Raw genomic sequence first — 70,482 nt, forward strand, 5'->3', positions numbered from 1 at the left:
TGTTCACTTGAGTAGTGATGGGAAGTTCGGATCATTTTACTGACTCTGATCTTTGAATCGCGTTCATTAAAATGAACAAATCTTTTTTCCCCCGAGTCAATTCGTTCATTCCAGCAGAAAATAATTAAAATGTTATGTTCAATTCACAAACACATCTAGTACTTACCCAAAAGTTGATCACATTTGGAATAAAAAATAAACCACAGGCTGATGCAGCCAAGAACGAATTATGAGAAACAGAAATGATCCATTAATAGCTTAGCTGGATCTTCAGGCTACGCCGTCTGTTAGTTCACCTCACCTCTTGATCTGAGTTGTTCGTTCTTTTGTCACGTCACATTTGTCACGTTTCCGCAGAAACCGAACAAATGTTCGCGTTTTAATGAACGCGATTAATTCACGTCTCGAGTCTTTGGGTTCGAGTCATTCGTTCATCCCATGACCGACCCATAGGCTGAATGCAGTGGGGCGGTGACGAGATGACCGAACGACTCGAATCCGAAGACTCGAGAGGTCAACTAATCATTTCTGTTTCCTGTACAGAACCTATGGGGATGTTGCAGCCCAAGCACGGTCAACACAAAATGAACAAATCGCTCTCTGAGACAACTCGTTGTTCCCGAGTCATATTAAAGATCGTTCAAAATGAACGAATCGTTCATGAACGACATCACTATTCATGAGTCAAACAAAAGCAGCTAAAAGCTTTCAAATCTCCAATGTTTGACATATGATAGGTCTGTTAACAATTGCTAATAAACAAATCAAAATTTCATGCTAATATCAAAGCAGATACAAGGACCATGGGTGGGGTCAGTTGTAACATCTATATTGATTAAAGTCCCTGTGAAGTGCCTTGAAATGCGCAGCATTATTCAATGTGTTGACATAATTTCCACTGAAACAGGAAGTCAGGGTGGGACATATTGAGTGGCCCCTCACCTTTTTTAAATAGGCAATAAAGTTAACTTACCTCACAGCCCAAGCGAAAACCTCTGGTATAGTATTTTTGTTTTGTTACACGTATGCTAGCGTATAAGCAGTCATACGCATAGTCTTTCAGAGTATATTCTATTTGACATGTATGCATACAGTATGCGCATACTTTGCTGATGACGAAATTAGCATCACGCGTACTGTACGCTGTTCCTAGCGTACGTGTAAAAAGTGAAGCATGCCTTCTGCTTAAGCCATACATGACAGTTAGTACCATGGATGCGAGCCTGAACAAAAATGATGCGTTGGATTGACACGTAGAGGATTTTTCTCCACCTCCTTCGCCTGTTCCAGCGGACCTTGCAGAATCTTCTACCGATGAAGAAAATGAACCAGCGATTGTCTTTAGAGTCAGGACAACTGAATAAAACGCGCACGTTCGAACAGCCAAACACATGTTTATAACCCGTGCTTACTGATATGATTTCTCTCGCTCAACAACGGCAATTCGGCAAGGTGATTTTTATAATGTTGGGGGTGGGACACTTCAGATTCTACAGAGCGTTTGTAGTCTCGACCCAGAGTTCAGCACATGACATCAAATCAACATGGCTGCTCACAGCATCAACAGTAACAGTACACATTTATTACCCTGTATATATACTAGTATTTGCTTTATATCAGTCAACATACAGATATATTCGCTTTTTAAATCTAAAACATCGACTATACAGTTAGCTGTTCCGAGGAGGTTAATATACATCAATCCTCATCGTTAGCTAAGTAAAGTGTTGCTAACATGGAAGCATCCAGGTTTTTTTGGGTCCACTTTGTAGCGTGAATGCACTGTGGTTGAAAATGACGTAATTCAGAGTTCGTCTAAAGGTTAGGGTCAAACACAATATGAATGTCACCATGAGCTTGATGCTAATTGGAGTGATCGAAAGTGTTACAACTTACCCCACTCTCCCCTTCTTACTGAGTAGGAAGACAAATCATTATTGAGTTTATATTCATTAATAGATTTAATACTTAATGCACACAAATGGATAGCACATACACCAACAACACGGCAACCATCTTTTGTGAAAGAACTTCTATATCAGAATAGTACTACATATACATATACCAACTTATAACATAAATACACATTCTAAAAATAAACATACACACTAACACAAATATAGTTTAAGAGAAAGCTTTTTTTTTTTTTTTTTTTTTTTTTTTTAGCAAACAACTATCCCGATTTTCATTTTGATTATTGTAACCGACTTAAGACAGTTAATTGGTACTAGGTTTGATGATGATAAGGACATTTTAGAAACAAAACCCAAAGGAAGTGAGTAAGAGAGGAGAAAACAAGGAAAAGAACATGTTTGACAGCCTTCCGGTGTCAATCCTGTGATCCTGAAAAAAAAGAAAAGAAAAAAATTAATTATAGAGCGTGAACAATTACTAGTAAACGCTATGGTGCCAATACCAGTATTAACTAATACTTTTTCAAAATGTATTTTGCAAAAAATATTATGAAACGAAAGCGAATTCTGTGAAGGCGAATATAAATTTGCCAGACATATGGTAAGATAATCCAGTTTTAAACGAGTAATTTCTTTTAGGATCCTCATGACAGATTATTATGCATGTATCTTCACTGGGTACTAACTGAAAACATATGGGCTGCAAACATACACAGCCTTTTACCTGATCACAACTTTACGAGAAGAAGCTGTAGAGACAGGAAAAGGCAACTATCCCCAGGATGACACAACACAACATGATCATCATTTTCTTCTACAAAAGGAAAGCAGATGATTGAAAGGGCCAAAAGAACACCCACAGAGACAGTGAGCAGAAAAAGCATGTCTAAAATAAGAATAAATAATTACATGCACATGCAATCTGATATGATCTGTGACTTTTTTTTTTTTGGATTCATTTGTAATTTATAATTTTCATAAAGTCAGGCTCGGGGGGGGGGGGGGGGGGGGGGGTGGTTAAGTAAAGGATCACAACAGGAGGGGTGTGTACGTGTGTGTAAAAAAGAAAGAAAGGCAGATGCAGACAACAGTAAATACAAACACTTACATACGGTTTAACTGTATTAGTCTACTACTATTATATTAAGTCTTCAATGGTTTTAACAACAAATGATTGGTCAGAAAATTAACAAGAATGAAACTAATAGATAAAGTAACTTAGTATGTATGGGATAGCTTTTCCCTTTGATTTCTTTCAATGTTTAAGCCTTGTGGGTAAACTTGCAGACAGCTTCTTCTTATTATTAATATTTTGTATTTATTTTTAGAGCGCACAGCGGCTTAATGGTTAGCATGTTTGCCTCTGGGTCTGGGGTTCGATTCTTGCCGGAGCCCTGAGTGTGCGGAGTTTGCATGTTCTCCCCGTGCTGCGGGGGTTTCCTCCGGGTACTCCGGTTTCCTCCACCAGTCCAAAGACATGCATGGTAGGCTGATTGGCGTGTCCAAAGTGTCTGTAGTGTATGAATGGGTGTGTGAATGTGTATGCGACTGTGCCCTGTGATGGATTGGCACCCTATCCAGGGCACCCCTTGTGCCCCATGCTCCCTGGGATAGGCTCCAGGTTCCCCGCGACCCTGAGGGATAAGCAGTATAAAAGATGGATGAGGGATGAGCAGTATAGGAGATGGATGGATGGATGTGTTTTATTTTTATTTTGTATTCCCAGACGTGTCCGTTTGAATTTTACATCAAACATTTTACTCATTATCATGATTTTACCTTAGTGTACAAGACTATATAAGTGAATTTCCCTGTTTCTAGCTTTCCCCCAAAACAGTTCACTGCAGCACATGTAAATGAGCAAATGGTGGTACAGGAAGTCTCAGGAGTACATTTGTTCAATTATTGCACATTTTCTGACCAACGATTTGTTTTGCCCAGAAGTGTACATCACTCATTACAGTTAACTAACTAGCTTATTGTTAAAACAGGACGAACATGGAGGAGTCCACGTGCTCCTTTGTTTTGTTTTGTTTTCCCCCACTTTGTAGCTTGAGGTCAAAAATGACAAGCCCAGACTTCGCACTTTCGGGGCCATTGGATAAAAGCGTCAAAAATGAAAGTCTTCGTCACAAAGACGGCTGTTCATACAGTAATCAGGGCAATTCCACTCATTCACTCACTCACGCCTCCAACAGTTACAAATATAAAATCATTTATTGCTCACGTGACATTAGTTTTTGTTGTTGTTTGTTACAGGAAAGCGTAACAATTTAAAAACACAACTTCATTGCACTTTATCCTTCCTATTTGTGGGTCAATCTCATTAAAGCTTATAAGTTCCATTATTATTATTAACCAAATTCCACTGAAAGAAGACATTCAAGACGCAAATTATTACATATCATTATATATGGACCTTGATCCAAACAAGGGACTCTTACGACAGAAATTTCAGGTGATAAAAGTGTTCCCAAAGCTCTATAAACGATCACCGAGTGTTTCTTGAAAACAAATGTAAAGCTCACAAAAGGTCATTTTCCACAGAGGTATATGAAATGTCACATGTGAAATGACAGGTTGACTCTGAATGGATAAAGATGTTAAAGGAAGAAAACAAACAATAATAATAATAATAATAATAATAAATTACAAATACAGTTACACCACTTTAGGTTCCATGGGTGATTAGTCAAGTCGTTGGTGTAGAAGACGCTATTAAAAATGTCAAGGCTGGAACGTGGAGGTCTATTTCTCCGTATAATCCATACTTCAACAAAACAGTCCCTTTACGCAAAACAGATTTGCTCTGCGATTTGCCCCAGCAGTCAACGTGCTTTAAACGAAAGCACGCTTTCAAACAGTCGGGGTGAGGAATCGTCCGTCCGTCCGTGTAGGGCAGGAGAGGAGAACACAGTGACGGATGAGAAGGGTGTTTAACTTCTGTCTCACCTCTCGAGCAGGGATGAGAGAGAGAAAAAGAGGGACTGGGATTGCCACAGGTGGATAAATGACTCGAGTGGGAGGAGTCACAGAAATGGGTGTGGTCTCAGAGTGTCTGTGTGAGTATGATGATGATGATGATGACCAAAACCACAGCACCAATCACACCCAAGATGATCATTTTCTACCAGAGAGAGAAGAATAAAAGTACAGTCAGTTTCAACAATGATATTAAATGACTAAACAGCTAATTAAGATTAGAGCAGGTAACCCCATCGAAGCCATGGCAAAGGAAAAGCAAGATGCTAATGCAGCAGACAAGGTGTGAACTAGGCTTGGGTAATGTCATACATCTAGCACAGAAATAGTTTCTATCATTAGTGTAATGATATAAGCCAGGAGTTTCAAACATATGGCTGGTTCAAATGTAGAATCCATGTTCTCAATTAAAACCCCTTGTGGACTTTAATAATGAAAGATTAAATTAAAAAAAGGAGCCACCGGTGCATCTAAAAAAATTTAATATTGTGGAAAAGTTACATTTTTCCCCGTAATTTAATTCAAAAAGTGAAACTTTCATATATTCTAGCTTCATTACACATGGAGTGAAATATTTCAAGCCTTTCTTTTTTTTTATCTTGATGATTACGGCTTACAGCTCATGGAAATCAAAACTCCAGTATCTCAAAATATTAGAATAAAGAATTTATAATACAGAAATGTCGACCTGAGAAGAGCTCTAATCAGTGAATTAACTTAAAACACCCGTAAAGGTTTCCTGAGGCTTTAATCTCTCAGTCCGTTTCAGTACACGCGACCACAATCACGGGGAAGATGAAAGTAAATGCTGCATTTCATTTGGAAATCAAGGTCCCAGAGTCTGGAGGAAGAGTGGAGAGGAACAGAATCTAAGTTGCTTGAAGTCTAGTGTGAAGATTCCACAGTCAGTGATGATTTGGGTTGCCATGTCATCTGCTGGTGTTGGTCCAGTGTGTTTTCTCAAGTCGAGAGTCGATACAGCGTCTACCAGGAGATTTTAGAGCACTTCATGCTTCCATCTGCTGACGAGCTTTATGGAGATGCTGATTTCCTTTTCCAGCAGGACTTGGACACCTGCCCAAACTACTAGTAACTGGTTTACTGACCATGGTATTACCGTGCTTGATTGGCCAGCCGACTCGCCGGACCTGAACCCCATAATCTATGAGAGACACCAGACCCGACAATACAGACGAGCTGAAGGCCGCTATCAAAGCAACCTGGACTTCCATAACAAACACCTCAGCAGTGTCACAGGCTGATTCCCTCCATGCCACACCACATTCATGCAGTAATTCATACAAAAGGATTAAAGCCTCGCCCGAGTATCGAGTGCATAAATTAACATACTTTTCATCAGGTCGACATTTCTGTATTATAAATTCTTTATTCTAATTTTTTGAGATACTGGATTTTTGAGTTCCATGAGCTGCAAGAAGTAACCATCAAGATTAAAACAAAAAAGGCTTGAAATATTTCACTTCATGTGTAATGAATCTAGAATATATGAAAGTTCAACGTTTTTAATTAAATTACTGGAAAATTTTTACTTTTCCCCGATATTCTAATTTTTTGAGATGCACCTGTAGTCTCTAGTTATTCCACTAGGGGGCAAAATAGTGCAACTAATTATAAGGCCCATGACCTCAGCTAGTCACCAAATTTGCCAATGATATTAAATTTGAAAAGTTTGAGAAGCTAAAGATTTGACATATAATCCAAATTAAAGCCGTTTCCCAAATAAGCCCATGTCAAAAATAACGCCAATTCCAAGTCGATTTCACTTCTAGGATTTAACAGTACAAAAGGTGGAGCAGTAAAAAGTACAGTAAAGCCATAATTTTGGAGAAAAAAAAAACACAAAACAAAACATTTTCTTGGTAATTAACCCTTTGTATGTACTCTCTTACTTACTTTGTATGTACTTCTCTTGGCTTAACTGATGTGTTTGTGTGTGTGCGCATGTTAATGAACAGTTACCCAAGCCTAAAATCAACCTACTTTCAGGAGGCAGGAAGAAACCTTGAAAACTAACACCATCACCTAAAACCTTACCCTCACCTAATGCATTAACACCCTTAAACCCCCCCCCCCCCCCCCCCCACACACACACAATGAATGAATGCCTTTTATTGTCACTATACACATGTACAATGAAATTAAGAATCTGCACCACACCCCCAACACACCCCATTTTTATCTCTCTCTCACACACACACACACACACACACACACACACACACTCTGCACCACACCTCCACCGTACCCCATTTTTATCACACACACACATCTTTCCTATACTTACTCACCAGCTATAGTGGCTTACGCCCTTTTAAGTCCTACAGACAGTCCTATTATCAAAGCGATAATGGCAAGAAGCACCAATACAACGCACACTATAATCACCACTTTCTGTGAAAACATACACACACACACACAGTTGGCATTAGTTTCAGATCCTCTGATTACTATTTTAACTAGTCTCGAGCTGACCAAAGAAACATACTTTACCGACATTTGAACAAAAACAGCGTATACAGAGTGTGTACAGAGCACACACACAAGCGACACCGAGTCAGAATAACGAAAAGCTTGACACAAATACGCACACAAAACAGAGACGCTGAAATATGTAGTTAAAAAGAGAGAAACATGGAAAGAGAGAGTATACAGTCTAGAAAATAAGTGTGTACAGGCTTAATTTACATTACGCCGGGTAAGTAAACAATAATATTAACACCTGTATGCATTTGTTTGTTAAATAATGAACACCTACATGGCATAAGGCTTATTAACCAACGACTAAAACAGTCCGCTGGATGGACGAGTTTGAAATTGCGCCCTCTCTGGTAGGAGAGTTCATAACGTGGATTGTGCTGCGTCATTCTCCACCTTGTCGATTAATCTCATGCCAAGTCCATAAGCATACAGAAGGAACTTACAGCTGCATTCCAAACCACATCCTGCACACGAAACGGAACGGTTGGGTTACGTTCAGAAAACAGACCTGTACCGAGGGGGGGTCCGTGAACTCATCCATGGCTACAAGATGTCTGAGAAGATGTTGGGTATTTACAGACAACCTTCATGCGGATTCCTTTGTGTTGTTTTCACTACAGGAAGGCGTGTCCCACTTGTCGTGTGTATAACGCTTTTCTATAGCGACGGTACTCGAAGTGTGGTAACCGGTTTCGATAGAAGAGGTGGGTGGAGAAATGCGCATTTTAAAGAGATGTTACAATGCGAAGCTCGGTTCGAACGCAAGATCACAACGTTTGTTCACAATATAGACGTGTGGCGGAGGGGTGAGAAGTTTGAGGAATGGCCGGGGCAGAGGGGGCGGGGTCATATATGTCTCAGCCACTCACGCGCTGCGCCTCCTGCTGATATTTGGCGGCTTTTTTAGTGTCGGCTACCGCCCGCTCGACAAAGCCCACCGATTGGTCCATGTTGCTCTCAATCCTGTCAATAATTCCACCCTGACAGGTGATGAGCCAGAAATGGAGGAGGACAGAAAGAAAGAGAGAGAGAGAAAGAGAAGAAAAAGGGAAGAGACAGCAGGAGCAGTGATGTTATTATGTGATTAAGGTGTGTGAGGGTGTGTGTTTGTTCCATACCTTCCGGGCTTTGGTCTGATACCTGACTGCTTTCTTTGTTTCAATCTTTGCTGCTGCAACATGATCCACTGATTTTGACACATTCGCCTCTATGTTATCGATGATGTCACCCTGAAACACAAACACGCACATGATCAGACAGAAGCACGTGCTCACACACACTCACAAGCAAACATGCAACAATATATTGTGTATTAAGATATTATAGCATATCACCCTGCAGCTCTCTCCTGGTTTCCCACTGAAGCTAAGCAGGGTTGAGCGTGGCCAGTATCTGGATGGGAGACCTCCTGGGAAAAACTAAGGCTGTTGCTGGAAGTGGTATTAGTGAGGCCAGCAGGGGGCGCTCACCCTGTGGTCTGTGTGGGGCCTAACGCCCCAGTATAATGACAGGGACACTATCTATGCTTTCAGATGAGATGTTAAACTGAGGTCATTAACCCCGGTGTCCTGGCAAAATTCCCCCATTGGCCCTTCTCTATCACGGCCCCCTAATAATCCCCATCTCTGAATAAGCTGCATCACTCTCTCCTCTCCACTAATAGCTGGTGTATGGTGGGAGTTCAGGCGCACTATGGCTGCATCACATCATCCAGCTGGATGCTACACACTAGTGGTGGTTGAAGAGCCCCCCCCCCAATACTATGTAAAGCTCTTTGAGTGTCTAGAAAAGCGCTATATAAATGTAACTTAACTAACTAAAAACTGTAGCTAACTCTCTCACTTACTTTCAGGCTTTTTCCACTGCACAAACTAGCAAAACATTTGGCACCACAAAGCACTTCTTCAGTACCAAAAGTTTCAGTTGTATGTTTTTCGGTTGTTGCTCAAGCTACCATCAGGAACTACAGCACTAGAGGTCGATTGATTGGTTGGCAATCACTGACAACATTTTGTTGTGTTGTTTTTTTAAAAAATAATTTTGGCTGTCCCTATTTCTATTTATTTGGAGTGTTACTTTTTGGTTCAGTTTGGATGTATATCTTTTATTTACTTTAAAATGTATTAATAGTTCTTAGTATATATATATTAATATTCATTTAATAAGTACAGTACATTTTCATGCTACAGTCCGTACTGTTTATTTTTTTTTTACTAAAGCTCAGCAATATTTTACTTTGAGCGTTATGTTTTCACCGGTTGATTAATCGGTTATCGGCAGGTAGATACCGCCCGACGAGGTATCGGTATCGGTAAAATCCACTATCTGTCCACCTCTATAAAGCACTCCTTGCTGCTAACTGGCTACACAAACCACTTCACAGAATAAGAAGGCAAACATAATGAAAAATAATGAATAAAAACAAAGAAGCTAAAGCAAGTAAGTCTGGTTTGTTGGTGCTGGTTTTTTGTCATTAAAATAAAAGTTCTCCTATTTTATTCATCAACAAATAACATCTTGAAATCATAAGTGTCGAAAAATCGCTGTTGTATAAGAGGAACAACTCTGCTTCACTCTGTATCTGCTGATGTTCGCTTGGTTTCCACAGTTGTTGACTTGCTACCCGAGTGTGATCACCTGTTTTGTGTTTAATTCTTCTAAATTAGTTTGTCTATTTACACCCTGTTGCGTCAATGTCTCGTAGCGAAGCCTTATTTTCCTAGCTTCTTAGTTCACGTTTCTTGTAACTTTGAACCTGTTCTTGAGTACTGCGACTACCCATATGCCTTCCATAACTCTGTCTATCTGTGTCGTGACCTCTGTAGAGTTCTCTGCTTATGATCCCTGCATTGCACTTAAAAGATCACATCGAGTTTACAAACTTGCATAGGCGTTGTCATCTGCCGTAATGATGACGCAGCTGCTTTATTGTCATCGTTATAATAGACAAATAAACAACGTTACCAAAATTCCACTCGTTCTCATTTGGGCATAGGTCTGGTTTTTGAATGTGCAATGGAAAAACACTTTCAGACGCTCTGACACATTTGACATTCGCAAACCGAACAGGATATAACACGTGACAAAAATGCAACCACTTACCTCTCAGGTTTTTTTTTTTCTCCCCTCAGCCAGCATTTAACAAGCAAAATAAAAATCAACTTGATCAACACTATTTTACTGTGTACTAGATTATAAACAAATCGAATGAATGCTAAAGCTTAATCAATATGTACTACCTCGGAGTTTTAGTGAATGTGTTAATACATGAAGCATATGAAAAAGAAAGTCAGGGAAAGGGATCCGGTGTGGGAAACTCACATTTGGAAAGCAGATGACAGTGGCTCAGGGTTAAAGAGCGAGTGAGTGAGCGACCAATCACAGCGAGGAGCCGGAGAGAAAAGGAAAACTCGGACAAAAAGACAGGAAGTAGATAAAATGCCTGCGATGAGGAAAGAGGGGGAAAGAAGAGGAGGTAGAAAAATGAAGAATAGATGTGAAGTCTTTCTGAAGGCGGCTGACGAAAAGGAAATGTATGAAGACGCAGAGGGAGTTGACGGAGGGATGAACGGAGGCGTGTACCTGACTCTCGACGAGCATGGCGATGTCCACGAACATGTCGTGCAGTTCCTTTATGCTGCTCTCCAGCCGTACGATGTCTTTGTGACGAGACTCGATCTCGCTCAACGCCTGCTTGGAGATTCCCGAATCTACGATCTAAAACGTGCAAAGATTTTCACGTCAGGCTCATTTTCAACCCAGTTCTGTATGAAAGCTGTGGAAGTAAGGTGGAAATATCTTAAATATCTATTATTCCTCAACAGAACAAAACCACCGCAATTTCATAATCGGAACTATTAAATACGTTCGACTGTTTTCACTTGCCTAGAGGCTGATACATATGTTCCACCTTCTTATACCACAGCGCTGTTGAATTCTCAAATCTGATTGGTCAAATGAAAGGCGTTTCGTTTGCACCAATGGTAGCTCGAACACTGGTTCTGGCTCTAATTTAAATCACAGGATTATATTAACGAGCTCGCTCTAATACGTTATCGTTTCTATAGTAACAGCTCTTTCACGGCGGATGCAGCACACAATTTAAGTCTATTAATGAACACGGAATGTGTTATTTATAGCAAAGAACAGTCAGAGGTTAAATACTGGGATTGGTCTCAATATATTTTTTTGCTAAGATTATTATTCCCACGGCTGAGATAACATAGCTAATATTAACACTTTGTATCAACACTAGATCATGTTACTTCCGTAAACAGTGTCGAAAAAGTCTCATAGACCTGCAGTGCATTATGGGAATTACTCAGTCAACAAAACATTGCACGAAGACTTAAAGCGCACCTCTAATGGTTTTGAAAACGTGCCTAATTTAGTTTTAAACGTCTCATACAATAGATTTCATTGCATCCGAAGTCTAAAAACACTTTAACGTGCTCATAATTTAAACTGCAGCAATGTCGTCCCCCCCCCGTGTCACAAACGACTCGTTAAATGATCCGTTCTAAATGATTCATTCAAAACTCCTCCTTTCAGAGAGCATACTCTGCTCTGATTGGCCAGACATCCCAGTCTGTTGTGATTGGTCTACCGCTGTTAGCGTGTGTCGAAAAGGAAACGCCCACTACCGTAACGAGTTTCAGCTCCGTCTGTCAGCGAGCAGCCGATGAAGACCAGAGGCGGGGCTTTTTGTTACAAACCTACGTAGGTTAGTACAGGAGGTAAGTCTGGAATCACTAACGACTCGATTCAGCCGTTCAGAATCGGTTCCTTCTTTTGGGAATCAATAACTCAGTTTGTCGTGCACTTTGATTTTTTTAAACTTTACCGACTTTTTAACATTCACAAGCAGCTCTATAACACACTACATCAAAGGGAATATCTGAAAAACCATAACAGGTGCACTTTAAAAATAGCGAGTATAAAAGGTTTTGCTTTAATGTTCGGGTTCATGTACTGAGCACCGCCTCAGTGTTCTTCACGCTCGAGTGATTTTTACGATTCCTCCGCACGCATGGTAAAACATTGTTTACCATTTTCCGTCGCCATATTTCTAACCAATGATTGAAAGAGTTTAACCAAGGAAGTTTTCAGTCCTATACGCCCTTCAGCCAGTGCTTTTTTTTCCTCTTTCTTTCTGGCTCACTTAATTATACGTAGAGAGAAAAGAAACCGGACCGAATGGCAACCGAACAGAAGGTATCAAATCTCCCTTGCTTTTCTCGTATACACAGCTCTCTGATCTTCATGTTGGTTTATCCTTTTTTCAACAACAAATACGGTCTTTACGGGCGAAACTGAAGTCTAAAACCAAGAGTAGATGCTCGGACGAGATATTTATTGTATTTTTAAGCAATCAATCTAACAGACACACCTGGGTAATTGGGTGGACTGATAAAAAATGTGCCCTGTGCTATGTTGTTTAACATGTCTAAATATAAATACCAGGAAATAAAAGCTGAAATCCGAAACTCTCTTCTCATATTTATCTTTCGATCTCAAACCCGAAACCACTGAATTGGCCTTGCTGTTCCAATAGTTTTGGAAGAGAAAAAGAAACCAAACCAAATAGAAAAACGAACAAAAAGTATTTTTTCCACCTGTTCTGATTCGGACTCCTGATTAATAGGTGTGAGACCTAACTAGACTAGACGTCGGACTGTATACGCACAAGCGCAGAGAAAAATCACACAGTTTACCCCGGCGGTGAAGACCGATGCGTTGCCCCCCTCCAGCATTTCCTCCAGCTCTTCATCAGTAGTGACTCTACCAGCTAAAGAGGGAAAGACAGGACAGTGTTACGTTTCAACTGATAACTCATGCTTTGCACTGTACTTAGTGATTTGATCAGGTTTTTAGTAAATTTACTACCTATAAACAAACATGAACTGCACTGAATAATACTACAGTGGTTACTTCAAATTGTAGAGGTTAGAAAATGGAGAGGAAAATAAAAGAGATGCTGTCAGTTTGACACTCTGAAACCACGACGCTTTGAGAGAGGAAGCAGTTTGAGGTTTTGTAAAAAGGAGTTATGTTCGAGTTACAGCGCTGAAACAGAAAGCCAAAATGGCCGAGTTATCTCAATTATTTTACTTATTATAAACGGTTTAGTATTCTAATAAGTTATAATCAAGAGCCTATCATTTTACCACAGTCGTATATTTACACAAGTATAACGACAGAATTCTAATTACGGGGTTACATACAGTTTATAATTCGACGCATATAGTTATGTACATTTTACATCGGTTTGTCTTATTCGTTCGGAGAGCGCTGATGTTTAGTGCGAACCATTGAATTGAGCCGGAACGAAGCTAATAGTTCGCTATTTATGCTCGCTACATAGGACAGACGTATTCGAGCTGCTGGATGCAAGACATTTCAGAGGAGCGCGAGGTATATTTACGGTATCAGATGTGCTGCCATCCTTTTTGTGTGGGAGCGCCGCTGGAACGTACTCCAAAGTAAACCGAAAAGCGTTGTTTTTTTTGTTTTTTTTATACATAATTACAAAAGGGTAGATGAGATAAAAGGTATTTTGAACTCTTTCGTATTAACTGATGCTCTATGGACGTCCCCGCCTCCTTCTTCCATCTTAAGGTACGTTCACACACACACAGCGGTTTTATCGCTGCAAGTCGCTGTACTATGAAGTCGAAGTAGGCGGGCCTACTACTGGTTGCCATAGTAACATGTACCAGTGGGTGGCGCAAATAGTATTCCACTCTTGACAACAAAACGGTTTTCTGGTCTCTAAAATGAAAAACTCTGGACGGAGAGCGTTTGCATAGGTATCAAACGCACAAGTGTATATACGCATCATATCCTACGAGATGAAGGAGGAGCAGCGTGTGCGCTTGACACTGCGGCCATTTATCTGCGCCGAAAGCGCACAAAACTCGTAGGAAGCATGGCGGGTCACGGATCACGTGTGCGCTGCTGTCTTCACTCCCATCGGTAGTCGCTGCACCAAATCGCTCCGTGCTTGAATAAAGTTTTCTCAACCTTTTCACGTTGCTGGACGCGCCCACATTTATCCGCTGTTGCTCATGTCGCCGGCTCTCTCTGAAAACGAATGGTCTCCGGTCGCTCCGTCGCTGCGAGCCTCTGTTTGTGTGAACGTAGCTTTACACTAGTAATGTTTTGCTCACGGTAAAAGGGATCGCTGAAAACTAAGCAGTGGGCTTCGTGGTAAAAATGTTAACCATGTCTGTCATAGGATAGAATATAATGTCGTTGTAAACCTTATATATGACAGACACTACGTGCTCGATAAAAATAAAAAGCTATTTCAAACGCAATGACTGACTTGGAAATATGTTCAGGGGAACAAAACCAGAAAAAAAAAAAATTTTTATTCCAAACCTTTTTTCCTACAAGTGATATTTAGTGGGAGATTTATTATACAATTTAGAACAAGGCATCTTACACATACATGTGATTTTCCCCACAATGAATAGACAAACATTCATAAAAATTATACTAGTAGTATTTCGAAAGGGAAAGAAAGCTGACAACTCTAGCTTTGTGTGTGTGTGTGTGTGTGTGTGTGTGTGTGTGTGTGTAAGTCTTACTGATCTCTAACTGTCTCTGGATGCGTCCTTTGCTCTTGTCTCTGAAGTCCACCTGAGCTTCGTTGTATTTTGTCATCACGTCCACAAACTTCCTGGAGAGAACTGCATGCTGGGAGAAAACGACATGAAATGGTATCCAGCTCTTTGTGTGTATATGTATGTGTGTGTATACACACGAGTGTATGCTGCATGACGGGACGGCATTCACTAACCTGTGATTTGCGTATTCTCATGTCAGCGGACACTCTCTCCTCTTCGCCCGTCTCAAGTTCCCTCTCAATAGCTGAACACAAACACACACACACACAGAAACAATATTTACACACATTTTCTCCAAGCTAAAGCAGCAGTGCGGGTACAGCTGCCACATGGATACGAAGCACTTGAGCTGTGTTTTTCTGAGTCGAGATTCAAAGACCAAGTGAGATATATATATATATATATATATATATTCTCATTTCTGACATTCATACTGATAAAAGATCGCTTCATCCAACATTACATCACCACGCTACCCAGCATGCTCATAGAGCCCACACTTACTCTTCAGCTTGTTGCGTGCGTTGTTGGCCATTTTCTTAATGTCATTGGTAAGGGCCTCCAGCTCATCTTGTGTTTCTGAAATAAAATTAGGTAACATTTAGAAGACTGGAGCACAGCATAGAAGTCTGTGCAGGTCAGAAGGAGTGAAATACACCTAACCCTCAACCAAGATGTAGACGATTACGTTCTTGCTAAAGATTCTTTCAGATTAGGCTCGAGTTACCAAGGTAACAGCCCGCTGTGAGGAAGAAAACCATTTTTAAAAAAAACCCAAAAAAACCCCACGACTGATTTATTTTATGCAAATCATACCACTAATATTCTCATATGCGAACATGTTGGGGTGATGTGATATCCTGTATTAATACCACACGTATTGTGGTAGATAGATAGTAGAAGCTTGAGGGGGCGGGGCATCGTGTGGCACTGCAGTAGACAGACATCATGACTGGCTGATGGAAAAAGCATCCAATAGTCATCAGTAATCTGACATTTTTAAATATAATAATTGTTTTTGTTGTTTTTTTTTTTTTTTTTTTAAATGCACATCTATGAGCGAACATGAACATTACAAGTGCGCTCATTTCTGCGAGCACTGAGCCACGCACACTTTCTTTCCCTTTGCTCAGCAGGTCGACACTTTCCCTGATGGTCCAGTACATTTAAATAAAAGCAAAAAGGGAATTATTTTATTTCTTTATTTATTAGGATTCTGACAAATTGTGTTTAAATAAAAACAAAGTTAAACTGTGTGCTTTTGTGAGCATTGTTTATCCACCTTTGATAGCAATTTGCCATATTATTATTATTATTATTATTATTATTATTATTATTATTCTGTGTGTGTTTACAAGGTAAAGCCTTCACTGTGAACCATGAAGTTTGAGTTAAAATCCCAGATATATCCAAAAAAAATAATAAAAAAATATCTGCTGGGTACTTGCTAGACAAAAATCTACCAAACGCTGTAGTATACAAGAAAAATGATTAAGTTATTAAGTAACATAACAAGGTGTGCTCTTATAGGAAAACAATCAACAACAGGGTGGTTCCAAGTGCCATTATTTACACATCCAGGTGCATTGTCTTCTTCCTCTTCCTCTTTTATTCTTGCCAATGACATGTCATTCTTTTAACCATTGTCTAGTTACATGCTGTAGAATGTCCGAGATAGGAGTTAGTTCCTGTTACCACTTAAGTTCTAGCTGCTATAAAGTTGCCTGTGGTGGAAAACATACTGTTACAAAGCACTGACACTGGAGACTCCTTCCATAAATGTCCAAAACTTCACCATATTAATGATTATGCTTGTTTTGTTTTTTTAAGTAACAATGCAAACACTCGTCAGTGTTCCAACAACATAAACGTCCACTTCCTAGTTTTGAAAGGGTTACTACAGTAGAGTTGCGACATCATCAGTGGACATGGCACACGCTATTTTCAGGAATCTAACTTTTGACTTCAAATACGAAAGCTCGTCAGAGGAAGATGAGAAGGAAAAAGGGACGCAGATTTCACCGGACGCACTTTTAACAGGAACGTACGAATCAACGTGAGCTAGCTAGCTAGCTAGCTGGACGAAGGGCTATAAAGTGAGTGTAGCTTCTTCGGGATCTGTTTCCAGAAGCAGAGCAAAAACAAAACAAAGCATCTGGCCATATTGTGTGTGAAATGTCACTTACTCGACATTTGTTTATGGAAACGTCGTATAAAAACCGATAATATCGCACTCGCAAAACCCCACAAACACACAGTGTGCACCCTAAGGTTTCGCACAATAAACCGAGAAGCAGTGAAGGGAAATTAGGAACGCAGGCCGCTCGGAGAGAGCAGCAAACAGGACTTTTCAGAACTGACGATACTGATTGTGAGAAACCGAAAAACTGAACTGATACGTGAGAAGAAGCTGCTCTTCTGAAAGAAAAAAAAAACTAAACACTGGATACCAAACCGATTGTAACTGATGATCTGCAGTGTTCACATGTATTTGAATTCTTCTACAGTCTGTCTCAAAAGTCTCCATATTTAAGGGAAAGTTTAGCTTTTTTTTTTTTTTTAAAAGTTCTATTTTTTATGACGTACATGGAAAGTTTTTTGAAGGTTAAACAATAAAGACAATTTTTCACAGCCTTCTTTGCTCATATTTACCAAGGGTGCCAATACTTTTGCACATTAATAGTATACATTCCCCCCAGCGCTAATCTCAAATCAGTGCTCCCTAAAGTCCATCAAAATGTGAACTTCGCGACGAGAGGGGTGAACACGCTGGATGTTGTTTAGACATTAGCCCCACACCTCGGCTACTCAGAACACATCTCTGTTATGTTAATCCCAGCATACAGACCGCTCGTCAGACGCTCCAAACCGCTTCTGAAGCAGGTGAAAACCTGGCCAGAGGGAGCCATGTCTGCTCTTCAGGACTGTTTTGAGCACACTAACCGGGACATGTTCAGGGAGGCTGCAACCGACAGCGACTCCACCAACTGTTATGTCCATATTTACTATAAGCGAATCACACACGGCACTGCTGCCAAACTTATTAACCAATTCAAAAAGATTAGAAGTGTTGCAACCCGACCAAGAAGAAGTGGACGTCCACGAACATCCTCTGACGACGGATGGTGCTGGAAAACATCTTCAAGGTCTACTGTATGGACACCTTTGGGACACTCTGTATTATCATCCCGTTTTACTATTATTATTGCAAGTTAAACTTTTTCTACCTCTAGTGTTGCGTTAAGCATAGTTTAACTGACCGCTTTGAACTAGCATTAGTTTCTAAGCTACCGTCAATACCGTTTAAACCTGATGACATTTCTCTATAACGTTCTACAGAAGAGCTGCGGTGTGTTCTTTAGACGGCTGGAGGGTGTGTTGACTGTAAATACCAGCACGGCTGCACGGATCCAGCGTTAACCGTCGGACGAATCGGCTGCGGCCTTACGGGCTCCTTCAGCAGCTAACAGAGGGTAGGTTAGCTAAAGTAAACGAGATATTAAAAAGGTCACGTGTCCTTGCATAAACCCATATTTACAGTTATAATATTACAAAACGGATCGAGATTGTCATGGTATTTTTGAATAACAATACGTATTTTGCGGGAAACTCATCTGAATCAATCAATCATCCCATTTCTTGTTCTAGCAAAGCGACCAGTTTATTTACATTTCCCAGTGGAAGTAGTTCAACTAAATTAAGTATTTTTTTTTTCTGTGTTTGACTATGGGTCCTGGGGAAATCCATGACACGTTTCAGTAGCTTGAATTCGAGCAAAGAGCCACAATGATGGAAAAATCATGACAAAAATGAGGGTTATCTGCCTACGACATACTTTAACACCTCTATTTTAAGACGCCATACGTACATTTCCTCGAAAGTATACAGAACCTTCTTTAAATAATTTATTAATTGACGCACCTTATTTATTTGAGACTTGCCGAGGGTATATTCCTGCAAACATCGCACTGTGTGAGGAGCCAGGTTAACTAATACGCCGGTAAAGGTTAACTAATACCCTGTTAGTGTTAAGTGTGATTTCCTCACACGGGGAATGTCAAGCTTTCATCAAGTTGCTGGAAAGACACAGGGCATGTTTAAAATGGACAGAAGTCTAATTAATTCAGTTTGTAATCACATATCAGTGCTCAAAATGCCTGTAACGCTCCTGCGCCACGGTCGGGATGAAATCTATTTTCCGTACCGTTTATCCTCTACACAGGGTCGCGGGGAGCCCGGAGCCTATCCCAAGGAACTCGGGGCACGACACCCTGGACGAGGTGCCAAACCTCGCAGGGCACGATCACACACGTATTCACACACTAAGGACGATTTGGAAACGCCGATCAACCTCCAACTAATGTCTTTGGACTGGGGGATGAAACCGGAGTACCCGGAGGAAACCCCCGAAGCGTGGCGAGAACACGCACGTACAGGGCGGAGGCGGGAATCGAGCCGCCAAACCCCAGAGGTGCGAGGCAAACGTGCTAGCCACTAAGCCACCGTTCCCTACAAAACTGTGAAAGTGGACTGAATTTGTGCACTTTTAAAATGTACTTACAGTGATGGACAAAAGAACTAAACCAGGAACAAGATGTCTTGTTTGGGTTTTTTTAAAAAGGGAACTAAATAATCGAGAAAAGCTATTTGAATATTTGTAATGAACATACCATTGAATAATGCGTCTGAAACTGCGTTCTGGTTCACAGTTCCCACTGTGTGTGTGTGTGTGTGTGTGTGTGTGTGTGTGTGTGTGTGTGTGTGTGTCTTACTCTGATCAGATGTCGGCGCAGACAGAATAACGGAGTAAAGTTTCTTCACTTCAGCTACATTTTCGTCAATCTTGTCGATGCCTTTTCTGATTTCTTCAATCTGAAACAAAGATAAACATTCCGAACAAATAATAATAATAATAATAATAATAATAATAAACAACACAGTCTCGGACCCAAGGCTTGTTTAATATGGTCATGACCTTACCTGTGTAAAAAAATCATCCATGAACCCTTCGTTAACCACAGCGATCGACACGTCCTCGTCGTCATGGTCACACGTCTGTGAAAAGTAAATACAGAAGGTCTTGGCATATGACAGATGGTTATATATGCGGTCTTAGCTTGACATGCACGTGTCTCCATGACGAGTTGCAACCTCACGTCAATACAAAAGGACGTCGGGAACTAGCTGTCTAATCCCTGTATTGTCTTTTCTTAACCGTAACACACCTGACTCAAACTTTCAGAGGATCCTGAAGACCTTGATTAGCTGGATTAGGCGTGTTAGATTAGTGTTAGATATGTGGTTCTGTATGAGAAAGGACGGAGATGGGTGTGTGATGACATGTCATGTTGCATAAGTGCTTGCTTGTTGGAACTTCCAGTAACTACAGATCATGAGTTTATATACAGGAAGTTTTGCTTTTTTTTTTTTTTAAAGAGGGACCATAAAAATTGCGTTTAGTTGTTTATTTAGTGCTGCCTGAATAAGCTATTTCACATAACAGATATTTACATAAAGTCCACGAGACGCAATAATAACCGAATTTACACAAACGAACCAGTGTAAAAGTTTACACACGCTCGATTGTTAATCCTGTGTGTCGTCACCTGGATGATCGACGACATGATGTTTTTATGTTTTGTGATGGCTATTTTGCTTACAGATCTTATTTCCCCCGCCCATTTAGTATTGCCTTTTAGAAGCTACAGAAGATATTTACGTTTCCCAGAAGACAAAATAATAACAATTTACACTGTTCAAAAGTTTACACCCCCCTGGCTCTTAATGTATCGTGTTGCCTTCTTGAGCATCAGTGAACGTTCGCACCTTTTGTAACAGTCGTGTACGAGTCCCTCAGTCGTCCTCGGTGTGAAAAGACGGATCTCGACATCATATAGCCGCCGTTAAAAGGAAAGGAGTCAGATATGTAGAAGATGCTGGTAAAGTGAAGAATGTGCAGGACCTGGAGGATTTTTCTGAAGAACAGTGGGCGGTTTAACCGCTCAGGACGAACACGGGACTCGTGAACAACTCTCACAAAACATAAACACACCCAGGTAACGACACACGGGATTAAGAATCGAGCGTGTTCAGGGAATCTTCCGGAAAACCATCCAAACACTGGAGCTTTTACTTAAAGTTTACATTAACTTCCGGTGTGCAATAATGACATTCAGATTTTTGAGAGATTGATTATAGTGTGAGTAATACACCTGTCCTCACCTTTCAGCTGAACGAATACACTTTGACCTGAGGTGCTTACTGTACGATTTGAATCGAAACAAGTCGGTACATCCCAGCATGACTTCATTACCCCGCAGTATACACACTTTCATTCATACAACACACATCAGTAATTATGGGTTAAAGACGTCTCGCTGTACAAACACACATTTAATCGTGTCCAGTGAATTAAAAAGGAATTAGCCTTATTGAATGTGACTCATTAAAAGGCACAAACTTCTATTTAATAGGGTTTTAAAAGGACAGACTGACTTACTAAACATTTCCATATGCTAGCTCATATCTCTCCCTGTGCAAACTGAAGGCTCGGGGAAATCTGTTTGCACCCGATTACAACACTACATGCTCCATGACTTTAGAGCGATTTGAATCCATCCCTCTCAAGATGCGTCAGACTCGTGACGTACATCCAGGTTAACAGACCTATCGGATTCGTAGAACAGTACAAGCTCTTCCTCTGAGATTAGCTTAAGTTCTAATGTATCAACGTTAGACGATAAGACACAGGAACAGAGACCGTCAAAAAGGAGGATACGCAACAAAGACTGGCTGATGTAGCGTTCGAGTTGTTATATTATAGCTGTAGGCGGAAACGAATCCAGACTCTTTCTGAAAATATCCCTTCATCCATATTCTCAATGCGAAAATGTAAGACACTATCTCCACTTTGATCATTTGTATGTCTAGAAATCCCCACGTCTGAGCGAGTTTATAGAGTGGTTCCCTCTCCTGCAAACCCGGATGTTTGTGTGACGTACGGGGATATGATCACGTCGCTGTTTCACAAAGTTATTTGCAGAATCATCACGTTGTGGTATATGCAAATATGAAATGAAGCGAGGGTTTAGATCAGCTGCGACGATCCGTTTTCAGTCCCTCCAAGCATTTGCAATTTGGCAGAAATGAACGCAAAATAAAGCAAGCTTCGCGATACTCGCGGGAGCGTGCGATTTTTCAAAAATTCAAGATTTGGGCATGTGACGTCGTCACGACACGCATCCAGTTCACGTGCGTCGAACATGAGTACAGCTAAAAAGGTCTCGTTTATTGAAAACCAATTCCACCAATTCAAGTAGTTTTCTGTATAAAAAAAAAAGGAAAAGAAACAAAACACATCTGCAAAAATCAAGCATTTTGGCCGCAACAATCACAAAAAAACTCTGCGAAATCCTGCACGGATGCATATGCGCATCCTGCAGGGCTCCTGCATTATGGTCGGGAGATTGCGAGTACTCTTAACCTGTCAGTCAATCACAGTGACATTAACCAATCGTGGGGGTCTGTGTGAACATGTATGTGGAAGAGGGCGGATAGCACTTTCTTCAGCGCGTTAGTTACAGTTAGATTTAAATGGCGCTTTTCTAGACACTTAAAGCACTTTATGTACATACCACTCGTGTGTAGCATGCACCTGGATGATGCGACGGCAGCCATAGTGCGCCAGGATGCCCACAACACCATCCATTAGTGGAGAGGAGAGAGTGATGTAGCCAATTCAACAATGGGGATTATTATGGGGCCATGATAGAGAAGGGCCAATTGGGGGAATTTCACCAGGACACCGGGGTTATACCACTTGCTGGCCTGACTTATACCACTTCCAGCAACAACCATAGTTTTCCCCAGGAGGTCTCCCATCCTGGCCAGGCTCAACCCTGCTTAGCTTCAGTGGGATACCAGGCGTGAACTGCAGGGTGATATGACGCTAGCATGCGTGTTACAAAGCATGAGCAGCAATACGAGATGATGCGGTCGACTGGTGTCACGTGTCTCAGACAAAGCAAGCATTAGCCCTCAACCTCACTGGGTGGTAGCTGTGGTATGACGCATGATAGAGGAGATCTGGCTGGTGGGTGGGAACTGACCAAATTGGGGAGAAAATGGAAAGAAAAAAAAAGTAGATTTACGCCATATACCGACATTATCATCCGTTCACTATATTGCACTGCCATTATATCCAGTGACGTCGATCGCCGATTATTATTATGTTATTATTATTTTATTACCAGACCTGCCAACTATTACGCATTTAGCATTGGAGCGTAACGAAAACATTGCGTACACTAGTGTTAGAAAGTAAAGGGTTAGTGTTTAGGTCCACTGCATTATGGGTATTATAGTTTGAGGTACGCCAAAGAGCGTATGACGACTCATGAACGGTTTTCAGCCAAATGTATAAAACGGATGAAGATTTTGTCTCAAAAGATTAAACAGAGCTTTAGTCATTGGAAGTGTTTTTTTTTTTTTTTTACTTTTTAACCAATATTATTGAAGTGTTATTGTTTTTTTTTTACTCTTTACCACACACTACTGCAGAATCTCTTAAAAATCCACCATCCAGCTGATAACATTACACCTCGCCTACTCTCCATAAACTGGAAAATGCTCATTATTTTACTGTATTTCATTGGAAAATATCAAATCAGGAAAAAAGCCACATTGTGCCAAAGCGTCCATCATTCTGTGACTGGAGTTTATCCTCGGGACGCACATGATACGGACTACTGAAGCGTACATCTCATCGTCCCTGTCCCCAGACCCATGCTCTGCGTTCTTGATGATAGGGTCTAAAACTTTTCCGGTATAAACAGTCAGCGTCCTTTTTCCTGCTCCTGTCCTCTGTACATGCGCCTTCCTTTGGTAAGGAAAATACTCGCACATCTTTTGTCACTCGGTCTCACTGGGATTCAGCTTTAGTTGATTAGCTTCTATCTGTTGTCCGCCATACATGCTGAGATTGGGCTAGCAGTCCGAGTATAAGATAAGATAAGTGGCAGGGACTTTCATAAATATCTTGGAAAGTTTGTTTAAAAATATCGTTTATGACTGAGCAACAAACTGGAAGGAAGTTTCAGGAACACCGAAGAAACCCGGTGGTGAATGTCGTTTTTATGACGCACGCTGCGAGTCACAAGTTGTCAAGCTCAAAGTCCGAGTAAAACGGCACTTGAAGCAAAATAACCGTTTTTCTTGGCGTCATCATGTTGGTGGTTATGCTGGCTACTGCAGACTACTACACACAACTACACACTAACAGACACTCATCAACACACACACAAAGTCAAAAGATTTTAAACACTTACCCATTGAAGAGGGGTTTTTTTTTGGCTACTTTGTACCGTTTTAAAAGAATAACAAAGACATTATGACTATACATAACTAGAGACCATGAAAAGTGCTAAACAAATTAGAACCATTTTATATTTGAAATTCTTAACACTACAGTGCCCTCCACTAATATTGGCACCCTTGGTAAATAGGAGCAAAGAAGGCTGTGAGAAATTGTCTTTATCATTTAACTTTTTGATCTTTTGTTCCAAAAATTCCCCAAAATACTCTGCTCTCTTGGATATCAAACAAGTGCAAACACAACACAGGTTTATCAAAATAAAAAAACAACAACTGTTAAATATAGGTGTGCAACAATTATTGGCACCCTTTTAGTCAATGCTTTGTGCTACCTCCGTTTGCCAAGATAACAGCTCTGAGTCTCCTATAACGCCTGATGAGGTTGGAGAATACATGGCGAGGGATCTGAGACCGTTCCTCCATACAGAATCTCTCCAGATCCTTCACATTTCAAGGTCCATGCTGGTGGACTCTCCTCTTCAGTTCACGCCACAGGTTTTCGATGGGGTTCAAGTCAGGGGATTTGTATGGCCATGGCAAGACCTTGATTTTGTGCTCAGTAAAGCATTTTTGTGTCGATTTTGATGCATGTTTTGGATCATTGTCCTGCTGGAAGATCCAACCACGACCCATTTGAAGCTTTCTGTCAGAGGCAGTCAGGTTTTCATTTACTATCTGTTGATATTTGATAGAGTCCATGATGCTGTGTATCCTAACAAAATGTCCAGGTCCTCTAACAGAAAAACAGCCGCAAAACATTAAAGATCCACCTCCATATTTAACCGTGGGCATGAGGTACTTTTCCATACGGCTACCTCTCTGTGTGCTCCAAAACCACCTCTGGTGTTTACTGCCAAAAAGCTCTATTTTGGTTTCATCTGCCCATAGAACTCGATCCCATTTGAAGTTCCAGTAGAGTCTGGCAGACTGAAGACGCTCGAGTTTGTTTTTGGATGAGAGTAGAGGCTTTTTTCTTGAAACCCTTCCAAACAACTTGTGGTGATGTAGGTGACTTCAGATTGTAGTTTTGGAGACTTTCTGACCCCAAGACACAACTAACTTCTGCAGTTCTCCAGCTGTGATCCTTGCAGATTTTCTGGCCACTCAAACCATCCTCTTCACCGTGCGTTGAGACGATATAGACACACGTCCAATTCCAGGTTGATTCATAATATTTCCAGTTGACTGGAACTTCTTAATTATTGATGGTGGAAATGGGCATTTTCAAAGCTTTTGCTTTTCTTATAGCCACTTCCCATTTTGTGAAGCTCAACAACCTTTTGCCGCACATCACAGCTATATTCCTCGGTCTAACCCATTGTTATGAATGACTAAGGGAATTTGGCCTGTGTGTTACCTCCTATTTATAGCCCTGGGTTAGTTTTCTATAACAGCAGCTCGGTGGGTAGTGTCGGCTGTAAGGTAAATAACAGGTTTATCGTTTCTATAGTAACGACTTACAGGGACTTACGGTGAACGCTTCACATTATCAAAGGTTAAGAATAAACATATTTTTTTTTTAAAAGATTATGTAGCAAAGTCTAATAATAGTCAACATGATGCAGAGAGGCTTGTGAAGGAAATACTGTTTACAGCTGTTGAAATATACACCGATTAGCCATAACACCACATGCCAAATATTGTGTAGGTCCCCTAGTGCCACAAGACTCCACAAGACCTCTGAAGGTGTGCTGTGGTATCTGGCACCAAGACGTTAGCAGCAGCTCCTTTAAGTCCTGTAAGTTGTGAGGTGGGGCCCCCATGGATCAGACTTGTTTGTCCTGTACATCCGACAGACGCTGGATCTGATTGAGATCTGGGGAATTTGGAGGCCGAGTCAACACCTTGAACTCTTTGTCACGTTCCTGAACCATTTTTGCAATGTCACTGGAGGCGTTATCCTGCTGAAAGAGGCTTCTGCTATTAGGGAATACCGTTGCCATGAAGGGGTGTACATGGTCTGCAACAGTTTTTATGTAGGTGGTAGGTGTCAAAGTAACATTCACATGAATGCCAGGACCCAAGGTTTCCCAGTAGGACATTGTCCAGAGCATCACACTGCCTCCACCGGCTTACCGTCTTCCCGTAGTGCATCCTGGTGCCATCACTCACCTCCTCATCAGTACTCATCATTAATAAACCGAGCTGAATTTCTGCCATAACTCAGCATAAATGTATCATTATACCTGCATTGCATTCTGGGACACTCGGTCCAATGGATTATCTTGTGTGACAAAAGAGGTTCCTGCTGTCTTGTTTTTTTTAGGTGGTAACAACAAAATCTGGCTGTTTTGGCATAATAACTGCTACAAATGTGCTCCTGTGACATCAGCATGCCCCACACCCACACACACGCACACCTTCTCACAGGAATAATGAAAATGCAGAATCACTAAAGACAACACAAAGATTTCGAGGGAAACACACGGACTGTGCTTCAGGGCGGAGATTTCCTTTAATAATGACAACAGAGGGAAGCAACACATGAACATGGGAAGAATTATAAAACTGAGAACACAATGTGCTTGTGTGAAGGTCAAAAAGACCGAGAAACACACACACACACAGCATGCACTGGAAAAGCTGAGACAGGGAGATAAGGCTACGTGAGACTTCCTGAAGAGAGACTGTGTGTTTGCGTATGTGTGTGTGTGTGTGTGTGAGAGCAAGCGAGAGATGTGTCTGTTTAACACTAGCTCAGCACAAATCTCTCCTACCCGGGTAACAAGACCCAGAACAAAAGGTGTGTGTGCGCTGACTGAGAATAAAAATAAAAATGTGCCCTGAGTGTGAATGGAGGAAAGCGGAGTGTTTAAATGAAGAGGTCATCACTCAGGCTTCCTGGAAATCCACAGAAGAGGCACATAAACACACACACACACACACACAATATTCAGCTGTTGAGAGTCCCACAGTTGACTCACAGAGCCTGCCAGAGGATTTGTCTTATGTCATGTGTGTGTGCGCGTGTGTTCATTCAAAATAAAGCTTGTATGCACACAGCAGAAGAATAAAGCAGCCCCACCAGCAAGTTAAACATTACAGAGACGGATCTCTGAAAACAGAGGACGAAGTAAAACACCCAGGATTCTAATATGACATGACAACACACACATCGTATAATACAGTGTATAATCTGGTGTAAAATCTCTGCTTCACTTCAGAGAGAAGTGTGTGAAAATCTGCTCTGAATTCGAATCTCCTTTCTCAGACGTACGCAAATAAGAGTACATCGTAATCATTAATGAGCACAAGCAAACACTCGCACACAGATATAGAGAACCTGCTCTATACGCTTCTGTAGTCGTGGATTTCTGCGTGTAGTCGTGGATTTCTGCGTGCAGTCGTGCATTTCTGTCTGTAGTCGTGGATTTCTGTCTGTAGTCGTGGATTTCTGCGTGTAGTCGTGGATTTCTGCGTGTAGTCGTGCATTTCTGTCTGTAGTCATGGATTTCTGCGTGTAGTCGTGGATTTCTGTCTGTAGTCGTGGATTTCTGCCTGTAGTCGTGGATTTCTGCGTGTAGTCGTGGATTTCTGTCTGTAGTCGTGGATTTCTGCGTGTAGTCGTGGATTTCTGCCTGTAGTCGTGGATTTCTGTCTGTAGTCGTGCATTTCTGTCTGTAGTCGTGGATTTCTGCGTGTAGTCGTGCATTTCTGTCTGTAGTCGTGGATTTCTGCGTGTAGTCGTGGATTTCTGCGTGTAGTCGTGGATTTCTGCGTGTAGTCGTGGATTTCTGTCTGTAGTCGTGGATTTCTGCGTGTAGTCGTGGATTTCTGCCTGTAGTCGTGGATTTCTGTCTGTAGTCGTGCATTTCTGTCTGTAGTCGTGGATTTCTGCGTGTAGTCGTGGATTTCTGCGTGTAGTCGTGCATTTCTGTCTGTAGTCGTGGATTTCTGCGTGTAGTCGTGGATTTCTGTCTGTAGTCGTGGATTTCTGTCTGTAGTCGTGGATTTCTGCCTGTAGTCGTGGATTTCTGCCTGTAGTCGTGGATTTCTGTCTGTAGTCGTGGATTTCTGCGTGTAGTCGTGGATTTCTGTCTGTAGTCGTGGATTTCTGCCTGTAGTCGTGGATTTCTGCGTGTAGTCGTGGATTTCTGTCTGTAGTCGTGGATTTCTGTCTGTAGTCGTGGATTTCTGCGTGTAGTCGTGCATTTCTGCGTGTAGTCGTGGATTTCTGTCTGTAGTCGTGCATTTCTGCGTGTAGTCGTGGATTTCTGTCTGTAGTCGTGGATTTCTGTCTGTAGTCGTGGATTTCTGCGTGTAGTCGTGGATTTCTGTCTGTAGTCGTGCATTTCTGTCTGTAGTCGTGGATTTCTGCGTGTAGTCGTGGATTTCTGTCTGTAGTCGTGGATTTCTGTCTGTAGTCGTGCATTTCTGTCTGTAGTCGTGGATTTCTGCGTGTAGTCGTGGATTTCTGCCTGTAGTCGTGGATTTCTGCGTGTAGTCGTGGATTTCTGCGTGTAGTCGTGGATTTCTGTCTGTAGTCGTGGATTTCTGCGTGTAGTCGTGGATTTCTGTCTGTAGTCGTGCATTTCTGTCTGTAGTCGTGGATTTCTGCGTGTAGTCGTGCATTTCTGCCAGGAGACTGCAGGTAACACGGGCGCTGAGGAAAATATTTAACTGACAGGGAAACAGCAGCACAGCAACAAATCCTGCTTCAGGCTCTGAGCTTTCATTCAGTTACTGACTGTTTCTTTCACTTTGTGTGTTACTGGGTCTTTCTTTCCTTCTCACTGTCTGTCTGGGACTCGGTCTGTCTGTCTTTCTGTTGGTCTGTCTGTTATACGGTATTTCTGTTTATCTGTCTTTCCTTCTCACTGACCGTCAATCTCTCTGTCTGTCTGTCTTTATGTTGGTCTGTCTTTCCTTCTCACTGTCTGTCTTTCTGTCTGTCTGTTCGTTGATCTCTCGTGCTGGCTATCTGTATCTTGGTTTGTCTGTCTGTCATTTGGTATTTCTGTTTGTCTGTCTATCCTTCTCACGGTCCATCGATCGCTCCATCTGTCTGTTGTTCTGTCTGTCATTCGTTATTTCTGTTAGTCTTTCCTTCTCTGTTTTTCTGTCTGTCCATCGATCTCTTGGTTTGTTCATCTCTCCGTCTATCTGTCGGTCGTCCTGTCTGTCTTTTGTTCTGTCTGTCTGTCCTCCAGTCAGCCTGTCTCTGTGTTTGTCTGTCTGTTGTTCTATCAGTTGGTCTATCGGTCTGTATCTTCCCTAATTTCTCCATCTGGGGATTAATAAAGTATTACTGTATCTTATCTAATCTGTGCATCGGTTTGTCTGTCGGTCGGTCTGTCATTCGGTCCGACGGTCAAGTCTTTCTGCTAATCTGTTGTTGTATCTATAGGTCGGTCTGACTGACATCAAACTGCCTCTCTTTCTGTCTGTCGATCAGTATTTCTTTTGGACTGTCTGTCTGTACTCCAGTCTGTCTGACAGTCGGTCTGTCTCTCTCTCTTTGTCGGTCTGTCGGTCCATCAGTTGGTCAGTCGTTCTATCAGTCTGTCTGATTTCTATCTCTTTGTCTGACATTGTCCTGTCTCTCTGTCTGTCAGTTCATCACTCTTTCTCTCTCTATCTAACTGTCCAGTATACTAATCTATCGGGGTGTTCCACAAATATCTATACTGTACTTACATTATAAGTCAGAAGGACAATCTGTCACATGTTCTCACGTGACCTCAACACGCCGAGTCAGCTGACCACAATCCTCTCCTCCCTTACTCATGAAGGCCAATAACAAATCTATTATCATTCTATTCATCACACCTTTTCCATGATGAACATTTCCTATCTGCCATTATCATTATTTCTATTATTATTAGTTCATTTATTAATTCCATTATCAATTATTAAGTCACAAAGGGCCTACATTTGATAGAAATGACAGATAAGGGCTCGTTCAGATCTAAAAGACTAAAAGGCTTTTATAGTGCACTAGAAGACCTATTTGGGATGCAGCCACTGACTAAGTTGAGTCGAAGGTCTTATTTAAACGGGTTTTTTTCCTCCTTTAGTGTGACAGGACATCCCTGTAGTGTTTCATTAAGACCTTCGGGTGTTGAAAGAGCAGCTGGACTCGAGAGTTTCACTCGAAAACCCGCTTTTTAATCAAGAACTATCTCCTGAGATTGAATCTGACCGCCGCACTCACCGCCTTCAGCTGCTCCAGGCGGTCCTTCATCGCTGCCTTCGCGCTGTGGAGGTCACCGTTACCAAATGAAGTAACTCGGGAAATGAAGACACAAGGTGAAAAAGTGAAGCGGGCAGTCGCAGCAGCTGGGAAGTGAAAAGCCGAGGACCAAAAAAAAAAAAATAAATAAACAGATAAAAAGTTTTCCTCTTTTCTCCCTCAGGCTGCCGTCTTCCTCCTCCAAGTGCTCTTTATCCACAAACGGCCCATAAAAATGGCTGCTGTGCCCTAAACCTGTGGTGTTTTTCCGTCTAAATCTATCCGCTCAGAGGATTAAGACACCAGTTGTGTACGCTTAATCTCTCTCTCTCTCTCTCTCTCTCTGTATGTAATCACAAAACTCTAAGCCCTGTCCTTCCGCGCATGCGCACTAGCACACCTATGCAAACCGCTTGGTAAGGTAGACACGCCTTGTTTGTGTTAGCCTACCTGTGTGTGTGTGTGTGTGTGTGTGTGTGTGACGTTATTCGTTCTAATAGGTGACACACGTATGAAAATGTTGCTGACCTCTCTCTCTCACTTTGTGTGTGTGTGTGTGTGTGTGTGTGTGTGTGTGTGTGTGTGTGTGTTGTAACTACTGAACTAAATAATTCCTCTTCCTCTCTCTCTTTTTTTTCTGAAACAGTGAACAGAGAGGTTTGTTCAGTTTGGCCTCCATATTGGATCACAGTCAGTAAGCCATTGTATAACTCATCACCTATGAGGCCCTTATTAAGGTGTGTGTGTGTGTGTGTGTGTGTGTGTGTGTGTGTGTGTGTTTGTGTGTGGTGTAAGTGTGATGTAACTGATATGGAGAAAACCTGTTCACACCTCATAATGATCACAAAAGGAAGACCAAAGTTGAATCCAGAACTCAGTTTAAGTGCCAAATCACACTGTAAGCAAAAACACTGTTCAACACAAATAAATAAATACGTCATTTTAGTAAATGAAAAAAAAATCATTTAGATATATCGGAATTGTGGACCGGACAAACAAGTTAATAATTAATCATTATTAACAGTTGGCTTCAGTTTACTGTCCTGAGATTAAGGCAGAATTTGAGTTCTGTCACCTGTAAATGAGTATATGTATATATAAAAAACAGAAAAGAGGAATGGGTATTTCTATGATTGGGGTACCATTTGTGTCCAAATCAACTACATTCTCAACACAGGTCAAAATCCATCCATCCATTTTCCATACCTCTTATCCTACACAGGGTCGTGGGGAGCCTGGAACCCATCCCAGGGAACTGAAGGCACAAAGTGGAGGACACCCTGGACGGGGCGCCTACCCATCGCAGGGCACACTCGCACACCCATTCACACAGTTCAGAAATGCCAATCATCCTACAATGCACGTCTTTTGACTGGAGGAGGAAACCGGAGTACCCGGAGGAAACCCCGAGGCACGGGGAGAACACGCACACTCCGTGCACACAGGGGGAGGCGGGATTCGAACCCTCAACCCTGGAGGTGCGAGGCGAACGTGCTAACCACTAAAAGCCAGCGACAGGTAAAAATCACTCCTATTAAATATTTGTAATGTTCCACAAGTCGTGGGAAGAAGAAACTCGAGTTTTCCTTCCTTTTTAAAAGGTTAATTATTACTTAACAAATGCGTTTTAAAAAAATCATTAGAACGCCTTTAATGTCTTTATGCTGTTAGCATGGATACTGGTTAATCACACTTTATGTATTTGCTAATTTTATGCCCCCCCCCCCCCCTCCCCCCCAACCTGTTATCTGTTATTTAAGAGCAAAATGCAGCCATTGCTAGCAACAAATAACTCGTAAAAAGTATGATTGGTGTCTGAGGTAAAGGAACACATGAAGGAACAAAAAAACAACATATACAGTATGCTACAAACATTTGGGAACATGTGGTACATTGTTCATATAAAGACTACAAGGCACACTGACAGGAAATAAATATACAGAAGCAATAAATTACAATAATTTTGTAATATATACATGTACATTTTAATACAATTGTAATACATATATCGGGGTTTATTTGTATTTACGCTTACTTTATTTTAACTTGTGAAAAACTACAAGGGCACATGGTGGCTTAGTGGTTAGTACATTCACTTCACACCTCCAGGGTTGGGGGTTCGATTCCTGCCATTGCATGTTCTCCCCTGGAGAACTCCTCCGGGTTCTCCAGTTTCCTCCCCAAAGACATGCATGATTGGCATGTGTGTAGCTGTATGAATCATGGATTGGTACCCCGTCCAGGGTGTACCCCGCCTTGTGCCCCATGCTCCCTGGTATAGGCTCCAGGTTCCCCATGACCTTGCAGGATAAGTGGTATAGAAAATGGATGGATAGAGAAACTACAGGTAAACAGTTTTAAAAGTGAGCCTACATCATGCTCTACATCATATGATATGCATATGATTTTCCAAACAGAAACCATAAAGATGAACTATAACACAAACACATGATCAGTGTAAATGGATTAATTCAATTGATATTTGCATTAATAGTTGGTTGAACAATGGCATTCCTGAGATGCGTGCTGACTGTTAGAATTGAGATCGTTTTGGGGGGGTTGTCGCCCCCTTGTGGCTAACAATTACATTTACATTTATATTATTAGCATTCATTAGCAAACGACTTAAATAAACCTTGATCTAGGTATGATCATGATCATGATCTGTTGATAATTTAATGCTAAATCCTGTTACCGATGAGTATGTACGAGAGTTAGTAGAGCAATTATGGATTTTAAGGGTCCAAGCATCAAGGATACACAGGTCCCTCTTGTTTTGTTTATTATTATTCAATACTTTAGAAATTTCTGAGGTGCTTGGCATCCTCGAAAACTACCAAAACCTGGCAGAAACCTCAGAAATGTTGATCATCTTGTTCTAGCAAAACCCTGGGGGCTCAGTCTGATATTTTTTCTTAGTTATGGGCACCCAGTTTTACCTACATGCACCAAATTTAGTGGGTATATGGATCTCCTTGACACTTCAACAACTGGAAGTCAGCCATTTTGGATATTATGCATTCTGACAGAACTTTTTAACACTCTTCCTAGGGGATTCATCAGATTCAAACAAAACTTGGTCAGCATGATGTCAAGATGACCACAGTGATAAGTTACCAAGAAATGTCTGATATCTTTAACAGTGATGCCATGACAAGGCAACCGAATGACATGTGACACCATACAAACAGAAAGTGTGGCATAATTCCACTGCACATGTGCAATGTAGCTCTAAGTACACATGTATGTTTTAACATGTACATGCCAATTCTGGCTAAAACATCTACTGCTGCACTCTGGTGCTTGGACCCGCCAGTTGCTGATTGCAGCTATATTTTTATGTAGCTGTTGTTGGTTTGTTTAAGTTACTCAGCTGTTCTGGTGGCCAGGGGCAGTTCAGTCTACCACCTGGGTTTCAGTGGCTGCCCATGTAAGTTTGAGTTTTCTCTGTTTTTTGGGTCTCAATAAGATGGATTGTTTTTTAGCGGGTTTCATCGCCATGGTAACTTACACTACATGACCAACCTGCTCCGGAGCATGAAGGTAGTTGAACAAACTCAGGGTTATGGGATTAATTTCGAGTTGACAAACCCAAACCAATCCAATCAGGATTAATTGGTACCATGACACTAGTTATCAACTTTCTCTGTCAGATCAGGCTCCATCTGGTGGTTCACCAGGGGGGCCATGGCCCCCAGTTTGAGAACCACTGGCTTAAGCTACGATTTGTCCACGAGTGTGTGCACATAAAAGTGTAATGTCGGCACCGAACAACCAATAGCATTCAACATGGAAAAAGCAGCATACTTCCAGTTGAAAAGCAAGAAAATATTTTGCAGAAATATGAGAAGTTTAAACCCACACTAACCGCAAAAAGGAACACCGTTGCAGCTGTCAAAGCTCAGGAACATTGCTGACGGATCATTTGCTGATTGGGTAAATGCCTATGTTTATTTTATCGGCTCACAATGAGAATAAACGAATCGAAAACCTATAACCCCAGCATATTTCATTTCATGTCATTTCATTTAATATAAATGAAAATTGTTTTAATGAAATATTTAAAAAATAAATATCAATTCATGAAAATATATTAGGACAGGAATAATGACGCCGTGAGCAAATATGTACCACTCGCAAAAAAATATATATATAGATTGCGGTACAGTAAGGGTGTGTCAGATTTTTAATGTGCGGCTCAAGAAGTTGACAAAGATATGAGATTCCATCCAAAGAAAATCGATATCTTTAATGCAAGTAAGTATCAGGGAAAGCCAGGGGATTTTGTCTATACCTAAAAACTCTTTCTCTGCGAAGTGCTCTTCTTACAATTTGCGCTAAGTTGAAAATTAGTTGCATCACTTATATGTCACTTTGCTCACAGCTGATTGGTCCAAGCTGGGTTTGAGTTTTGGGTTTGAGTTCTCTTACCCAGAACATAACCTACTCTGGAAAAGGATAGCCGTGAAGCGTAAGTTACCATGATGATGAACACCGGTAAAAGCCGAACCACTTTCACGGCACCTGAAACTCATACCCCCATGGGTAGGCACAAACTGAATTGAAATTTACCTGGCTAGCCATCTCAACTGGCTTCATGGTACAGGCCCTTGGGTTGACTGAGAACATAGATAACCAGCATCACGAATCCTGTTAACCTTACTTAACCCGGGTTGGATTTGTTTGGTTTTGTCAACTCAAAACTTACTCTTCATCTCTGAGTTTGTCCAGCTCGCTTTGTGAAACCGGCCTTTGTTGTGGGTCAAGTTGGGCCATGCTTTGAAGGAAGCACGATATAGAAATTTTGGATTAGTAGGGGAGCATTAACGTTTTAAATCTGATCAACTACAGGGAGCCAGTGGAGGGAACGCAGGAATGTGGGAGAACCTGTTCATGCAGCAGGATTCTGGATCAGTTACAGCAAACTACTGAGAGTTGTAGTGGTTCAATTTCAAAATGAGACAAGGGACTGCACCAGCATCTGACTGGTGTCCATGGAGAAAAGAGGCCGGGTCTTCCTGATGGTGTAAAGGAGAGAGCGGGAGGACAGAATGACTTTGGATGTCATGAGCATAACAGTGGTATGGAAGGCCATACAGAGCGGGTATAAAAGAAAAAAAAAGAAAAGAGGACCAAGTATTGAGGTCTTGTGGGGGTCTAGTTGAGAGTGTGCATGGAGCAGATATTACCTGATATGACCATCACTGTGGGTATGACTTAAACCACTAATTTCTGGTCCAATAAATAAAAAGATTGTTCAAGAAGATTGTTCAATAAATAAAAAAAGATGTTCAAAAATTTATCAAGAAGGATCAGGGGTGAAAATCTGGCCGATTTAGCTATTGAAGTGCATCATTTCTGGCAGGTAGAAAACAGTGCATTTTATTTTCTTTTTGCATTACTTTTATTTTTTGGCAGCAGCAATATATCAAAAAATGTGTTGACTTATTATTTTAAAAGTCTAACATGTCAAAACTTTAAATTGTTTGAAATACTTGGCTTTTTATCTGAAAATAATGACACAGCAAAAAACAGTCATCTTAGCAAGGGACATTATCTTGAATATAGTTAAATTATCGAATATTTCTTATTATAAGATTGCAATAAACCAAATATAAGATTATTAAACCTACCGGCATTATTACTCATTTCAAGCTTGTCGTTTTCTTATTCTATTGGCAGATCATTTTGCTTCTTTTTAGAAATAAATGCTTAAAATGAGTCAAATGTTCTGCCAATAGAATATTATTTAAATATATGTGTGCAACAGTTATTTGCACCCCTATTAATTTATATGAGAAAAATATATTTGAAGTATATTTCCATTGATATTAAAAAAAAAATTGTACACATATTGCGTACTAGTGATATTTTACTCTTTTTTTTTTTTTAGCACACCTGGGTGACAAGGAACAGGAAATTGTTCAACCATGACTTCCTGTTTCACAGGGGTATAAATATGAGGTAACACACAGGCCAAATGGTTTTGGAGCACACAGAGAGGTAGCCGTATGGAAAAGTACCTCATGCCCACGGTTAAATATGGAGGTGGATCTTTAATGTTTTGCGGCTGTTTTTCTGTTAGAGGACTTGGACATTTTGTTAGGATACACAGCATCATGGACTCTATCAAATATCAACAGATAATAAATGAAAATCTGACTGCCTCTGACAGAAAGCTTCAAATGGGCCATGGTTGGATCTTCCTGCAGGACAATGATCAAAAACATACATCAAAGTCGACACAAAAACAGGTTACTGACCACAAAATCAAGCTCTTGCCATGGCCATCCCAGTCCCCTGACCTGAACCCCATAGAAAACCTGTGGCGTGAACTGAAGAGGAGACTCCACCAGCATGGACCTCAAAATATGAAGGATCTGGAGAGATTCTGTATGGAGGAACGCTCTCAGATCCCTTGCCATGTATTCTCCAACCTCATCAGGCATTATAGGAGAAGACTCAGAGCTGTTATCTTGGCAAAAGGAGGTAGCACAAAGCATTGACTAAAAGGGTGCCAATAAGTGAGATAAATATTTTTTGCTAAACCTGTGTTGTGTTTGCAGTTGTTTGATATCCATGAGAGCAGAGTATTTTTGTGATTTTTTTTTTTAACAAAAGATCAAAAGATCAAACAACAAAGATAATTTCTCACAGCCTTCTTTGCTCATATTTACCAAGGGTGCCAATATTAGTGGAGGGCTTTGTAAGTTTGACTATATTCAATTTATTTCCACTTGCTAAGATGGCTTTTTTCAGTATTGTCATAATTCTAACTCAATATTTTACTTATGTTAAAAATGTAACTGTATCTCAACATTTTTTGATGTGATATACCAAGATATTGAATTATGTTGACTATATATATATATATATATATATATAAACATGGCCTCTGACTCTTCAGACACTAATCACTTGGGTCTTCCTTTCAAATAAAGAATCAAAGTGATGTAGCTAACTAACTGGATTTCTTTGTTGGATGGTATATAGAAAACAGATCTGTTTTACTGGAACAGAAGGTGCAGTATAATTCTGCATTCACAATTTGAATAGGTATCTATGTTAGCTATCAAACTATCACGTTAGTTATCTATTAACAAAGCTGGTTAACTGGGTTATCATGTTAAACAGCTTTGAGTTATGCACTAGACACGAATCAAAAGCACACGTTATTTTGACTACTTGCATAGCCCTATCATAAGACAAGATTCTGAGAAATGTCCGAATGTTGAGGTCACAATTTTGACGTACTGCTGCTGCAAAAATATAAACAAATACTTAGGCAATTTCTTCCCCTACATGTCAGAAATGCACTTCCATACCTAATGAAGACAGGACATTTCTAATGTGGTTCAAATTATGAACTAGATCATCTGACTCATCAGAAAAACGGTCAAATTAAGTTGCCAATCAGGTAAGACACGATCCTACTGGCGCATAATGACCTTCATGGCACTTTTCCACGCATTATAATAATAGGTCTAAAAACTAAAAAAATAAAAAAGGATAAACATCCCTCAACAGTATATTTATGGCTTAAACACACTGACAGAGCATTACCCTTAGAATATACTATATTCTTGCATGAATGGATCATAAACCATCTAATTATTTGGGATCAAATTCAGGTATCATTGTGGTACTGTCATACTTCCTTTTTCATTAAAAGTATTCAGAGACTTTAATCCAAAGGATTTACAGGCAGGTAGAATATGTTCCAATGATAAATCCTCCAAGCAGATTGAGGGTTTCCTCCCAACCAAGAATGAGTCCATGGTAGTTCTGAGACTTAAACTCACCTTTACTAGCAATAGCACAGAACTGTAAACCAATGAGCTACCACGATACAAGCTGACATACATATACACTACCTGTCAAAAGTTTAGACAGTCATTCTTTATTTGCCCCCCCCCCCCATTTGATAATACTAAAATCATCAAAACTCTGGAGTAACACAAATGGAACTATGGTAATTATGTTGTGATAAAAATATCCAAAATGAATCTAAATAATTTACTATTCTAGCATCTTCAAAGTAGACAACGAGGAATTTCCCTGAGATGTTTTTTTAAACAGTATTAAAGGAGTTCACACCGACACTGGACACTTGCCTGCTTTTTGGAATATTTCACCGTCATCCATTTAAAAAATATTTTTGTTTTTCTTTGTAAATAAAATGTTAGTTATCTAATGAAAGAACTGAATATGTTCGTTATATTATTTTTGTCAACAACACTGATTTCAAACATTTAAATCATACTTTCAGATCAAAAGGTTTTTAAGACAAGAAACATTTCAGTCAGGTGTCCACACACTTTTGACCCATAGTGTACACGACAGGCACCATGTGCATTTACCTCAATAAAATGTGCAAAAATACCAACACTAGCACTTTGGGTGGTGCTCCTAATGCTACAGAGAATGCATGCCACATTTGTGTGTGTGCGCAATTCTGATTTACATAAGACATGTATTGCTCTTGGGGCATTATCTGTAGCAGGCATGTTACAAAGCCCTCCATGGTTATGACTTCCAATGAAAAGTAGTGAACCATGAAAAGGCAGTTTTGCATATGAGCTACACCTTTTCCCATGGACTCCCATGAAATCAGAAGAAGAAAAAAAAAAAAAAAAAAAAAAAGTAAAAAAAAGTCAATCAATCTTCAACAGTAATCCAGTAAAACCTTAGTTTTAATGAATGAACAGATATTAAGCCACATAACGTCATACAACTAAATATTTGCTTGGATGAAAATGAAAAGGTCCAGCCGACAAAGTATACTCAGAATGTTTTTATTCAAAGTTGTTCTCCAAGTGCTTAAAGCCACACAGAGGGAGAATAAGCACTGGGACACCCAATCTCACTCTGATGAGCGCGTATAAGCACATTACTGTAAGTTAACGCAAATGTGTCCTAGAGTGAGTGAATGGTGGCATCAATACAAGCATGTCTACAATTCGACAACAACTTCAGTTTATTCAGTCTGAAACACAAAATGAACAATTTGAAAAATAAAAATATCTGCGCAGGGTGTTTTACAGTAAAAGGGGAACGGAGGAGAAGAGAGGGGAGGGGGCAAACGCCGATTGCTGAGGAAACCCAGCAATGCCACAAAGGGGGGGGGGGGGGAGAGAAGAAAAAAAAAAAGTCAAAGGTTAACATGTTAGAGGTCGTCGTCCTCATCTGGCAGAGCTGTTTCTGATGCCACCTAAAACGAGACAAATGCACAAGTGTTCGTGACAATACTCAAAATGTTTCAACACCACACCGTGTAGTCCTGTACTACTTCAGAAAGGTGCACTTACTTTTAGGTCATGCTCGTACTGTGCAGCAAGTGATGGGTCCATAGCGATTTCGGGTGGGGCGAGGGCAGGCATCTCCACAAACTCCAAGTTGGGATCTCCAATCAGCTTTCGCGCAAGCCACAAGAACGGCTTCTCGAAGTTATAATTACTCTTGGCGGAGATGTCATAGTACTGAAATGGAACAGATGATGCAACTCACTACGCAGTAATGAACGGAAGATTTATTCTACAGCGCCAAAGATTAAAGCTGTATCTATATTTAATACGTAGATTAATAATAAAAAAATAATGAAAAAAAGGGGGGATGGGGGGGCTGCACAGCATGCCCTATACCTGTAGGTTCTTCTTGCGGTGGAACACGATGCTCTTCGCTTTCACCTTCCTGTCCTTGATGTCCACTTTGTTGCCGCACAGCACTATGGGAATGTTCTCGCACACACGCACCAGGTCACGATGCCAGTTGGGAACATTCTTATAAGTCACTCGAGAGGTTACGTCGAACATGATGATCGCACACTGAGCTGGAGATGAGGAAAGAAAGGAAGGGAACATTACGGCCAAAGCCCAAAGCTTTTACAAAAGCGCATGACGTAGGAGCAGAACCGTACCTTGGATATAGTATCCGTCTCGCAAGCCTCCGAACTTCTCCTGTCCGGCTGTGTCCCACACGTTGTATTTGATAGCGCCTCTGTTAGTGTGAAAGACCAAGGGATGAACTTCGACACCCAGAGTCGCTGAGGGAAAACACGGGCTCAGTCAAGTTAGAATGGCTTATTCTCAAACGCCACAATGAGGACAAAAATGTCTCACACACACTGCATTTTATTCCATGACTCAAACATCATATTTAACACATACATGCAACATTGTTGAATAAAATCTGTCCTCATTAACCAGTTATTACACAGAAAACATTCACAATATTTTTACACGTACCAACATATTTCTTTTCAAACTCTCCTGTCAAGTGCCTCTTCACGAAAGTAGTCTTCCCCGTTCCTCCATCTCCTACGAGGACCAGCTGTGGATGGGAGAAACCGTTACACAAACCAGAAAGCACACTTCACACGTCGATAAGGTTCCTCGAGTCTCTAGATCTCAACTAAGCACATCATAGAAATGCGGAAGAAATAAATCAATCATGTTTGACACCATGTCGGTGCAGAACGCCCCGACTTCAGAGGCCGTGTCAAGTCATCACTAAGGCAGCGTTCACACAGCATGCTTCAAGTGACCAAATTCTGATTTTTTTTTTCCTCCCACGACACAGATCGGATACAACCCATGACTGTGTAAGCAGGAAAAGCACTTGGAGATTCTGATACTCAGATCCGATCCAGGCCTCGTTCATATGCAGAAATAAATCTGATATGAATCGGATACGTGCATTCACATCTGACATGTAAGTAGATCGGACACTTCCCAGACAACAAAGGGGGGGGGGCGCTATGACAGCAAACGACAACAACCCATGGTTGTTGACACCAACGCCAAAAATGCAACTCAATGGCTCTCCTCTTTTTCTTTCCATTCCTTCTCCACATTAGGAGGCCGGTGTTCTGCTTACCTTTAAACATGGTCCGGAAAGTAAAACCTTTTATATTATATTTTATTATATTTTCATCCAAGTCCATTGCAAATTGCACCATTTTCACTTCCTTTTTGGCCCAAGGGTCTACCTTGGATTGTTTCAGAAAGTGTAGTGTAAATGCAGATATTGGATACGGGTCACTTAAAATAAGTAGTAAGCAGGTCATCCCCAAAAAATGAAATAAATCGGATTATATAGTCAATATCTCTGAATTGGGCATTGAGACCTGCAGTGTAACTGAACAGCCATAGTTTAACCAGGTACAGAAACAAGATGCCTTTCAAAATGTAGATTTATTTTTCTAGATCTGCACCAGAAAAAAAAACAAAAAAACAAAAAAAAACCCCCAACTCAGATATGAAACTATTCAGCTAGCTGTGATGTCATTCACGTGAATCTTTTGTCCCCCCCCAAGCTGGACATTACATCAGTAATGTCATCATTACATAAATTCCTTACATAAAGAGACAGGAAGATAAAAATGAAGTTTACCTTAAACTGAACTTGTGGGTCGTTCTCTGCCATGGCCGGGAGTGTGTTAAATTGTGACTCAGCAGCGGGACTCTGTGTGTGTGCGAGAGAGAGAGAGAGAGAGAGATGGCGGGATGGTTATGAAGATCAGACAAGAGGGCCGGAACACAAAATCCACACTCAACATCTTTCTAAAACTCCTGATGGCCCCCAAAACACACGCACTCTAAATGGCGCACAGGCGGCCAACAGCGTGTGCACACGCACTGCAGTTAAATAAATGCGTGTTAAAGTAAGAAAACATGCTGGATTAAAATTCTCACAGGCCTTCAGCTCTCAAACATCACACCATCTCCTCTAAACCGAATCAGTGCCGTACAAGAGTTTATTCCGTGTAAAGACTGAGGCTGCAGCGCGTTGCCGCACTTTACTGGTTTCAACTGGAACAAAACCCGCTTTTCCAATGCTAACTCGCTAATCATGCTAAAGCTAACAGGCTCTGCCCTAAAAACACATACACGCTAGGCCTCAAACGCTTCTGTTCGCCCTGAGAAAAACGTACAGCAACTAAGAGTTAATATATATATCTAAAATAATCATGAGAAAATACAACACGAACTGAAGTTAAAAAAAAAAAAAAGTGTCGTATTTTCTAAGACGTGCTAAGCTACAGCTATGCTAACACCATGCTAAAGCTGTAGCGCATACAACGCCTAGCGTTTTATAAATACAAGCAAGCAAGTAAAATATTAAACCGCCATTACAGTTATCTAACGTTTCTGTTAAAGTGTTAAGGTAAATATCGGCTGCATCAAAGCTCGAGTTTTGTAGAAAAGGAAATAAATAAATGTTTAAAAAAAAAAAAACAGGTCGCTCTTACATCTTTAGCACTTTGTGTTCCGCGCGACGCGATAGAAAGAAAAGACCAAATGGCAGCGCCCGCGCGGGAGTCCGCGTGCGCCGGTCACATAAACGCTTCCGCCCGCGTCACGTGACACCAAAGAGGGGGGGGTTTAACCCGCGCGCGCTCTTATATACTGTGTGTGTGTATGTATGTATATATATATATATATACATATATATATATATATATATATATATACATACATACATATATATACATATATATACATATATATACATATATACATACATATATATACATATATATACATATATATACATATATACATATATATACATATATATATATATATATATATATATATATACATACATACATACATACATACATACATACACATACATACATACATACATACATACACACACACACACACACACACATACACACATACACATACACACACATACATACACACACACACACACACACACACACACACACACACGCACATACATATACATATATATATACATATATATATATATATATATATATATATATATACATATATAATGTAATATCGCCACGCTGTGGGACGTGTTTTTACTGCGACGAATAATTTGATAATGATCTTCCTGCGAATATTTCACTTCTTCTGACGCTTCTTCAAATGTCACTCCTCAATTAAATTATTGTTCTCAGTGCCACCAGAATGAGTTTCAGGGGAAAGTCGCTACAAATCATCCTGATCATTTGCATATCCAAATGCATTAAGTAAAGCCTCTGGTGTACATCGTGTTTTTACGCGTACGCTAGAGTATAGTCATATAGCCTTTCAAAGTATACTCCGTTTGACATATACGCATACACGGGCGGTCGACACATGCACATTATGACAACTTGCACTACCCCTCCTGACATACACGCATACACGTACACAGTCGGTCGACGCATGTGCATTACGACCACTTGCAATACCCCTCCTGGCTTACAAGAGTCAGTACAGAGCAGTAAAGCAGGTCTTTTGGTGTGAAGGACGACAACGAAGAAGAATCACAACAACACGATGAACAATGCTCAGGCAAACTTTCGCCACGATTAGCACCCGTATGCAAATCCTTATACTCTTTAAGACTAGAATTATACAAATGCGGGTACTTTCTAACCTGCACTCGTTTCCGTCTCCTCTGTGTATTCTGTTTTTTCTTCAACTACCTTGAGAATCAACGGCACTGGGATACTGCTGCCACCTTTTGGAACAACTAAATAGTGCAAAAGAATTATGCACACATGTGTGAAGGAAATGACTCATTTTCACTTTGTAATAAGTTTGTTCTTGTTCATGTTCATCTGAGGATAACGCCTAAGAAAGCCATGTCATGTCACTGAGATCAGTACAGAATGTTTATCTGCTTACAGAGACACAAACATGTTCTCCTGTTCAAGGTTCGTCTGCACATCTTCCAAGATCCTAAAACAAAGCCTGTTTGAACTGCCTCAAACTGCTTCTTATCGGTACACAGAAGTGTGTCATGCTTTGCTTTTCATATATATAGTAAGGGCTTCAGAGCGCTCTCACAAGGGATTCAGAGCGCTCTCATTGTTCTATCCTGCTTTATTCTATCCTGTAATAACCATCTTTCTGTAAAAAGCACCTTTTTACCTTCAGAGGATGAGTCTGCGAGTGTTGTCTAATTTCCACGACAATTTGGCGTCTCCTGGGTGGGCTGCGCGAGTCTTTTCAGCTTTTCTGGACAACAAGCAAACCGGAGGACGCCCGTGGAAAAGTTTCACTCTGAAGTCTGTGTTGATGCGAAGGCGGTTTGGTCTTTATTGTGCAGAGCGAAAGACCGGTGCAGCATTACCACTGACCGGTAGGAATCATCAAGAATTTAGAATTAGAATTAGAATTTTATGAAGTCATTATGTATTGCTATCTCTATGGAAGGGAGTCAATGATTTAGAATTAGAATTTTATGAAGTCACTGTGTATTGCTGTCTGTGTGGAAGGGAGTCAATAATATAAGAAATGCACGTATTACATTGAGGGAAGTATTACATGGAGGCGATTTCTTATAAGAAGTTCCAGGAACTTCGCCTCTGCGACGGCAGAGAGATCGGTGTTTCTTAGATCACAGCTTCAAAACTAAGGTATATACAGACGGGTATATATATATAGAGAGATAATAACGGTAAAAATAAACGGAAAGAAGGAGGAACCTGCAGTTTCAGAGGCACCTCCACACGATGAAGCGGCCCAGCCTACGACACTCTATCCGAACCTGTCAGAACCGAGCCACCAACCCCCACCAAACTATGCTCCAGCCGTCCTAACTTCACCGGTGGCGTTACATACGAGATCCCAAGTGAAGGGACCAACAACACTGCTGCCTGAGGGCTTCAGACCAACAAAATCGGTCAGAGAAGGGACAGTGCACGCCGTGGTTAGAAGCGGCCAGAGAAGGAGACCATGTTACAAGCCGTTAGCATGGCTGTGTGTAGGTCTTTTCCCCCCTTCTCTGTCTTTCTGTCCTTTGCGTCTCGTAGGAGCTTCTCCGCATGGATTGCATACCTCTCCACTTGTGTGAGGTTTCCGGTGTCCCAGGTGATACATTGTTGTTTGACTATAGCGGCAATTTCTGGTTTCATGCCGTTCATAAAGCTGTTTCTGAGATGTGCCTCACATGCTGTGACGGCCGCCTGCCCATCTGCCAGAGCGTCTGGTTTCTCCAAGCCTGAGTTTGCATCATGGATCTCAGTGAGCCTGGACAGGTACTGTGATACAGTCTCTAAGTCTTGTTGTTTACACATCGCTATTTTTCTCACCTGCGCATACAAAGTACACACAGTTAGGAAAATCAGTACAGTACACTCGTACTTTGCTGATGACGAAGTTTGCGTCACACGTACTGTGTGCTGTTCCTATTGGTGGACGATAGGCTAACTTTCCCGCTAGTTCAGTTCCGTAAGTTCGGCGAAGTGATATGGATCAGTAATGCGGTCAAGACCTGCCTAGAACTACTTTAGCTGTGCATTTACTGAAAAATAATTGCACACCTTAGAACGTCTGTCAGTCAATCAGAATCAAGTATTAAACTGCGCCGTGGTATTGAACACACACCTTGTAGCCAATCAGAATATAGTATTCAGACAGACCATGGTATAAGGTATGTTATTCACGCTAGTGAGCAACAAAGTGACAGGTGGCCGTTTGTTTTCGTACGATGTATGCGTACGATAGGGACATTTCAACGACAACGACAAGCGACAAACCAACAGTGCAGCAAGCGAGCAGAGATTTTCTCAAATTTACGCAAATGAACTACTCGGGGTATGACCTATTTCCGTTTTGAAATAACGCAAATCTTGAGTCTCCGGTAGCACTGTTTACATTCACCAGTACAGTGAGAAAGGCGTCAGACTGTGTGGTTTCATCATACATAAACTACTATGAAGGTAAGAAAGTACATATTAATAGAAACAAACACCCTATCTAACGTTAGCCCAACACTACGATGAAACCACACAGCCTGACGCCTTTCTCCAGCTTACTAAAAGGAACTTTACAAGTGTTCTTGCATATATGATGAATGTCGCAGATGTTCATTTTCGGGAGCTCCTGCAGACACCGGGTGCAAAATAGCATCATTGCCTTTATAGCGGATGAGCAGAGGTGCCATTTTGGTTATACGCGGAAGTGTATGTCCATGTAGCCCATTGGGTATGATGCGGTAAAGCGACAAATCCAAACAACTGGCTTGAATGATTTCTCAGACCAATCGTATGGTGTATGTGGTACAACATTGTCTCTTTCGCCTCTCACCAACTTTAGTTCTTACATGCTTTTATTTCCCATGTACTGCCTGACTTGAAGAAAAAAGATTAAAAGAGTAAAACTGTGTTTTCATCTCGTCCTCTCATATACACAACCTCATTAAAGGTGTATTTATGAAGAAAAATAAAGTTCAGAAGAAAATAACAAAGATCATTGGTGTCTCTGGAGAGTGCTTTTATTTAAGGAATAAATTACCAAGGAATAATTATTCCGCTTATACCACAGTTACCACACCTGAAGACATTGTTCAGATGTTTTATTTCAAGACATTTGTCAGGTTTTTGTCCTTAAAAACGCTCTTGTGTGTGGAACTAATTTATTACTAATTTATTATTATCACCTGACAACAGGAACTCACTTGTTTCGTGATTGCTCCAGAACATTAAATGTAACTATAAAAGAATAAAAATCGACATGTTCTATAATAAAATGTAACTGACTAAAATGCTGTTGTATAAGAGGAACAAAACACTTTGGGATGTTCTTTTATTGGAAAAGATTTGGGTTGTGCCACTTCATCATTGACTTTTTTACTACAATGCACTTTGTATTTTATTCCTACACACACACACACACACACACACACACACACACACACACACACACACACACACACACACACTTCTGACAGAAGTTTAAGCAATACTATAAATAACTTCTCCTCCCACCTGTGGTATTGATTTCATGTTTGTACGCAGCAATAGTACAGAAAATGTTGCCGTTCACTGAAATTCAAAGAAAATTTTTGTACTTGTACTCTGATTCCTGAAGCTGAACATCTTGAAGAGGTTATTCATCAGCACTACAGCCTCATGTGCACTACAGATGATCATTGTATATAATCCCCAGTGGATTAGCATGTCCAAACTGGTGTCAGGGGAGACAAAAGAACCAGGCTGTCCAGAGAGTATATTTTTCAGTGTAGAAAAATCAGTGCCCTCATATTAGACAGACAGACAGACAGACGGACAGGCAGACAGATGAGTTCTCATCATTAGAATCCTCTTTGGATAAAGAGTGATTAAACCAGGACAGAGCTGGCTATGAATAGAGTGAAAGGAATAATGAAATATTCTATCCATTCATTTTCCATACCTCTTATCCTACACAGGGTCGCGGGGGAGCCTGGAGCCTATCCCGGGGAACTTGGGGCACAAAGTGGGGGACACCCTGGACGGGGTGCCAACACATCACAGGGCATAATCACACACCCATTCACAGACTATGGACAATTTGGAAATGCCAATCAGCCTACAGTACATCTTTGGAAGGAAACCGGTGTACCTGGAGGAAACCCAAAAAGCATGGGAGAACATGCAAACTCAACACAGGACAGAGACAGGATTTGAACTCCCAAACCTAGAGGTGTGAGGCAAGCATGCTAACCACTAAGCCACCGTGCACACCATGATGAACTATTGAAAAGGAAAGAGAGAATACAATTCCACAAAGCAAAGGGATAACAGAGTTCCCTGCTATTCAACAGGCTGGGCATATTCATGGCAGTCACAGAGTAAGACAGGTCTTTTTTCTGTTTCACCTTGTTTTCAGTGGTAAGTCCAGGTTTTAAACAGGATTTTATAGGACAAAGTTGCATTGGCAGATTCTGATTTGTTAGTCGCATAATGGCATTAATGTATAGACTTTAGAGGCCTAATAACGAAATCATTCTTTCATTCATCTACTATAACTGATGATCAGGGTTTCTCTGGATCTGGAGTCTATCCTGGGAAAACTGGCTGTAATGTGGAAACACACCCGGAATGGGACACCAGTTCCTCAAAGTGCACCATACACCCACTCATTCTCATCTAGGGGCAATTTAGTACAGCCAATGTACCTACTGGCATGTTTTTTAGTAGGTGGAAGGAAACCAGAAACCCACATGGATTATGTGGAGAACATGTGAAATTCCACACAGACTGTAACCCGAACTCAAGATCGAACCGAGAATCCTGGCAGCGCTACCTGATGTGCGACCGTGCCACCCAGACTTTATAAATGATCCAGAAATGTGGTGAAAATACCTAGAACACTACAATGATGCTTTCAACCAATGTATTAAGCCTGCATAAAGTTTGCACAAGAGTAACAGACCTCTCAGAGCTATTGTGGCCAATGAGGAGGCAAAACAACACTGGGACCCAGATGTTTATGACTTTCCTGGTTCATTTTCAGCAAGAGTAGCGCAGACACAAGACATCACACAGCAGACATCACAATAAAACACACAGAAATAGACAAATAATAAGGAATGTGAAACATTAGCTCATATTATACCACATTCAATGATATTTGACGTAATCTTGGATAGGAAGTGTAAAAGATTCACACTTGTTTACTCTTGAACCCAAAGACACATTTTACACACCTACACATAATCTCAAACTCTTGCTACAGGTTTAATTCTCCACTATTAGGATTACCAATCCCATCCTAGATTAAATGTACTAGCTTTAGTCTGGTCACTTTCTATAATCCTTTCAATCACGGCTTGTTTGTGAACTTTCCTCAAGCATGTGCACAGGCTCTCTCTCTCGCTTTCTCACACACACACACACACACACACACACACACACACACACACACACACACACACACACTACAGCGGAAGTCATTTTTTCAGATCTATCTTCCCTCCCATAGCAGCACCTTATAGTTAGACAGTACATCTGAAGGTAAGTACTTTTATGCTTTTCTTCTCACACTTTTCATTTTTCATCTTCCATTTCCCAAAACCAAGCTGTACAACTCACACACACAACGCACACGCTTGATCAAGAGAAATGATGCAGAGGATGTGAGGTTTAGGTGTGTCGAAACAGCTCAGTCATGGCTATGAGAAAATAGTTCATATCCGGGATAGTGTTGATTTTCTTGCTCCTGAGTTTAAATCTCTCTTTTTCTTTCTTTCAGGTGATGTCTCTCTGTTCGGACCAGAGAGAAGACGGAGAGAGCACCTCCGGCTCCTCAGAAGCTAAAACAGACCGTTATGGATTCCTGCTTGTTAATGGAGATACGAATAACGACAGGTCAGTGTTAACAAACACACACAAACACATACACACACACTGTGGAAGAGCTGTGTGTTCAACTTTGTGTGTGTGTGGGTGTGTGGAATAAGGTATTTTTGTTAACTTATTCTCAACCGTCACCTACAATTACTTTCTCTGTTGCTCTCAACATCCTGCCACATTACCATGGTGATATTGGCCATGTCAGAATGTGGTTTCCTGTTGTGTGTGTGTATATGTATGTTAGGGTGTTTATTGTGACAGTTGTGCTTTGTGCTCTGATAGTCTCAGAGATGTACATTTAAAAGCTGCCTGTTGCAATGTTGTAGACAAGGAACAGGGTTCCGGTTAGGTCAAATGTAGATCAAACTTTTCTCTCAAAATGTTTTTGACAATAACCTGAGATCAGGTTCAAACCAAGGACCCTGGAGCAGTGGAGCAGCAATGCTACTTGCTGTAAAAATGCTACAGAGTTGCAAAAATTGCGGAAACAAACGGCAGCGGACCTGAAAAGGTCACATTAAATGTTTCATAATTTTGTGGTACGGGAATACAAACCTTTGCACTGTGTGTGTATAAATATATATACTGTAGTTGTGTACAACAGAACATATTGCTGTATTATCTAATTGATATTACCATAAATACATTAAAGATAAATACATTAAAAACATTTTGTTTATACAAGTTTTTCATTTTATATTTTGCTATCTAAAATGTTATTGGTGTATGCTTCTTTTTTAATTTACAGAATTGACCGAAATATTGTCATGAAATTGTCAGTAATGTCATTATTTTCATAGATTTGTCAGTAATGTCGTTACTGTCAGATTTGTCATAATGTCAGGACTGTCGTAGATTTGTCATAATGTCAGGATTGTCATAGATTTGTCATAATGTCAGGATTGTAGATTTGTCATAATATCAGTATTGTAATAGATTTGTCATAATGTCAGTATTGTAATAGGTTTGTCATAATGTAAGGATTGTAATAGATTTGCCATAATGTCAGGATTGTAATAAATTTGTCATAATGTCAGGATTGTCATAGATTTGCCATAATGTCAGGATTGTAGATTTGTCATAATGTCAGTATTGTAATAGATTTGTCATAATGTCAGGATTGTAATAGATTTGCCATAATGTCAGGATTGTAGATTTGTCATAATGTCAGTATTGTAATAGATTTGTCATAATGTCAGGATTGTAATAGATTTGCCATAATGTCAGGATTGTAGATTTGTCATAATGTCAGTATTGTAATAGATTTGTCATAATGTCAGGATTGTAATAGATTTGCCATAATGTCAGTATTGTAATAGATTTGTCATAATGTCAGGATTGTAGATTTGTCATAATGTCAGGATTGTAATAGATTTGTCATAATGTCAGGATTGTAATAGATTTGTCATAATGTCAGGATTATCATAGATTTGCCATAATATCAGGATTGTCACAGATTTGTCATAATGTCAGGATTATCATAGATTTGTCATAATGTCAGGATTGTAGTAGATTTGTCTGTGCCATTATTGTCATAGATTTATATAAGGTCTATTGTCATATATTTGTCATAATGTCAGGATTGTCATAGAATTATTACTGCCTAGTAATAAAGTGGCCATATTATATATATATGGCATATGTCACCTAATTTAATATAGAACTGTAATACCTGTAATATCTTGTCATAATGTAAGTATTGTCATATATTTGTCAGTAATGTGATTATTGTCAAAGATTTGTCAGTAATTTCAGTATTGCCAAAGACCTGTCATAATATTAGTAGTATTACTATCATAGATTTGTCACAATGTCAGTACTGGTATAGTTTTGTCATAATGTCAGTGTTGTTTAGATTTGTTTTGGGTAAAGGAGACTAGTTGGATTGTGTAAGAAAGGCATGCAGTTACATGCATGTGTATTCTTTTTTTAGTAAGAATCAACCTGTCCAGTAATAAATTGTACAATATATACGGCATATGTCACCTAGTTTAATGCAATGCATGTGATATCTTTGTGAGACATTATATAGGCAAAATTAATTTCTTTCTAGTAACACAATAAAAAGCATATAGTTTACATGCTGTATTTGTGTCACCAGCAGTGATGACCCCTGTCCTGAGTTGGTGAGACACCGTGAAATGAAATGGATCACCCTTATGAACCAGTGGGATCAGGTACTTGAGAAGAAGCACAGTAAGGTATGTTTGTGGAAAAAAGAAAGAAACATTCACTATTTATCAATCATCACACTGTCAGAAACCCAAAATCTCCTTCATCATCATCATTATCATCATCATCACCATCATCCTCTCTTGCCTACAGATAAAAGCTCAGTGTCAGAAGGGCATCCCAGCATCTGTCAGGGCCAGGTGCTGGCCCCTGCTTTGTGGAGCGAAACAGAGGAAAGAGAATAACCAAGATCTCTACAAAGTGAGTGAATATGTTAGTGAGCAGGAGAGGAAAGAAAAGAGGAAAAGGACCTACACCTGCATTTTATTACAAAATTCCAGGTGTCTATGGAGCAACATTCATTCATTCATTTATTCATTCGAGTAACTGCTTCATCCAGGTCAGGGTTGTGGTGGATACAGAGTTTATTCCGGGACCAATGAACAGGAGGCAAGAATACACCCTGGATGGCATGCCAGTCCATCTCAGGGTGCCATGCACACACAATCATTTAAACCTATGGGAAATTTCAATTCTCCAGTCCACCTACCAGCATGTTTGTGGTAGGTGTGAGGAAACGTATGTGATGGCAAAATGACATGCTCACTTGGTCAGGGTACTGATAGTCCTGAGTTTGGATTTCTTACTGAGCCTCACTGGTCAATGTATCTCTTTGGTGAACCTTTAAATATTCTACATCACTGGTTACTAACCCTGTTCCTGGAGATCTACCTTAACTTTAGCTCCAACCACAATTGTGCCAACCTGTATATCTAATCATTGCCTTAAGAAGATCTTGATCAACTAAAACAGGTGTGTTAGATTTTGGTTGGAGATGAAACCTGCAGGAAGGTAGATCTCAAGGAAGAGGGTTGGTGACCATGGTTCTACATAGAACCCTATTAGCATAACCATCCAAAGAATCCTTGGGGCTCTTCAACTTGTTGCAGTTGCTAGCAAAACATGTTTCTTCCTTTGTCCAATAAATAAACCCAATTTGAGTTGCATATGTTTTGTAAACAAAATGGCACAGCCCCCAAATCCCTGATGTTGCTAATTGTTGGTGCTAGAACCAAACCCACTTTTGCCAGTCAAGAACTGTTTCTTCTGGCATGGAATCCAGTGAAATGGTTCCAGCAACTAGTCAGTGAAAAGCAGCTATCGAATGCCAGGGTTTGAGAGTAGACCATCTTTCCCATGACCTGTTCTGACCTGTCAGTTCTAGTTTGTGTTTCATTCCTCTGTTAATTTCTCTCTGTAAGACTCTGGAGTCGTCCCCTGGTCAGCAAAGCTGGATTGATGTCATCAAGAGAGACACAGACAGGCAGTTTCCCTTCCACGAGATGTTTCAATCCAAAGACAGCCATGGGTAAAAGCACTCTCTGTCCCTCTCCTTAACAATCATTCATGTCCCAACAATCATTCAATCTAGCTTGTTCTGACAAGCTACACACAGGCTATGCTGGTGAAACTGGTAGACGTTGATACTTATTTACCACTACCAAATTGTCTCAAGGTTCAAGATTTCAAGAAGTTACACCTTAGTAAGGAAGTTAGATGGACAGTTCAGGATTCGTAGCCCTAGTGTCTGAAATTGATATCATATATTTCACTTAAAGGGATTCACACGCACTCTAACACACGCTGGTCTAGGAGCACTTACCAGCCCAGCCTGTGTTTTGACCACTTGGTTTGGTTCAGCAGGGGCTCCAATGAAGCTAATACAAATTTCTGTTTTTATATTTCTTCCTGCCTTCATGTGAGAAGGCAGCAGGGCTTGTTGCAGGTTCTGAAGGCGTACACTCAGTTTCGGCCTGACGAGGGGTACTGCCAGGCACAGGGTCCCGTGGCAGCAGTGCTACTAATGAACATGCCCATAGAGGTACATATCTGCAGTCAGAAACATGGACATATAACCTCATTTAAAACTAATGTGCACATACAGGTGGGTGACAAATGAATGGAAATGATGGCTCTGTTATACTGTAAGGGTGGGGGCGGGAGGCTGGTCATTCGTTTTTGCTGATATGATTTGGCTCCAATTGCCCCGTTAGATGGAAGCATCACTGCAAATCAGTGCATACATATTCAGTTTGGTCACGATCCTGATGGGAATGCTACCTTCCAGGATGACTCTGCTTCCCCTTCCACAGGGTTACGAGGGCTCACTGAATGGTTTGTTGAGGATGAAAATGATGTAAAGCATATGCTATGGCTTTCACATTGATTAGATCTCAGCCCAATTGAACACCTATGGAAAATTTTGGAGTAATGTTTTAGATAGCGCTTAGCATAAAAACAGCAACTGAAGGAAGTATGTTGTGGGCAAACAGTGTTCATCCCACCAGTTACACTCCAGAGACATGTAGAATCTATACTAAGGTGTACTGAAGCTATTTTGGTTGCTCATGGTGGCCCAAAAAACACTTACACTTCCTTTAATTTGTCATCTGTTTGTATGCCAAGGACTTTGTTGAGAAGCCTTGCTAGTCATTAAAAAAAAATACCAATACTGGCAATACAACTGCTTAACTTAAATTCCATGACTATTTCAGGAAGCGTTCTGGTGTTTGGTACAGATCAGCGAACTCTACCTCCCTGGCTACTACAGCCCCCTGCTGGTAGGGCAGAATTACAACAAGTCAGAGCACACCTGAGGAGAAAATGTCATTGTTTTTATAGTTTGTGCTTTCTGTCTACACAGGAGGGAGTTTTGTTTGATGCTGCAATTCTTTTTAGCGTACTAAAAAGGACATGTCCGGCTGCATACAAACACATGAAGAGACAAGGGGTGGAGCCTCTCATGTTTGCCACGGATTGGCTGATGTGCCTGTATAGCCGGCACCTGCCCTTTAACACTTTACTCCGGGTCTGGGACCTCTTCTTCTGCAATGGTGAGGGATTATTTGTGCAGGTTGGACTATATGCCTTCACATAGCGAGACTGATAAGTGTGTGACTGATACGTGTGTGTGTTGCAGGTGTACGTGTGCTGTTTCAGGTGGCCGTGGTTTTAGTGCGCAGGTGCTTAGGGGAGGCTCGACATCGGAAAGAGTGTGATGGCCAGATGGAGACTCTGGAGAGACTGCGGTCAGTTAGGGGGCGTGTCCAACATGAACAAGCTGACGCCTTTATTCAAGAGGTGAGTAATTTGGGTGGGACCAGTACTCAAACTAAGATAAGATAAGATAAACTATATTCATCCCACACTGGGGAAATTCCCTATACTTACCACATTTACAGTTGCATAAGTAAAGGTTTGTTTGTTCACTTTTTATTGTCCCCCTTAGGGGAAACTTTTTAATCAGAACATTTTATTGTCATATTTGGTGAAGTTCTCCTCACACTCTAGCAGCTGTCAATAGAATAACAGGTTAGAGGAGAAACTCCAGCCTCTGTGGAACCCCAGGTTCTCTAAACATGAGGGGGAAAAAACAAACAAATAATGATGACCACCATGAGTTGCCAGATCTCAGGAAATACAACTTCACCGTGGAAATAAGGTCAACGTGGTGCACACGCATATCTGATTTGCAGTTATTTTAATTTTATCATCTTATGGTATGGCCATTATCTACTCCATACTTCTCTTTCCCTATTTCAGTCTTTGAAATATATCATAAAGCAGAAATTGTAACCTACATTTGTGTAAATCGATTAAGACTGAATTCCAATTATTTGCTTTAAAACATGATCTCGGTGGCCGCAAACTATTTTTAAACCCACAACCTTATTCCAAAATTAGTCCAATCTGGCATGAAATCCACAACCCTGGCAACCTTGTGAAGCAACAACATATTGTATAGCCAATCTGGGTAAAGAGCAATAATGTGTTAGTCACACAAGTCAATTCAGAAAACAACGCCTCTTCCACTAACATCCTAGTTTGCTTCCAGTTGTTGTTCACACTGTTATGTGTTGCCGCACCATGGCCCTGGAGAAACGGCATTTCGTTCCAATGTACACAATCTATAGAGGAATGAGAATAAAAACCCACTTGACTTGACTTGACATGGTGCAAGTACGTGTTTGTAGATGGAACGCTGAAGGGAGGGGTTGTATTTGTGTATTTTGAGTTTCACAACAACCAACCATGTTTAGTTTTAAACATTTAAAACCATGTTAAAGCTATTTCTTGGCACTTTGAGTCACATATTTTGAATTTGTTTTATTTTTGCACAAGATGCAAGCGACTCTAGAAATATCTTGATCTATTTTCATTCAGTTCACCTTCGGCATCAGACTACGTTTACACGCACATCAAATTCTGTTTAAGGTCTATATTCGAGTTGCAGCCATATTCCGAACACGATGTTTATATGCGTACAGGCATGGGAATATTCCTGTATACATGGTTGTTCTGAGCATGCCTGAGATGCCATTCCTAAATACCTAGCCTACAGCTAAGCATCTGTTAGCACCCACAATTTCTCGCAGGCCGACCATTCGTATATACCTCCATTCAGTAGAAATTCTGAATAAGGTGTTTACATGCAGCAAATTTTTCAGATTAAAACAGGCATAATCCAGGGGTGTGAATCAGAATATTGTCTTAATGACTCAATACTAATTAGAATATTGCCAAATTCTGATTAATATCAGGATATTAATGAGGATGTAAACATAGTCACCGTTTAACATGATGAGTGGAGCATATAACTAAATACTGATATATTGAGTGCAAAACATGGGATGCCCGTTGGGTTCTGTGTAAAAAGAAGTACATTTATATAACCTACAAATGTCTACATAACGGAAAACATGTTAATTTATTGGTGTTTTCTTATTTAGCAGTTATCTTCATTAGAAGGCTTAAAAGTTTGCACCCCCTGTTGACATGCTCGGTTTATATTTCATAATCTTATTTAAGGCATGAAAAGTTTAAACAGGGTTGGTTATGCTAGGTTGTCTGTAGGTGGGAATGAGTGTGTGCAGGATGCCCTGTGATCCAATCTGGGGTGTATTTCCTGCCTTGCTCCCAATGTTCCCAGGTCAGACTCCATGGCTACACCATGACTCTTACTGAAGATGAATGAATGAATGAATGAATGAATGAATGAGGTTTACGCAGACTGAAACTCTCAGACAGTTTGTAATGGGAGAGTGTAACCCTAAATCAGAAATGAATGACACTCCTACCTGCATGTTTTCGCACTTAACCCACAGGAACGCCCTAGAAAGCAATAGTAGTTAGTATATAAAAACAGACACGAGACTCATTCTCATTCTCTCCTTTATCTTAGGTGTGTTCGGTACCCCTGTCCTTGGCAGAGCTTCAGCGACTGACTGAAAAGGAGTTAGAGAAATGGAGGAAAGAGCGCCCAGGCTCGACCTTCGATCCTCGAGATCGTTGCCACGGACACTATATCATATGGGAGAAAGGGAAAGAAAGGGAGAAGGAGAACGTAAAGAAGGAGAGACAGAGCGGGAACCTGAGTGTTTCTGTGATGCGTTCGCACTCGTCTCTCTCTCCAGCGATCCTTCGTAAAAAATGGAGGAAGAGAGGGAGTAAAACAGAGACTGAGGAGTGGGAGGGACGAGGGTCGTCAAAACAAGACAGTGACGATGAGGAGAAAAGGAGGGCGAGCGTGTGCGGTGTAGCCGGAGAGCTACGGGCGAAGACACACAAGACACCACAGGAGTTCAGTACAAACTTACAGAAAGACCGGAACACAACCCCAAACACGGCGCGTATATCAGCCGCGGAAACACAGAATCGTTCAGAATCGACAGATCACAGCGACACTGTGTTTGAGGAGGATGAGAACGATGCAGCGGTCATCACCGTCCCATCACACACAGACAGCGGCGAATATGAAGAAGAAACGAGGCCGCCTTCCGGCTCGAAAGACGACGATTTACAAACAGGTAACTGTCAACAGGAGATAGAAAAACAGCATGGCACTGAGACACGGCAAGATGAAGAAAAGAAAGTACAGACTCCCGGAGAGGACCAGGATGAAGAAATACAAAAAAGTCAAGAGCGTCACGAAACACAACAAGCGCAATCACAACCTTCCCAACTAGAGGAAGAGGAAGCTGCAAGAAACATACTTGAAGACGAAACACAAGAAAACAGAAGTGAGCAGGAAGAGGAAATTGAAAATAAATCCTGTAAACCTGAAGAAGAGGTACAACTTAATATCAGCACACAAAAAGAGGACGTGAATATCACTCTACAGGAGGTGGAACCTGAGGTAAATACTGACACACAGGAACAGGAAATACATATCTGTACTTGTGAACAAGAGCTGGAAAATGGAATGAACAGTAAACATGAAGAAGAAATGCAGATAAGTAGCAGTAAACAGGAAGAGGAAATAGTGACAAATAGCCAAGAACAAGAAGAAATACATCTGGTTGACTCTGAAGAGATAAATACTGCTATCGGAAATAAACAGGAAAAGGAAATAAAGACAAATAGAAGAGAACAGGAAGTGGAAATACAGGAAGAAAGGGAAATAAAGGCAAAGAGTAGTGAACAGGAAGTGGAAATACAGGAAGAAAGGGAAATAAAGGCAAACAGCAGCGAACAGGAAGTGGAAATACAGGAAGAAAATGAAATAAAGGCAAACAGCAGTGAACAGGAAGTGGAAATACAGGAAGAAAATGAAATAAAGGCAAACAGCAGTGAACAGGAAGTGGAAATACAGGAAGAAAATGAAATAAAGGCAAACAGCAGTGAACAGGAAGTGGAAATACAGGAAGAAAATGAAATAAAGGCAAACAGCAGTGAACAGGAAGTGGAAATACAGGAAGAAAATGAAATAAAGGCAAACAGCAGTGAACAGGAAGTGGAAATACAGGAAGAAAATGAAATAAAGGCAAACAGCAGCGAACAGGAAGTGGAAATACAGAACGAAGACAGACCATCAAATAGTGATGATGAAGAAGAGAAGCTTAAAAAATGTCTCGTACATGAAGACGTGCCCAGAGATGGGCAGAAGCAACAGGAAGACAGCGAACAAACAAATGAAGTCGAACAAAGTTTGGAAACGGGAGAGGAAATGCATTCAAATATACAAACTCCGGAAGATCAGAAGGATGCAGAGGAACAAGCGCCCTCCGTTCAAGAGGAAGATCATGTGAAAGGTGAACTCTGTGAAAGTGTAAGCAGTACAGATGTGAAAAGGACACAGCAAGAGCAGGAAGGTGAGACAGAGCATTCAGAAGAGATGGAGAAAGAAGCACGGATTAGTGATGCAGCACCAGGGGAGGAAACAGAGGGAACCGTCATGGATGAAGAAAAGAGAAGTAGCAATAATCTCACAGCAGATCAAGAGGAATCAGAAACAGCAGCAGCTTCACCTTGTGTTCAACCAGAAATAGTGATGGAACATTCTGGAGACTCAGAGACTCCACAGGACTCCAACCAGACACAGGGTGAAAACATAGATGTTAACAAAATCTCCACATCTGAGCATGGAGAACCTGATGGAACCAGTGGATCTAGCAATCCAGAGCTTCCACAACCAGACAACGAAGAAGAGGAATCCAAAATAGAGATAAATATTGCAACCGAGTCAAACCTGGTCAAACCCGCTCTCTCTGGCTCAAACCCACAGCTCCGCCTTCGCAGGTCCTCCAGCTCCCACACCTACTATCCCACAATCCTCTCTGAGGACACTTTCAGGGACCCGCAACAATGTGTCAAACAAGAGTCATGCCCCCAAACCACAAAGGCAGAAGAGTCAGATATCGCACAGCCGACACAAACACAGCTCTCCAAACAGGAGGAGGGTCTACAGAAACCACAAACACAAGCTCTCCCAAAGTCAGAGAAACCCAAACGCAGGGGTCTGTTTCACCGGCTCAGGGCCGACACGCCTTCCAAATCCGCCATCCCCAAAATTGTCATCCAGGACTTCAGTGAGGGAGAGGAGAAGCTGAGCTCTAAAGAGAGGAGGCGGCGGAGGAGGATGCAGGAGAGGAAAGAAAAGGAGGAGGAGAAGGAGAGGAAGAAGCTAGAGAAAGAGCTGGAGAAGGAAAAAGGGCGGGAGAGGAAAAAGCCTCAGACCAGAGGGAAGAGTTTTCAGGTGCTCAGTAGAAAGCAGGATGATGATGACAATGATGTTTTCTCTGGGAAGAGCGGCTCTCAGACGGTAGGACGGAAAAGGAACTCTTATTCGGAGAGTTACTTCTGACTGAAGGACACACTGACACTTCTCAGCATTTTTAGCTAAATGGATTATAGTATGATCGCAGTTGAAAAATGCTATGTGCTAAACATTACCGAGCAAGAAGGCTGTAAAGAACACTGACCATCAGTGTTACCCAAAACGGTGAAGGAAATCCATCCATCCATCCATCTTCTATACCGCTTACTCCTTTTCAGGGTCACGGGGAAACCTGGAGCCTATCCCAGGGAGCATCGGGCACAAGGTGGGGTACACCCTGGACAGGGTGCCAAGGGGAAAGAAATAAAGCTTCAAAAGACATTCACCCCAAACCCCAACCTTGGTTTACGTGAACAGCAAGTGGAGCCGAGCTTCTTGACGGAAATGTAAAAATCACATCATGTTATAGTAGTAGTAATAATAATAATAATAATAATAATAAAGATGTAATGGTTCTCTTTATAGAGAAATGCTCGTAAAACTCATTCCTCTTTTCAGAGCAACTGTTAACATCTGTGTATATACATTTGATCATTAAAGCAAAATGTGCTGGTTTTTGCTATTGTAATGCTTTACTCTAACGTCTTCTTTCATCATAAATAAACACCAAAGCTGAGAAATAGGGAAGTTTTGCCAAGCATGTGTAAGAAATAAATAAATAAAATCAATCAATCAATCCTCACAGGCCTTGCATGCAGTTACAGGAAAACACTGGGGTGGTGTGGATTATTCGTCTTTAACAATAAATTCCCAAATGTTTTTATTCCACTTACACCACAGCAAACTCGTGTCCATTTTTAATGAATAAAACATTGTGCTTTTTATGTTTATAATTAATGTACAGTTGTTTCATATCCATGCTCATATTTCTCTCTCTAAATTAATATGACAAAAAAAAAAAAAACGTTACTGAGAAACCAAATACCTTAAAGTCCTCCGTCTTGAACACTTTCACCACTGAGGAAAAACATTAAGCGCTGACACTGGAGACTCCTTCCATAAATGTAAAATAAACATCTCCTTACAGAAAGCTTCACAACATAATGTTCTTCTTCGTTAACACAATTTGAATCCATTTATTATCAGTCTTAGACTGTGTGAAGCGTCCGCCATACATATCCGTGTGAACGAGTACGTATTACTGTTAAAACCTATTAGAAGGAACGTATTAATATAAACCTGTGATTTGAGTTAAGAGTCAGAACTACTGTCTGGGCTGCTGTTATAGAAAATGAATCAACACCCTATCTGACCAATCATTAAGAATCCAACAACATAGAAAGTTTCCTTTCATGAAATTTCCTTGCTATTTTGTAAATGTTGTGATTTCCTATATCAGAATGTAGCCCCATGCTTTAGTGGTAATGACTGGATAGTTTACGAAATAAAATCAGCCATGTAAATACAATTATAGGTCTCATTTGTTTCAATTGGCTGTTAATGACTGTTGCAAGGTCAGGAATGAAATTTCAGAAGACTTCGATTAGCAGAGATGACACTGTCTATTCTTGACACACCTTAAATTTTAGTCTTGTTTTGACCGCTTCATCACTGATTCGACTTTTTAAAAAAAAGAACACTGAACTTAAAGGAACTGAAACAACAATAAAATAAAAGGACGTTCCGTGCGGGATGATCTTTCTTGGTGTAACTCGTCCTTCTGTCTTTTCTCCTTTTGCTCACGGTTTCCCGTTGCATCACTGCTGCAGCGTTCATTCCGACTGTCTCTCGTCCTCGCTGTCGCTGGCCAGCACTTCCTGGCTCTGCATTGTCTGGTTGGTCGGTCGAGAGGAAGCCGGCAGCACGGAGCCAAAGAAAAGCGAGCAGAACTGAGAATGATAGAATGACACACGAGATGAATAACAGCACATCGGATACGCATGGGTTTTTAAATTATACTAAACATTTAAAAACCTTTTTATTGGGCTGTCCCTCCCCTGACTCCTCCTCCTCCTCCTCCTTCTCGTCGACTTCCTCGTCGCTCAGCCGTCGGCTTTTGTGATTGGAGGAGGAAGTTTGAGGTTGAGGTTCGTAGGACGGCCCAGCGAGGTCACTGGTCTCCATGGCGATGAGGTACGAGTCAATGTCGTCGCACATAAAGTCATCGGGTGGGAGTTCGGCTCGGGGTCTGGGGGAGACGATGACGAACAGAGCATGAACAAAGGTCATTAATTAATTACTTAATTCAAATGGATGTAATCTATAAATATTACTCATACTGTCTGTTCGCAAACATCTCTTTACCTGTTGGCTTTGTTGTTGTTGCGTTGGTGTGCGTCTTCCGAGAGAGTAGCGAGGACGAAGTTCGCGTCTAAGACGCTGTCAGACACACTCAGGACAACGGGGCTAACACACACACACACACACACACACACACACACACAAATTAACTGTAAAGTAATTTTAGGATAAAACAGATGAATGTTTTAAGCAGTTTACCTGCCAGGCTCATCAAAGTACATGGAGATAGGAAGACCTGCTGTCTCAGCAAAAACCAACAAACCCTGTGAGCCAGAGAGAAAAGGTTTAAATGAACCCACAGAATTCTACCATCACTCTAAAGTAATTTGCATTAGCAAGTAATTTTCCACGATCAACATGTAAGCAGTCAGATTAACATTTAAAATGAAAAGACAATGCAGTGAAACAGGAAGGAGATAAATAACAACGGTACGCTGCACTTCAAAGCCTCGTGAACACCAAATAAACCTAAATGGCTGTGAATAATTAATACATCATATATTCTCACTATGTTTATTCAAAAATGCATTTAAGTATCTGTATGAATCTTGAACACGTACTATATAACTGTTGTGTATAGAATGGTGACAAATGAAAGGAAAACATTTTTGTGTTTAAGCTTGAGGGGGGCATTTATTTTTGTTAGCATGGAATGTATTGTGTCTAAATGTCCCTTAGAGTGAAGCGTCACTGCAATTCGACACAAAGGTCTTCTGATTGATCCACTTTTTTTATTTATTCTATAATGAAACATTCCTATATTGACAGGTGTGGTCTCTTTCAGGATGACTCCGCCCCCATCAACCGGCCATGAGGACTCACTGAATGGTTTGATGCGGATGAAAATGATGTAAAATCATTTGCTATGGCTTCCACAAAACCCCAGTAGAGGGAATATCTCGAAGGAAGAACAGTGCCATAAACTTGTAGAATCGTTGCTAAGGCGCATTTGTTGTTCGGTAGATCAATATACCGATCTAAATACATTAGACACTGTAGGTGTGTAGGTGTGTGTGTGTGTGTGTGTGTTTACCCTGAGCTCTTTGAGGCAGAAGGTGATGCTGGTCTGAGATCCAATAACGAAGTGATCAAACTCTTCTGAGCTCAAACACAACTCTGTCATCATGGCTTTTGATGAGTCTGGTGTGAAAAAGAGAAACATTTCATCTAAAATTCAAATAAAAAAATACTAATATACCATTTTATTTATTTATTTATTTTTCACAACTTGCATTGCAAGGAGATTTTAAACAGAATATGAATAAATGTCAGAAACTGTAAAAGAAGTCAGTTATTTGGGGGCGTAAACGTGATTACAGTTAAAAGTTCCCTAAAAGTTACAGCCACTATTCAGTTTGGACGTTAGCGTCGCTAACTTCATACGGTTGAGGACAACTGAGGGAGTCGTACACAACTATTACAAAAGCTGCAAAATTCACTGATGCTCAAGAAGGCAACACAATACATTAAGAACCCTGGGGGGTGTAAACTTTTAAGCAGGATGATCGTAATTGTAAATTGTTATTATTTTGTTTAAAGATCTTGCTTCCCCGCCATATAGTACTGTCCTTCAGAAGCTACAGAAGATATTTACATGCTTCCCAGAAGACAAAATAATAATAATTTACACCGATCAGCCGTTCAAAAGTTTACACCCCCATGGCTCTTAATGTATCGTGTTGCCTTCTTGAGCATCAGTGAACGTTTGCACCTTTTGTAACAGTCGTGTACGACTCCCTCAGTTATCCTCAGCGTGAAAAGATTGATCTCGACATCATATAGTCGCTGTTAAAAGGAAAGGAGTCAGATATGAAGAAGATGCTGGAAAAGTAAAGAATGTGCAGGGCCTGGAGGATTTTTCTGAAGAACAGTGGGCAGTTTAACCGCTCAGGACAAACAAGGGACTCGTGAACAACTGGAGGATTGCAGACCTGGGTTTGTTCTTGTACTGAGTTGGGAGAGGTGCAGTTTAAACAAACAGATGCACCTGAAACGTGTTGCCAGTTGGAAAACCACACTGACCAACGATTACCACTGAACCAACATCAGGTCACGTAAAGAAGGAACCGTGTACTGTTCTTGTGAAGGCATTTTACAGAACAGAAAATAACATGGAAAGCCTGTTACACATCACCTGCATCATCTTCCACGTGGTTCCTGAGCCAAACTCGATCGCTGCTCACTGATACACACACTTCCTCCAGAGAGGGTGGGAAATGCAGAACTGTATCCACCCACAACCTGCGCACAGACGACAAGGGAGACATTATAGAAGAAACTGAGAGGTGCACACTGAAACAGAGACAAAGGAAAAGAGAAATGGAGGTAGGGAGGAAGGAAGACCTGGGTTGGGCTCGGAGCACGTTGGTGCAGTTGTCCTTGTCAAACACTGCTTGCAAGCACTCACAGTCCTGAAAGGACAAGTTGTGTGTCTTTAAAAGCCCTGAAACAACCAAACACACATACAATCCCATAAGAAGAGTAATGAATCTTTCCTCCTGTCCATTTTTTCCCCACATCACAGTTTCCCTCCCCTCTCCATCTCTCCTTCTGTTTTCTTTCCCAATTGTCTCACTGTCTCCTCACTTTCCCCTCCTAGTCACCTTATATCCTTCACAAACTGCTTTCTTCCTTTACTTTTTTTAATATACATTCTCCCTTGTATCTCTTGTATCTCTCTCTCTTGTATTTTCCTCATTATATACTCCTCTCGTACTTATTCTCTCTCATTACTCTCGGCTTTTCTTTGTTCCTTTTCTTAAACATCTCAGTTTCCTGTCTGCTCACTTGCTCGCCATCTCACACCTCTCACTTTTTCGTTCTCTTCCATCCCCCTCTTTTACCCCATTAACTTTCCCTCCTTTTCTCCCCCTTTCTATTCTCTCTACTTTTTCTCTCATGAAAATTTTAACGCACACTTACTAAGTAAAACATCACGTGTGGCAAACATGTTAGAGAAGTAAGGAACGACGCACTTGGGGGCATGCTGTCATAGGGAAATAATCAATGACTTGGTGGCGTAATGCCGAGTTACTCTCACCACCCGTAGTTCATTATTTTACAAATACAGCATGTCCCAAAGGGATTTATTCCTCTTATACCATAATTCTCTCTAAGTTTGCGATCCTGAAGACTTTCCTATGGCGGAAGCTATAAAGCCAACACTGGAGACTCCTGCCATGAATGTTAAATAAATGTTTCCTTAGTGAAAGCTCTTCTATATCTATCATAAATCTTGTTTATACCATGTTTGCAATGCAGCGTGATTCTCAGACGACTCTTCTGATTGTTCATCTCAATTCGGCACTTCTCCACAGAACGCTCGAGAGACGACAGAGACCTGAACACTGTCTGTACACTCTGAGAGAGGGAGAGAGGGAGAGAGAGAGAGAGAGAGAGAGAGACACATTGAAACACTCATACTATAACTAGAGGTGTCAATATTCATTGATTTGAATCAGTGCTCATACACACATTCACACCTAGGGAAAATGTAGTTTCCAATCCTCCTACTGGCATGATTTTGGACCAGAAGGAAACTGGAGAATATGTTAAATATGACATAATATATAACTGGCACACAGGGAATTAATAATCACAGATTTGAGAAGAGATTGGGAACATGAGACGCTGTTACTTTGATGGGCATTTTGCAGCGGAAGGCTTGGTCTGGAGGAGCCTGGTACCTCTGGAAGAAAAGCGGAGACATCAGGAAGCAGGCAAACGCTGATCGGGATGAGTTCACTGCACGCAGCGTTAGCTGAAAAACATGAGCACGTGATATACATAAACCCAGACACATTTACATTTATTCATTTAGCAGACGCTTTTATCCAAAGCGACTCACAAATGAGAAAATACAAGCAAAAGACACAAAGATAAGGGTAAATAAATATAAATAATCAACAGGAGAACCAATACATCACACTGGATAAATAAATATGAATCAGACTTGATGCATAATGCATTACACCCAATAATCCAGCAATATTAATGAGGATACTTAACACCCCATGACCACACAGTCATAGACACTAACCCCATCTTCAGTGGGCTCCAAGTAAAGCTCTTCTCCAATCCTAGAAAGGGAGTGTATTGCTTTGGCCAGCACTGTAAGATAGAAGGTACATGCAATAACAAACTAATGATACCATGAAAAAAAAATACTAATAATATCCCAGCAAACACGGAACATTTCCCTAACCAGGAACCAACTCAGTATTGCTCCTGAAATATTCTGCGAACTTCTCTTAATTTTAGAAAAGAAACATTTGCCAATGAATATTGTTTGTAGGTATTATTTTTGTAGCCACAAAGGAATGCTCTGGAAGATTCCTGTAATATTCTTCCATGGTCTCAGAACACAAGGTTTGCCAAAAAATTTTTTTTTAAAACTACAAACCAACTTTCTCTTGCAGGAAGTTCACAATTGCTTTTATTATTATTGCATACAAACTAATGTTCTGGATCCATTCCATTCAGGACCATTTGCACTGAAATGACGATAGGCAGGACACTTTAAAATATTTTGGCAATCAAAAAGGAATGCAGACCAAAAAAATATTCTGTATTACGTACATTTGTGAATAATAAATACATTGGGCTACAGATAATATTCATGCATATTTTGGTGTCTCTTGTGATTCAGCCGGAGCTCTTCATGTATGAGCTTCTATGTATAGTGATGTAATATTATTATTATTATTATTATTATTATTATTATTATTATTATTATTATGGGGAGCAAGTTTCCCTAACTTTAGCAGTTGGGTATTTTTTGGGAACCATGTCATAACGTTCTGGGAGCGTTCCATTTCGGTCAGAAGACTCTTCCTGGTATGTTCTAGGAATTTTAAAACACATCGTTCTCATATTAAATGACAAATGACAAGGAATTTTCATCAGAGGTTGCTTTTCGGTGCTATTTTATAAGCACAAACTAACAGTCTGGGAAGATTCCAGTAACATTCTCTTACAGGAAATTTACGAGGTTCACCAAAGAGACCTCAGCATGTTTGCCTTGCACCTCTGGGGTTGGGGTTCAAATCCCACAGGGTGGAGGTGGAATTTGAACCCACCTCCACCCTGAGTGCTTCAGGGGTTTCCTCCAGGAATTCTTGTTTAGTCCTAAGTCATGCGTTTGTAGGTTGACTGGCATTTCCAAACTATCCGACATGTGTGAACGGATGTGTGCATGTTTGTTCCCTGCGATGGGTTGGCACTCCATCCAGGGTATCCCCTGCTTTTTGCCTAGAGCCCCCAGGGATTAGTCTCCAGGCTCCCCATGTCCCTATATAGGATAAGCGGTACTGAAAATGGATGGATGGATGGATGGATTATTATTATTGCATATTAATGTATCCTGCTACATTAGAAAATCACTGTGTCCGTCCTGATTTATTACATACTGGTTCGATTTCAACCAGCCAGGTCTGTACCAGCATAGTCACAGGTTTGTCTAGGGATGGTTTAGAGAATGTTCCCCTAACCATTCAGAGTTAGTTCAAGGTTCCTTAGAGGTTTAAATGATTTAAAAGTTGTAGGAACATTAGGGGGAACTTTCTGAACTACAACGCGTAGTGAAACTTATATTTCCATAAAGAAAACTTTCCTGGAAAACAAAACCAGTGCTAAAAACTGTTCTCACAAACTTCTGAAAACCAGTCATTGTTAGTTTGGGATAAAAGGCGATATAATAAAGAGGTATACAAAAAAAAATATTACGTATTTTAATGTTAGTAAGCTTATATTCCTTCACATAGCTAAGTCACCTTTGACGTTTCCTCCGGTTGCAACGCAGTCCATCCTCGTGCACTTTGCACAGAATGAATTCTGACAAACAAATTAATTAACTAAACAGATGCGTAGACATTATTTAAAAATAAACGTTTTCGTTTACGGTTAAACGGAGATGCTGGTGCAAAACATACTCAATAACAGTCAACTAATTAGTCAAATAAAAATATGAAAACACGCCTAAACTGTTTACTTCTCATCACTTCGCCATGTCGCGCGCTGAAAGCAACCAATTGAATCGCGCCACGTCATATAAACGCGCCCGGATGTGTTATTTATTTTTTTATTTTTTTTGTAGCTTACTGACAACGGAGGAATCTCAAATATCTGCCACACAGAATAGTGCACTACATGCACACGCAGTTGCTTCATTCCCTATGTAGTGCACTATATAGGAACTCATCATTAATCTAATACTATGTATGTGTACTAACTGACTTTAGAAAGTCATTCATTATAAACGTTTCACGTTCGAAACATAACATTATGGAAAACGTTGGATAAACTGTTCCCAAACCGTTTGCAGCCAGGCCTTTTAGTCTAAAAAGTATTAAGGAACCATGTTATGATCACGCCACAAATAGGTTTTGTGTTAAATATAGTTTCCCAGTGAACACAGAAACGTTCCCTAATGTTAGCATTTGGTTTTGTTTTGGGTAATTTTTTTGGGAACCATGTCATAACGTTCTGGGAACATTCTATTATGGTTAAGAAATTCAGCACTGACATTCTTAAAAACATCCTGGGAATTTTAAACACCAATGTTCTCGTATTATATGACAACTGGCAAGCAATTTTCATCAAAGGTTGCTCTTAGGTGGTATTTTATAACCACAAACTAATATTCTGGGAACATTCCTGTAACATTCTCTTACAGGAAGTTTTCAAGTTTCACCAAAGATACCTTTCAGGCTTAGTTTTTTTTAGTGTACAACTAACATTCTGGTTAATTATTATGCAATATTTATTAATGTAGCTTGTTATATTAGAAAACGAGGGCACCTGTCCTGTTTTATTAGATTAAAACAACAACAACAACAACAACAAAAAAAAAAACATACGTGAAACTTATGACAACCAACCAGATTTATGTCAGGACAGTAGGTTTGTGTAGGTATGGTTTAAAAAATATTCTCTTAATGTTAGGGGAATGTTTTTTGAAATATGGGTTACGGCAAGGCTCCAAAGAGGTTTAAAAAATGTCAAGGTTACCAGAACATTAGGGGAACATTCTCTGAGCCATTGTGGGTTACTGAGAGATAAGCTGTACCTTTATTGATCCCAAAAAGGGGAAATTCAAATTGACACAGCAGGCCAAGTAGGATGAGTAATATCAAAGAAAGAAAGAAAATAATATCCATAAATACCTATACAGTAAAAATAATAGAAACAATAAAACAGATCTGTGTGTATGTACATATGCTAGAGTTTGTATATGTACATGTGCAATATAATCAGTATTTATATGCATATGCAAGATCTGTGAAATGGCAATTAGGTGTTAAGTGTGTGTTTCTGTGAGATTCAATCAGTGGAGTAGGAGGTACTGGCTATTGTTGCATTGTGGTGTCTGATGGCTGATGGTACGAAAGAGCTCAGCTCAGAGTAGACAGGATGAGAAGGATTGTCCATGATAGCTTTCAGCTTCCCTCTCACCCTCTTCTCAGTCACTGCCTTCACACTGTCCAGTTCTATCCCACCACAGAGCTGGCCTTCCTCACCAGCTTGTTCAATTTGTTGGCACTGCAAGTCCCAATGGCACCTCGAATAATACTATAAAAGTTACCAGAACATTCTAGGAACTATTAGGGGTTACTGCAAATGATATTTAAAAAGTTATGTGAATGTTTGAACCATGAAAAAACAAATGGCTCCAGAATGCTCTGGGAACCAACAGTTCCCAAAAGCTGGGTTTGTGTCATGTTAACAGCACTAACACTAGTTTTATTAAAATTGCTGCTAGTTTAAAAAAAAAAAAAAAGCTGACATTTTAATGTGTGTTAGTTACTGAGCTTTAGATTGGAATATGAACAAGAAAATGAAGAAACACATTTAGCCTATGTGACTGACATAATTCTAAACTATATACTGTATGCTTTCATTCATTCAACTTCAGTAACCTCTTTGTCCTAGGCAGGGTTGCACCTAGAACCTAGCCCTGGAACACTGAGGGTGAGGCAGGAATACGCCCTGGATGACACACACTGTTCTATCATCAGTGATGACACACCATGTGCACACACACACATCATAAGTGTTCAGCACCACAAGGTTCACCAAAGATAAATGGTGCACTTATATAGCACTTTTATCCAAAGTGCTTTACACTGGGTCTCATTCACCCATTCACACACACACACCAATGGTAGAGCTGTCATGCAAGGCACTAACTTGCCATCAGCAGCAGCTTGGGGTTCTGTGTCTTGCCCAAGGACATTTCGGCATGTGGAGTCACGTGGGCCGGGAATCGAACTGCCAACCCTACGATTAGTGGACAA

The 70,482-nt window shown here is 40.7% G+C and overlaps 4 protein-coding genes across 6 annotated transcripts; 1 reads left to right on the plus strand and 3 right to left on the minus strand.

The window, feature by feature from the left end:
- Positions 1-4,111: 4,111 nt before the first annotated feature.
- stx3b (syntaxin 3b) lies at positions 4,112-30,934 on the minus strand. Of its 2 annotated transcripts, none has more exons than XM_017473819.3 (10): positions 30,552-30,934; positions 20,006-20,080; positions 19,798-19,897; positions 15,530-15,604; positions 15,199-15,269; positions 14,987-15,095; positions 13,109-13,182; positions 10,977-11,111; positions 8,513-8,623; positions 4,112-5,040 (listed from the first exon to the last, which is right to left on the minus strand). In XM_017473819.3, exons 1-10 carry the CDS (start codon positions 30,579-30,581, stop codon positions 4,963-4,965), a joined length of 858 nt encoding a protein of 285 aa, XP_017329308.1. In that variant the 5' UTR covers positions 30,582-30,934; the 3' UTR covers positions 4,112-4,962. The 2 variants fall into 2 exon arrangements, with proteins under 2 accessions (XP_017329308.1, XP_017329307.1); XM_017473818.3 differs by lacking the exon at positions 4,112-5,040 and adding an exon at positions 7,205-7,307 and having other exon boundaries at positions 30,552-30,933.
- An 8,594-nt stretch (positions 30,935-39,528) lies between these two features.
- Positions 39,529-42,874, minus strand: ran (RAN, member RAS oncogene family). The gene is given in 7 exon segments (NM_001200425.1): positions 39,529-39,780; positions 39,878-40,048; positions 40,211-40,398; positions 40,486-40,611; positions 40,814-40,898; positions 41,961-42,032; positions 42,820-42,874. Coding segments are annotated over 6 exon segments (648 nt in total). The 5' UTR covers positions 41,994-42,032; positions 42,820-42,874; the 3' UTR covers positions 39,529-39,735.
- Positions 42,875-49,213: 6,339 nt separating this feature from the next.
- Positions 49,214-60,515, plus strand: tbc1d10c (TBC1 domain family, member 10C). Of its 2 annotated transcripts, none has more exons than XM_017473822.3 (10): positions 49,214-49,320; positions 49,559-49,674; positions 51,761-51,860; positions 51,985-52,092; positions 53,094-53,200; positions 53,599-53,713; positions 54,387-54,452; positions 54,536-54,725; positions 54,812-54,972; positions 57,074-60,515. In XM_017473822.3, the coding sequence occupies exons 2-10, from the start codon at positions 49,562-49,564 to the stop codon at positions 59,972-59,974; spliced, it is 3,861 nt and encodes a 1,286-aa protein (XP_017329311.2). In that variant the 5' UTR covers positions 49,214-49,320; positions 49,559-49,561; the 3' UTR covers positions 59,975-60,515. The 2 variants fall into 2 exon arrangements, with proteins under 2 accessions (XP_017329311.2, XP_017329314.2); XM_017473825.3 differs by having other exon boundaries at positions 51,764-51,860.
- A 937-nt stretch (positions 60,516-61,452) lies between these two features.
- On the minus strand, positions 61,453-68,212 carry rad9a (RAD9 checkpoint clamp component A). The gene is made up of 11 exons (XM_017473826.3): positions 67,960-68,212; positions 66,228-66,298; positions 65,826-65,948; positions 65,434-65,548; positions 64,532-64,631; positions 64,323-64,429; positions 63,222-63,328; positions 62,387-62,451; positions 62,192-62,293; positions 61,862-62,075; positions 61,453-61,776 (listed from the first exon to the last, which is right to left on the minus strand). Exons 1-11 carry the CDS (start codon positions 67,991-67,993, stop codon positions 61,660-61,662), a joined length of 1,155 nt encoding a protein of 384 aa, XP_017329315.1. The 5' UTR covers positions 67,994-68,212; the 3' UTR covers positions 61,453-61,659.
- Between the last annotated feature and the right edge of the window lie 2,270 nt (positions 68,213-70,482).

The sequence above is a fragment of the Ictalurus punctatus genome, chromosome 8, assembly GCF_001660625.3.
Source record: "Ictalurus punctatus breed USDA103 chromosome 8, Coco_2.0, whole genome shotgun sequence".
NCBI classification, from domain to species: domain Eukaryota; kingdom Metazoa; phylum Chordata; class Actinopteri; order Siluriformes; family Ictaluridae; genus Ictalurus; species Ictalurus punctatus.

What these genes read in the sequence shown, in the direction of transcription:
- rad9a (XM_017473826.3), bottom strand. Translation starts at nt 67,993, where the DNA reads ATGGACTGCGTTGCAACCGGAGGAAACGTCAAAG. An exon ending in TACTTTGATGAGCCTGGCAG is followed by an intron (nt 62,294 to 62,386) that starts GTAAACTGCTTA and finishes TGTGTGTGTTAG; the next exon opens with CCCCGTTGTCCTGAGTGTGT. An exon ending in AACAACAACAAAGCCAACAG is followed by an intron (nt 62,076 to 62,191) that starts GTAAAGAGATGT and finishes CGTCTCCCCCAG; the next exon opens with ACCCCGAGCCGAACTCCCAC.
- tbc1d10c (XM_017473822.3), top strand. Translation starts at nt 49,562, where the DNA reads ATGTCTCTCTGTTCGGACCAGAGAGAAGACGGAGAGAGCACCTCCGGC. An exon ending in GGAGATACGAATAACGACAG is followed by an intron (nt 49,675 to 51,760) that starts GTCAGTGTTAAC and finishes TTGTGTCACCAG; the next exon opens with CAGTGATGACCCCTGTCCTG. An exon ending in ATAACCAAGATCTCTACAAA is followed by an intron (nt 52,093 to 53,093) that starts GTGAGTGAATAT and finishes TCTCTCTGTAAG; the next exon opens with ACTCTGGAGTCGTCCCCTGG.
- stx3b (XM_017473818.3), bottom strand. Translation starts at nt 30,581, where the DNA reads ATGAAGGACCGCCTGGAGCAGCTGAAGGCG. An exon ending in CCAGAGACAGTTAGAGATCA is followed by an intron (nt 13,183 to 14,986) that starts GTAAGACTTACA and finishes TTCCCTCTTTAG; the next exon opens with CTGGTAGAGTCACTACTGAT. An exon ending in CATCGGTCTTCACCGCCGGG is followed by an intron (nt 11,112 to 13,108) that starts GTAAACTGTGTG and finishes TGCACGTTTTAG; the next exon opens with ATCGTAGATTCGGGAATCTC.